The 70,665-nt window shown below is 38.3% G+C and overlaps 8 protein-coding genes across 15 annotated transcripts in view; 3 read left to right on the top strand and 5 right to left on the bottom strand.

Annotated features, from left to right (window-relative positions):
* The window catches only part of RB195_013443 (uncharacterized protein), a gene marked incomplete at both ends in the record, with an annotated part of 1,553 nt that extends 1,377 nt beyond the window's left edge, over positions 1–176 (bottom strand). Inside the window, 2 exons of one of the 2 annotated variants that reach the window (XM_064203257.1) lie at position 1; positions 116–176. The exon at position 1 is cut by the window's left edge and continues 214 nt beyond it. In XM_064203257.1, the coding sequence (XP_064059138.1) occupies position 1; positions 116–176 (62 nt within the window). Of the gene's footprint in view, positions 2–64 lie in introns of both variants that reach the window. The other variant, XM_064203258.1, reaches the window with a different exon arrangement.
* A 13,907-nt stretch (positions 177–14,083) lies between these two features.
* On the bottom strand, positions 14,084–22,615 carry RB195_013442 (uncharacterized protein; the record flags this gene model as incomplete). Its single annotated transcript, XM_064203256.1, has 14 exons — positions 14,084–14,214; positions 14,342–14,412; positions 14,623–14,717; positions 14,905–14,987; positions 15,078–15,219; positions 17,494–17,591; positions 17,657–17,831; positions 18,055–18,226; positions 18,287–18,428; positions 18,489–18,555; positions 19,410–19,519; positions 20,241–20,346; positions 20,418–20,519; positions 22,517–22,615. 14 exons carry the CDS (start codon positions 22,613–22,615, stop codon positions 14,084–14,086), a joined length of 1,593 nt encoding a protein of 530 aa, XP_064059137.1.
* A 2,045-nt stretch (positions 22,616–24,660) lies between these two features.
* On the top strand, positions 24,661–39,811 carry RB195_013441 (uncharacterized protein; the record flags this gene model as incomplete). Of its 3 annotated transcripts, XM_064203253.1 has the most annotated exons (12): positions 24,661–24,865; positions 27,025–27,122; positions 30,137–30,284; positions 33,070–33,229; positions 33,956–34,082; positions 35,450–35,548; positions 37,379–37,541; positions 37,647–37,799; positions 38,483–38,625; positions 38,730–38,869; positions 39,479–39,598; positions 39,685–39,811. In XM_064203253.1, 12 exons carry the CDS (start codon positions 24,661–24,663, stop codon positions 39,809–39,811), a joined length of 1,683 nt encoding a protein of 560 aa, XP_064059134.1. The 3 variants fall into 3 exon arrangements, with proteins under 3 accessions (XP_064059134.1, XP_064059136.1, XP_064059135.1); XM_064203254.1 differs by lacking the exons at positions 24,661–24,865; positions 27,025–27,122 and adding an exon at positions 28,308–28,370; XM_064203255.1 differs by lacking the exons at positions 27,025–27,122; positions 30,137–30,284; positions 33,070–33,229; ... (6 more) ...; positions 39,479–39,598; positions 39,685–39,811 and having other exon boundaries at positions 24,661–25,002.
* A 281-nt stretch (positions 39,812–40,092) lies between these two features.
* RB195_013440 (uncharacterized protein) lies at positions 40,093–40,557 on the bottom strand (the record flags this gene model as incomplete). Its single annotated transcript, XM_064203252.1, has 3 exons — positions 40,093–40,177; positions 40,297–40,363; positions 40,488–40,557. The coding sequence occupies 3 exons, from the start codon at positions 40,555–40,557 to the stop codon at positions 40,093–40,095; spliced, it is 222 nt and encodes a 73-aa protein (XP_064059133.1).
* Positions 40,558–40,567: 10 nt separating this feature from the next.
* Positions 40,568–50,525, bottom strand: RB195_013439 (uncharacterized protein; the record flags this gene model as incomplete). Of its 3 annotated transcripts, none has more annotated exons than XM_064203251.1 (31): positions 40,568–40,626; positions 41,484–41,552; positions 41,614–41,842; positions 42,133–42,249; positions 42,313–42,379; positions 42,431–42,520; positions 42,893–42,998; positions 43,070–43,209; positions 43,270–43,352; positions 43,415–43,525; positions 43,726–43,856; positions 43,920–44,040; positions 44,424–44,507; positions 44,582–44,684; positions 44,929–45,076; positions 45,434–45,485; positions 45,551–45,600; positions 45,658–45,687; positions 45,781–45,840; positions 45,901–45,954; positions 46,331–46,618; positions 46,700–46,822; positions 46,874–46,956; positions 47,034–47,109; positions 47,199–47,262; positions 47,411–47,463; positions 47,864–47,941; positions 48,877–48,918; positions 48,995–49,026; positions 49,564–49,597; positions 50,447–50,525. In XM_064203251.1, 31 exons carry the CDS (start codon positions 50,523–50,525, stop codon positions 40,568–40,570), a joined length of 2,856 nt encoding a protein of 951 aa, XP_064059131.1. The 3 variants fall into 3 exon arrangements, with proteins under 3 accessions (XP_064059131.1, XP_064059132.1, XP_064059130.1); XM_064203250.1 differs by having other exon boundaries at positions 45,790–45,840; XM_064203249.1 differs by having other exon boundaries at positions 45,658–45,840; positions 46,331–46,822.
* A 489-nt stretch (positions 50,526–51,014) lies between these two features.
* RB195_013438 (uncharacterized protein) lies at positions 51,015–58,241 on the bottom strand (the record flags this gene model as incomplete). 2 transcript variants are annotated; one of them, XM_064203248.1, is made up of 18 exons in its annotated part: positions 51,015–51,031; positions 51,158–51,290; positions 51,393–51,536; positions 51,933–52,110; positions 52,163–52,350; positions 52,485–52,595; positions 52,709–52,792; positions 53,583–53,732; positions 53,850–53,992; positions 54,853–54,988; positions 55,114–55,227; positions 55,306–55,405; positions 55,712–55,815; positions 55,893–56,042; positions 56,134–56,274; positions 56,846–57,022; positions 57,955–58,105; positions 58,168–58,241. In XM_064203248.1, the coding sequence occupies 18 exons, from the start codon at positions 58,239–58,241 to the stop codon at positions 51,015–51,017; spliced, it is 2,295 nt and encodes a 764-aa protein (XP_064059129.1). The 2 variants fall into 2 exon arrangements, with proteins under 2 accessions (XP_064059129.1, XP_013294749.1); XM_013439295.2 differs by lacking the exon at positions 51,015–51,031 and having other exon boundaries at positions 51,111–51,290.
* A 2,787-nt stretch (positions 58,242–61,028) lies between these two features.
* On the top strand, positions 61,029–61,253 carry RB195_013437 (uncharacterized protein; the record flags this gene model as incomplete). The annotated part of the gene is made up of 1 exon (XM_064203247.1): positions 61,029–61,253. The coding sequence occupies one exon, from the start codon at positions 61,029–61,031 to the stop codon at positions 61,251–61,253; it is 225 nt and encodes a 74-aa protein (XP_064059128.1).
* A 3,228-nt stretch (positions 61,254–64,481) lies between these two features.
* Positions 64,482–70,026, top strand: RB195_013436 (uncharacterized protein; the record flags this gene model as incomplete). Of its 2 annotated transcripts, XM_064203245.1 has the most annotated exons (8): positions 64,482–64,592; positions 68,173–68,274; positions 68,338–68,418; positions 68,486–68,569; positions 69,458–69,570; positions 69,633–69,668; positions 69,723–69,864; positions 69,934–70,026. In XM_064203245.1, 8 exons carry the CDS (start codon positions 64,482–64,484, stop codon positions 70,024–70,026), a joined length of 762 nt encoding a protein of 253 aa, XP_064059126.1. The 2 variants fall into 2 exon arrangements, with proteins under 2 accessions (XP_064059126.1, XP_064059127.1); XM_064203246.1 differs by lacking the exon at positions 64,482–64,592.
* Between the last annotated feature and the right edge of the window lie 639 nt (positions 70,027–70,665).

The following is a 70,665-nucleotide window of genomic DNA, read 5'->3' as shown; positions in this document are numbered from 1 at the left end:
TCTTAAATGCATTTAGTGAAAAAGTCAGCGTCATACACTCTCTTCCTAGTCCGTAATCCAATACTGATCGACACTCGTAGACGGAACTCCTTTCTAGACTCCTCGTTTTTCCAACCTGCCAAGTTGAGATTCGGTTGATGTTGAGCTCCACGACTTCTTTTCTGGAACCGTACCATAAAGCCGAGAAGAAATGAGCTGGTCAAAGTTTTTGTCATATAGCAGTGCAGATTACATTGCTAGCTAGCAACGACTATATTCAAGTGCCTAACCGCGTTTGGTTAAAGCAGGGCCACAACGTGTACGTAACAATCTGAATTGTGTACGAGGCCCCAATGTATTTCTTTTAGGGTATATATGTAGAACTTGGTGTTAATCTCAAATCCAACAGAAACTTATCGGCAAGGTTCAGATGTTTGGAAAATTGTTATCTCAACACATGTATGTAGGACTGGAATAATAAAACGACACACGAGGACCAACATGGATTATTTTCATACCTATGGACGTAGGCAGACCTAGTAAGTGCACTACTATAGACAACGGAAAACACTTGAAGGAGCGAAAAATTTTCTATAAAATTGATCATACACCATTGTGCTGTCCGAACACCGATTGGAAGCAATCCCTTAATGCTTAGAAATCAGAAAAAAACTGCCTCGAAATTGAATTCGACTTCTTTTCCCGTTCCGCATGTCTTCATTCTAAAGGCATGCAGCAAGTAGAGGCAGACAACATTAAGTCAAATGACATGCAATAATTTGTTCAAAAAACGGACATGCCGCTATTACGTTGAATAGTAAATAACTTCCGCCCAAGTACATGGTATGGTACTTATTGTTATTGTTTACTCGTACAACGGATTACCGAAACAGAGAATTTTTCTTATCGCTACGCAGGCAAAACTTTGCTGAGTCTTTAGACAACAGTCTAGTGTTGTACAATAAATGTACTTTACATTTAATGTTTTTGTTCACCTTGATAATGGAGAATCAAAAGATACACCTGCCTTATGTGATGCTTTGAGAATTTAAAGGCGTCACCCCACAAATCTGAAGTGTTACGGATTTCAGGTGAAGTATTCATATACGGGATCTTGATGAAAAGATGAAAATTGGACCCATTTTCTTCAGAAAACCCTCAAACCCCTACTCCACATCCATGCGAATGGACTACCAGCCAGCTTAGCCTTGCTTGTCCTTAGCTTGGGCTTATTTTGCCTTAGGCGAGCCCACATCTCTGCAGATTGAGTGTTTTCTGCCCGGTTTGAGTAGAATCGTGAAAATTGGACACAGATTAGATTAAAGACACAAAGGTGATTCCGTCTACTTTTTCCTAATTGCCGCAAAAAATGACCCGGACGATACGGCTTTGAACGATTCGGCGCGCTATTTTTTACAACGAGTTCGATTGGAGCGCGCCAGCCTTGTGCACAGCCGCACATTCCGGACTGTTTTTTACGGCAATTAGGAAGAAATGGACGGAATCACCTGCCTCTACATAATCTACTATCCCGTATAAGAATACTCCACCTGAAATCCGTACCACCTCAGATTCGTGGGGTGATGCCTTTAAACAAGGTATTAGTGCTTCGGCCAGGGATCAAAAAAATGTACAGTGTGTACGGTAAAGCAGAGGTGGGACCGATCGCACGATTAGAATTTGGTTAATGAAATTCCGTTCTGAGGATGTGATCATGAAAAACAAACCAAGAGGGAGGGAGGGGGGTCGCACTTCATACTTCGATTATGATATTCTGAAGTCAATATTGGATCAAGATCCATGTCAAAGAACGAGAGAGACTCCAGAAGGGCATGACAAGTCATACCCCTTCAGAAAGCGCAGAAAAGACCAATAAAAGTGGTACGGAGATGATATTTTGTCACAGAGATGCTAATCGGGAGGGTCCTGTTCCATGGAAATGTTTCACATGAGGATTAGCCATCATACGATCCTGAACAGATGACTGACACTTCATCATTTGGATCGGCATAAAATTTGAGCTCATCACATAAGCTCACATTCCCCTGGGATAACCTTCAGCAGAAATTTGCTTGTTTAGCACGTTTATGCACTTGCCTTTGTCTTTCAATAGCCATACTTTTCAGATACAAATACATACAGTGCTACTTTTAAATATTCATTTTTTCATTAAACAAGGGTTCTGATCGTTCATAGTGGATAGCGATGAATCATCTTTGCGATGAAAAGGGATGAAGTCAAAAAGAAAAAAAAGATATTGAGCTGTTCCTGGTGTCCATAAACGGACTAACATAAAATACTAGAACAATGACTGATAGTTTGATCATCAAAACTCCTAGCTAACAATTAGTTCGTATTTTTTAAACGAATAATTGTGTTGGATTAGTTCCGACAACTTACCGTACCGGTAGTTTAATTTAATCGTGTTATAGACGTATAATTGTAGTAAAATTAGACTATAACAATACTATATTACAAGAAAAAAGCCTCTCCAGGGCTGCTAGAGCCCATACAATTTATTTTTTCGTAGACGAGTAAGAATATCAACAGAAAAAAAGCATTATTCAAGGAAAGAAGTTGAGTGCACTGAACAGACGCCCACGTTCGTTGTGTTGGGCTTTGCTCGCTTTGGAAAAAAAAATGGAAAGAATTGTCTAAAGGTGTTAAAAATTAAAAACTTTGATTAAATGACTGTTTGATGTGCATACATTGAAAAAAGAATATAGAAAGTGCTATAATTCAGTTTGGACAGTCTTGCTAATTATTTCTTACTTACCTTTTAGTTCATTTATCGAACAACGTAACTTTTTTAAAATCTCACTTCTCACGACTTTTCGTAAGACCACTCTTGTGTGACAATAATGTTTCAAGTGAGTTGACCGCTGGAAAACGGGGAATCGTGGAGTTGTCTCACTGAATTCACAAAACTAGTTTTCCGAGAATTAAATAAATATGAATACTTGAAAAGAATCACTTTTCACGAGATTATTAGAGGATACACAGCGATAATTAGACAAAAAGGAGAAAGAAAGTCAAGAAGAAAATTCTAGGAGCGAAAATTGTGGAATTTTCAAGTGAAAACGAACGCATCTTTTTTAAAATTATGCTACCTACAACTTTATATCCTCGTTGTGATCTCTACAGTAACTAAATAGATCAATATCGTGATCGAACATCGACCATAACCATCTAAAAGTTTAAAAAAAACATACAAATAAATAATAAATGACCTCGCAAGTAAAGAACAACAAAATAATTAATGGACAAAATGTTAATACTGCAAAGTTGAAGGTGCAGAGTGAATTATTTCGGTTGGACTGCAACGATTCGACTGTCCGTGGAAAGTGCGAATAATAAATTCCATAGTAAAACCTGCATGACAAGCATAAGCTTGCGGTGATCTTCTTTTGGAAGAAGGAAAAGAAGGCTCAGTCTAAGCAAAAACAACATTGTCCAGACAACTTCACTGATTTACAATTCCATTTCTAAGATACGAGTCGAAAAGAATTCAGTATGAGCTATCTGCCACTCGAAAAAAAATACAAGGTTCGTGAAATCCAAGAGAAAAATCGTGGGATCCGTGAGATCCACACATCCAGCATAATATGGTTAGCTTTTGGGCAGTAAAAACAATTTCATTCTTTTGCAATGCCAGATGCTTGATGCTCTCATTGAATTCAACAAATTTATCCCCTAAGTGACTTTTTTCCAAATGGAAATGGATGCATGTAGCTTACAAGAATCGCTGGCAGCGGCATCTTCAATTTTTAACTCTGAAATCATGGAAGGAAAGTAGAACGAGAAAGATTTGTAAATATGTACGGCAATCCCTCAGATTATCATTTTTGGTAGGAGAACAATGGAAATTTTGGCTTAAGAGATGTTTCAGGAAACGTCAACGAAAAACCATCAATGTAATCTTTGAGAGACCAACATATAATTTATTATTATTCAAGTCATCTTCGTTATACTCTACTTACTTACTCTAGTTAGTTACTATTTTTATACTTTTTGAATTTTGGTAACATTCATTTTATTTCACATAGAGGGAGCCTAGTTTAATTGAAGTAGTTTTTAATCCCAAACTGAAGTATGCATTTTTGGGTCATGCTTTAATTAGTAATTTTACCTATAATTATCGGTGCGTCGACAGGTTTTTTCTTCTTTTTTCACGTTCCTCTCTAATAACTTTACCTACCAATTACTACCGTTTATAAATTACTTTATCATTTAATTACAACCTATTCGCTAACTTATTATTTCCACCAGTAGTAGTTAAAGACGCTCTGTGCTTTTGCCTCTTCAAATCTGGAAAAAAAATGTGTATGGCCGTCAAAGTATTAAAATAGATCGAAGATAAAGGGCTGGCGATGTGCATTCACTCGGAGTGTGAGTAAATAAATCCTTCATTAGCCTCCTTTTTGTCAAAGAAATCACGGGTCAAAACGAAACCGTGAGAAACCGTGGGAATATTGCCCTCATTCATTTCCACTCATTTCTCTCACATAACACGATACCTATCGCAAATCTCCTAACCAACAACCTGCCATTCACGCGGAAAAACAACCTTCTACTGATAAATCTTGAATCCCCCGTGGAGAACGAAGTGGAAGGACGCGTAGATATTGAGGGAAGATTACTTTTCTCATCGAAAACCAACATTTCACTTTTGTGCGGAAATTTTCGTTCGATTTTTTTCCCTCGGAAGTGTGATGGACTTGATATTAAAGTTGATGGACAGGATATCATTTCGGATTTGAGACGAGAAGGTTTTGGTGCCTCAGCCAAAGATATAAGGAAGAAAAATTAATGTGTTCTTGCAGAACATCGCTCAGACTTTAATCCTTGGAATTCCATCAAAGACGTATGGGAAATGCAAAGTGACTTCATGAGCAAAAATGAGGATTACTTCATATTCAAATGTACTCCCCATTAATGAAATGTTCATCCCATCCAAATAGGGTATTAGTTCGGAGAAGAAATGGGGACTTTAAAAATGGGACGCAAAGCCGAACGTGACTTTTTACCGTGGATGGAGGAATGGTTCCACAGATTAGGAATTAATTGAGCCAGTGACGAAATCCACATTTTTTTGGAGGAAACGCTCACTTTTTTGCCTCGTGACCTCAAGAATGGGATGTCAGAAGAATGGAAATCGTCTACGTTACGCAGAAGAAAAATGAATTTTTATTTTCAGAAATTTTTGGCTACGGGAAACTACTACCCAAAAGTCGTGCAGAAAAGGGTAGAATCAACCTGTTCTTGGTATTAGGACAATATGAGAAGATGGAGGTCCGAAAAAGAAAACCTGAGGAAAGAAATCCCTGATCCTCGCCGCTTAGAAACGATCTGAAAGCAGAACTAGACCAGAACTGATATGTTTATGTCAAAACAATGTCAGCTTTTGATGCGAAAAGTGTTGTTGACTACGTGTCAAACTTACGCGACAAGTAAATTGTTTATAGTGCACGTACAGAAAAATCTCATCTTGAGGATGATATGTTGTACTCTTCGCTACAGAAAGTTCACAACGATGTGTACGTGTTTCCCTCAATTTCACGCCCTCGTTCTTTCCCTTAGTCGCATTTATCAGTAGGGGATTTATTTCTGCTCTTCTAAATCCAATGGGATATTAGAAAATGTCGGATAATGTCAATTTTTTAGTTGTATTCTCAACGGCGTTGTTTTGGTACATAAAAAGATTTCGTTTAGATTGAATGCGTTGATATATATAAAGAAAGGTTATTCGAAAAAAAATCCAAAAACTGATGATAAGATTCAAAGGGGCACTGCCATTTGTGAAAGTCAAATGCATTAAGCAATATACATTAAAATAACAACTCAAGGGAAAAAATATTCTAAGAAAAATCTGATACCAAGCGATTGCCTAGAAATTTATCTATAGAAATCTCCTTATGAGAAAAAGGAAAAAGCAGGAAAAGCAGTTTTTCATGGAAAATTTTTCCAGTACTGTAGTAATCGTATTATTCTTGCGGCAAACTTGTTAGAAGACCGTTTCGTTTTTTTTTTCGCCAATTTCCTTTGATAGATTATTGTGTACAATTGGACTGAGCTATGTATCGCAAAATAGATAGGGTCAGTGCAATAAATATGGTAATGTTAGGAGAAATAAATAATTAAATATAAAATTTAAATGCTCAAATAATATTCGTATGAATATATAAGTACCACAATTTTATAATGGAATATAAGAAAATATATAAATAAAACATAATATAAGGTACTACATTTATATGCAAATTAGCATACTTAATTAGCTCGACATTATCTTACTGTAGATAGTAGTCTTATTGATGCATATTGTTTTCATTGATTAACTACTGAGAAAATTTTTTGTAACAATAGAGAAAATGATAAGATCCATTTGTTCTCTCTTTCGCTTCAACACGCATGAAGAACTGGACTTGAACGAGAACTAAAGGAAGGATTTTAAGGAAATCCATTCAATAACAGTTCAGAGCGTACAAATCATTAATTTTTAATAATTGCAATGCACATACGATCGAAACGAACGGGTATTATTCGACCAATCCAGTATCGATCGATAGGGAGTCATCCGAAGACAAAATTTGAAATTTTTTCAAAAACTTCTGAGTGAAACCTACAATCAACTTTCTTTAACAATCTGTATCTGTGTAGCTTAATAAAAATGATTATTTCTCAGTATTTATCACTATGAATGGCTCAGAGTTCGAAAAAAATCTTTTCTACTGAGTTGAAGAAGTCTTGAAGAGGATTTACATTTTGTTCTACAATTTTCTAGAAATTCAGTTAGAGTGACACCATACCAGGATACGGTAGGCGATGTTCAACCGCTTACCTCAACTTTTGTTGGTTGTTGATGATTAGATATGAAAATTAATTTTGTTCCTTACAAATGCTCAATGTTGAGAGAGCAATCAAGAGTTCAGTCATTTCTTTCCACGAGGATTTTTAGCCGGTGAAACAAAGACTTGGTTTCTGAGAAATTTGAAGAAAAATTGACATAAGAGAGCAACCTAGGAAGCAAACTGTTTGGTTTCTATATAACGTGTTCACTTAAAGCACAGGAAATGGATTGAAATTTAAGAAAAGAGAAAGAAAAAACACAAACATGAAGAGGAGAAGCTATCAAATATTTCGAAAAATCGAGAGATAATCAAGAATCAATACATATAAAGAAAGTTCTCTAGATTTTCCTCAAAGCACATAGAACTGAAAAGCATACTTGTTCCAAAACTACACTCCAAAAAAACTAAAAACACACATCAGCTGTCAAATACGTTGACGCCATTGGACTCAAATAATTCCAGTTCTTCTCAAAATGATGCATAAAATCAGAGAATAAAACAAAGAGAAGGAAAAAATTGAGAAAGTGCCTAGGGAAACTGAGCGTGAAGACTAAGGGAAAACACTACTGACCCTCGCACCAGACTATCGACATGGCCACCCACCGAGCTATTGATCTACGGGCACAGATATCGCATATTTGAAGGAAAAAAGGTAAACCATAAAAGGATTTCAAAAATTACAATGTCGCCTCAAACGGGTCTGGAACGGTTTCTTATCTATTTTTAATTTTAGAAACCTTCTTTTACATAAAAACGGGAAAAACAACAAGCAAACTCTTCCTTTAAGTATAGTCAGCAAATGACACCTGCATGATTTTTTCCCCAATTCTGCTCACAAGATAAGTTTTTAAAAAATGAAAAAAGGAAGCAGAGAAGGTAAACGATAACTGAATAAAGAAAAAAATTGTTTTGAGAAATCTTGTAATTAATTTGCTACAAACTTCGAGGAGTAAACTTTTCAAAATTAGCTAGAAGCATCAATTAAGCTGAAAAATAGCAAAACTCAATTTTGAGCTGTTTAACATTACATTTCTAGAGCTCTGTAACAAATTGTAAAAAAGCACAAATTTACACTTTACAACATTATACAAAAAAATGTAAAAAATAGTGTTTATAAGTGCAGGAGACATGATCAATAGAGTGGTGAAGATAGGCAAAGATCCAGTGAGATCAAAAAACAACTTTGCATCGGAAGTAGAAAGAGATCCGCAACCTAATTGTCCTACCCATTTGAGATTTGACTCCAGTAGCTCTTAATGAGATCTTAATCCAAAACTCAGCGAGAGCCTGGTCACATCATTGAATATCTGGTCAGAACGAATAGAAATATATGTACAGAACCATTCGAATTAGCAACATATATTATCCGATAGATTGTCTTATTTTAGTCAGTCATTTAAATTCGAATGAGCAACAACTTCCAAAAGCACTAAATGTGCTTCAACGTCTCATCCGAGCAGATGTTCCATTGGATAAAAATGAATTTCCAAAAAATGTTATTTCTCAAAATGTTACTTCTCAGTTTTTTGGAAAAAAAGGAAGTTTTTCTCCAGCAGACTTTCTTTGATACTATAGAGAAAACTACACTAAATAAAGAACCTTCTTAATTCTTTTAACCTGACAAGTACTAGAACTAGGCTAGTATAACGCAGTCGGTAAGATGTTTGGCTATGACCGCACGATCCTGAATGGTTCGAAACCGCGCTAGTGCCAACCAAACCTTTCGTCCCATCGGGATCGATGAATTGGTACCAGACTTGTCTCGCAGGATCAAAACTTTGACTTAATACAACGGCTAGGCCCCTCAAGTCACTTGTGTAAGTCAGACACGCGTTCATAACCCTCGAACGATACTGGATTGATGTGAAAATTGTGCAGCGTGGCTGCATTCCGAAAGAATTGATTAACGTCAGACACGTTATCACACACTTTAAGAAGGCTAAGAAAATTATAGAAGAGCCCTCCTAAGAAGCATGTTATAATGATGAACTGACTGTAGACCAAACATACAAGAGGCAATGAAAAAGAGTTGGAAAAAATATCCTCCTCCTCCTCCCCCCACTCCCCTCCAAACAAAAAGAAGCAAGAAATCTAGGGACAGTGTGAGAAAATGTGAACTAGTAGATTACCTCGAAAGTGTTGCAGTAACACATTTTTGTTTAATTGTATGTAATCGCAGGTGGAAAACCACAAAAATTGCTAGTGAAACAACAGGGATGCAGACTAGGGAGGTCTTCGAAGAACGAAAACACCTTCATTGCGGGACGTTAGCCGGAAAGAAATTATAATCTGCAACATTTCATGCACTCACAACCATGAGGGATTAACGTCAGTATTCTGCTCAACGATTATCTTTTTAGAGGAAGCGTAGCACGAAATTGACGCATTGTGGATACCTCCTGATGGAAAACATCGAGTTTGTGGTGTCTGCACGAATATGAAGGTGACCCGCTCAGTTTCCCCTAACTATCCTGAAGAACGGCGTGGGAACTGCGTTTGTTCCTATGAGGTACATGAAAATGTGCCACCCTTCTGCACGCACCGCATCCACGAGCAAGCGGTCAAGAATCAATGGCGTTTTCTCAGCAGCTTATTCAGGACAAACGAGTAGGCAGGCGACTGAGGAAATCGGGGCATGTACAGGGACGGCGCGTTCTAAGGTGTCTTGTGAGGACTAGAGAGGTTCCCACGCCGTTTTGTAGGACGATTATGGAAAACTTACCGGTGCCACGCTCATATTTATAACCTACATCTCAAACTCTATGTTTTCCATCAGGATTCCACACTATTTCAGTTTCTTAATACGCTGTCTTTAAGTTTGTGAGTTTTAGTTCACAATAATTGCAACTCCGCGAATTTTGCTGTTCTTGGATGAGATGCTGAGAAAATTCTCCACGAAACGCAAAAATCTCGCCATAAGTTGGGGTGAGGTCGTCGAAAAAAATCGATAAAGCATAGATTGCATGATGCGGTTGATTGAACAGATCAGGAAGATGTTAGCCGTTTCAACACATTTGCAATGAATTTGAAGGAGATTAATTAAAATTCAAAACAGCAGACACTTCTGAGATACTTTTAAATGACATGTGAGTAGTAGTAATTGATAAGTTTTCAAAAATGTAATGGAAATCAGTGAGGAAGAAGTAACTGTTGAGGCAACCACGGATTTAAAGAATGCTAAGAGAGAAAAATAAAAGGAATCAAATAGGTTTCTTTTAGAAATGGATAGCATAGGACATTACGAAAAGGCAAAAATGAATGGTTAAGAAAAGTACGGTAGAGAATAGTTAAAGGAAAGAGTGGATAGGTGAGTTACCTCGGATTATTACAGGATAGAGGATGATGTGTCTAGCGTCAATCAATCCGCTTGGGATGCGCCCCCACGTTCACTTCAATTCAAGATCGTGTGAGGTTTTGCGAACGCGTAACTGTCCTATACAATGAATTGTAGGGGCCACCCTAAGTCCCAAGTCAATGTTTATATCCTCCCCGATAAGTCTGGTAGCAATTTATCCGGACTAATATTGATGAGAAGAGATCAAAATGGAGATCAAAAACACGAGGAATCGTTAAAAAGAAGGTAAGGACATCGACATCGACAAACGCTTAATATTGCATTGCTTCGCACAAATAATATGCGGTGAATTATCCAATTTGCGTTGAGTGAATAGCCAACGCCTGGCCGCAAGCAGAACCGCGTGGAGGACGGCAATGTTCGGGGCTTCTTGTCGTCATCGACCACCAAATTCTGGATTCTAGCAGCTGCGACCGTTTGCGACAACGATCACGGTACTAGTAAGACAGTGTAGAGAGATCTATTACTCGAAAAAACTATGCACCTCTACAAAAAATGAAATCTAAAGAGCAAACTCCAAAGAGATAGTTTAAATACGCAGCCAGAGATAAAACTTAATATTTTGGTATTCTTCTATCCCCTTTCTCCGCGGAATTTCCTTTCACGAAAGTAATTCCGGGCACAATACCACGAAATTGACTATGTTGGGATCTGTCCATGAAAAATATTATTAGTGGTGTTGGATCCGTTCACGTTAATTTCCCCTTGATCGTCCCGAAAAGCGTGAGAAACGGCTTCGCTGTGCGAATTTTCCTACGAGCCACGTTATAACGCCCCCTTTCTACTCGCGCCTGTTTTCCTTAGCAGTCTGTTCGTTGGGTTTACTTGAATGGACCGCTGGGGAGAAGTCGTCATCTCTCGCTTGCGGATACGGCGCCTGTACAAGGGTAACGCGATAAAATGTGTTTCCTAGAAAAATTCGGACTTGAAAGTCGTTTTCCACCCTGTTTTCCAAGACGACTAGGAGAAATTGAGCGTGAAAACGCCCATCTTTGTAACCTACACTTTACTATTCCTTCGAGAGATCCCAACATCGTTATTTTCTGCCTTCGCAGCTAGATTTCTACTTGCACACATCCTCAACAAGAAAGTGATTTCAACGTAAACTCTACCAGACCTTGATGTCCCGATCTCAACATTTTTGTAACATGTTTAGTTGAAGAAGTAATGTAGAAGGTGTCTCACTGAGATTCTCTTCCTGCTTCCAGTTCTTCATACGGGCAATGTGTTTGAATTATGCGTTTCTCACAGTTTAAATCCGTTGTCGTCGAAACTTCCCGCTTCCCATGTGAGTTTTTAGTACGTTTTTCTAGGGCTGTTCACTAGACTCACTCCTCAGATACGGTTGAATATTTGTATTGTGTATTTCAGATTAATGCTGTTAAACTTTCGATAAACCTCGGCATGATAGAATGTTATATTGGTCATTGATGATTTAATTTGGTTGCTGGTAATTAATTTTAATTACCTCGATTACCTTGACTCCCGTTGATATTCGAACTGGTCGAGCGGGCGCCAGTAATTCTTCCATTTGTCACGATCGCATGCCAGAGCCACCCAGAGGTCCCTCCTTGCGCATGGGACAAAAAGAGCATCATAATTTTCTTCGAAGGACATCGTGAAGAAATCTGACCGGGTCGGGTCGGCGGTCTTCCTGTAGTGCGCTTAATATCGCGCGAGGCCCAGTCGCTGCTCAATTAATTTTAGTTAATGAGCAATTAATTTTAATAGGTGAGGATTTTCTTGGCAGACCGTTTTCATCTATGCCTAAAATGGAACATTCCATCTGTAATGAAATTATCAATTCCCCCTAAAACTAAACAGACAAATCTCTTCAGAACTAGTTCAAGCTTATTTTTCAAACAGGTGCCTTAGCGACCAAATCAAATACTTACTCTCTACTCTTCTACTGGAGAACCTCCAGTACTACCTGCTGATTGCTCGATTTCAGGTAAGGGTGATTTTGATGTCTCATACTAATCAGAAGGCGCGGTCCGAACTATGGGTAAGTTTCCGCATTAATTCTTGCAAAATATTTCAAAGGGTGTAGAGCGAGTTCAGAACACTTCCAGCTATTTCTGTTGGCTGCTCTGCCAACACATCTGTCGCCTGATGTTTTGGGAGAGATCAGGATATTACAATGGATCTAATATGTCGCAGCGAAACATATGAATCATACAAGATGAGGCGTTTGTTACACAAACTATGGAGGGTAATAGTAATATTATAATAAATAAGTAATACTGACTTTAATATATACAATATACTAAGATTACGTAGGATGGAGGAGAATCATGCAATGAAGAAATTTTTGAAATCCCCCTGCACCCCATAATATATGAAGCCTCATTTGAATTTTCATTTCAAGCATGCAAAAATGTTAATAATTTCGAATTCTCCAATGAATAGACTCCATTATCCTTCTTCGGGAGGACGAGACGTTCTTCCACAAACCCGTGCGGCTAGAGGCCTCCAAGCAGCCAAGTGGTTTTAAAATTATACGCAAGACGCAGTAGTATGAAATAGTCTCCAGACTCCAGAGGAACGCCTGGTACAACGGTAGCAGGAAGAAAAGGAGCTGCAGGAGTCTCTGGAGGAAGGAAAAAGGACTGGAATGACAGTATGTACTTACAACATGCGTACGCTTATATCAGAAGCGGATTTTGAAAATCTGTAAGCTAAGAAGATTAAATATGGCGTCATTGAACTGAGCGAGAGGAGACTATGCCGCTGAATGTATATGAAAGTGGAGAAGAACTCGTGCACTATTTCGTTTGCGCACAACCAAGATTGTTATTCATTTTTATTCTGGCTAATGTTTCGGGTCCATCGCCTTCTTCAGAACCTGGAAAATCAAAGACACAAGTAATCTATACCCTCAAACGCCTCGTCACAGCCCACGATATGTCTTAGCGAAGGGATTGCTCAAGGACAACGTCAGAGAGCGGACCACTGGTTGTTTCAGTTGCAATAGCAACTAATAACGATTCCTCTGCATCTGACTCCGTAGGTCAAAACCCGCATAGTTCTTGATACAACGCCAGCTCGCTGGTCACAGAGATAAATTCTTCCTTACGAATTATGCCTGAAATCTGGACTTAGTTGGAGAGGGGCTGTTCTTGGGTGCAAGCGACAGTAGAGGAGTTGGTGGAGTTGGTGTCCTCTTTAAAGGCATCACCCCACGAATCTGGGGTGGTACGGATTTCAGGTGGAGTATTCGTATACGGGATCGTAGATTATGAAGAGGGGTGATTTCGTCCATTTCTTCCTAATTGCCCTAAAAAACAGCCCAGAAGATACGCCTTCCAGCGCTCTGGCGCGCTCCAATCAAACTCTTTGTAGGAAATAGTGCGCCTGAACGCTCGAAGCAGTATCTTCCGGGCTGTTTTTTACGGCAATTAGAAAGAAATGGACGGAATCATCCCCCTTTCCATAATCTACTATCCCGTATAAGAATACTCCACTTGAAATTCGTACCACCTCAGATTCGTGGGATGATGCCTTTAACACAAATATGGAAATGAGTATAGATTCTTTTGAACATTTTTTTGTTTCGAATTAAATCGGGCGTTCACGAATGCGAAGATGTGGTTTAAAACCAGTTTGGATTAGGACTTGAATTAGGTCATATCAGTGTGAAAGAAAGCAGCACTGCGGATAACCTCAAAACAGACTTTAATTCATTGCTTTTAAAAACCGCACTTTAGAAGCCTGACTACTGACAAGGTGTCGAAAATTTGCAGTTTTCTAAGACTTCTTTTAGAGTAGCAAAGAAAAGAAACAAATTACGGAAACTCAAGGAAACAACCAGATTTATTAGAAAGTTTTATTAACATACAGTCAGAAGTAATGATATGTACCCGATTTACAATCTGTACGAACTATCCACATTAACAACTCAAGGCATGTTACAGACACTAAGCACCGCTGCCTCGGCGAGTAACCGTCGAAGAAGTGAACCGCATGGCGATCGAGGTAGAGTTTGAGCGATATTCACTCGTGCTAATCGCTTGTAACGAACCACACGTTCTAGAAATTTGAAACTTTGCTGATGATTGGGGATATTGACGGAAAGAATGGCAGAGAGAAAGTGATTTAAAGAAAACTACTAGTTCTGGAAGAGATAGATATGAATACAGATATGAATATCACTAACCATTGACATAGTCCATTATTTCTTTTGTGCCCACCGGATAATCCTTGTCCAGCACAACGAAGGCGACCGGTCTGAAAACTTTATTTTTTGGAAGAAATTTTTTAAATGTTTTTTTCTTCAACAAGTCAGCCTTATGGGGTCATAAGAAACAAAGTGCATACTAATTGTTCCTTTTTTCAATATTTAGGGAAGAATCGAATTGCATCACCATAAGTGTGTGTCTATTTTTCTTCCGAATGCCTTTTTCTAACCGATTGATCCTGACAAGATAAAAAAAAAACCTTTCTCCAGCTTCTTGGTCTGAAATCGCCACAACTGCTGCTTCAACGACACCTGGATGAGTGAGGAGCAACGTTTCTAGTTCTGACGGTATCACCTGAATTTTTTTTTATTCGAAAAAAAATACGAAGAAATTATCCGTATCCACAATCGAAGGAAATTTCTCGAGTTTTGTTGTGAGATGTCCGAATAATTCGTGATATTTTATTTTATCTCATTTTTGTTTTATGGCACACCTGTAGATGTTTTCAGTAAATAAATAAATAAATATTTCAAAATCATGCCTGATAGCCGTGAACTTTGATCATCTCTTTGAATTTATCGACCAAGTAAACATTTTCATCCTCGTCATAATAACCGATATCGCCTAAATGAAAGGGAGAGAATAATTGAGGAAGGATGGGAAAAAGTTAACAGTCCCATTAGTTGAATTTAACTAAACAATCGAAAACTCTACCTGTCTTCCTCCATCCTCCTCTGATTTGTTCCTTAGTCGCCTCTTCGTTGTTCAGATAAGGTGACATTACGCTTGTGCCCTTCACATAGATCATACCTTTCTGACGAGGCCCCAGTACACGTCCACTTATTATATCCACCACCTGGATCAAAGGAATTGAAAGGGAATTAGAAAATTGAAAACATATAGGATTAAGAGTATCAATAGCTTGTAAATATTCTATATTTTATTTATTTATATTTTATTTCATTTTATTTTTACGTACTTATTGTACGCACTGTTATATTGGCAGTATTCTGGATTCTTTGGGGTTTTTAGATAAGGAGATACTAGCGGAACTGCAAAGCGTAAAGAAATAAACAGCGTTTCTGGTTATTAACTTTTTTTTATTATTGCTGTTTGTTTTCGCACCAAAACAACGTCATATTCATATATTTACAATTTTATCCACGTTATTTTTGTATTATTCCCTCAAACTGCTTAATTGTTGTTATTTTATTAAAGGCATCACTCCACGAATCTGAGGTGGTGCAGATTTGAGGTGGAGTATTCGTATACAGGATGGGGGACTACGGAGAGGGGGGTAATTCCGTCCATTTCTTCCTAATTGCCGTAAAAAACGATCCGGAAGATACGGCTTCGGGCGTTCTGGCGCACCAGTTTCTACAAGGAGTTCGATTGGAGCGCGCCAGTCTTGTGCGGCGCCGCATCTTCCGGGCCGTTTTTTACGACAATTAGCAAGAAATGGACGGAATCACCTCCCTCTCCGTAGTCCCGTATACGAATACTCCACCTGAAATCTGCACCACCTCAAATTCGTGGGGTGATGCCTTTAAGTGATCAGTTGTTTAGACAGTATAATTAGTGAATTCAGCAAAAAGTCACCGCAGAGCAGGAAATCCAAACTTTCATTTCTTAATTTTTTCTCAAATATTTTTCAAAATTAGTGTCACTTTTTGGTTAAGTACTCAATTTGTAAAGTTTTGAGATTCCCTAACTACAAGTAACATCTTTAGTTATTAGCTATTAGCGGAACTATGTACGGTAAGAGGAGCCCGGTAAAATTCATCCTGTACCAAGTTTATCGAGCGATGTTTTTCTATGGTCAACACAGTATGTACACAACATAATTTACGTCCATAAGCGGATGAATTACGGTATGGTAGGGTCACTTGAATTTATTTTGTTTATGAAGATCGGGTTCGACAATGTTCCCCATAGCTCACACAATGCAAATTCATTGAAGCAGCCAAAAAGTGCAGAAATTCTTCTCACGGGCGCTGAAAGGTTGATGCAGCTCTGACTCTTTTCCTGATTTGTGCACTAAGATTTAATTTATGCAGACAGACAGACGGCTGGGAACTGAGGTTGAGTAAAATGTAGTTGGGTGGGTGGGGGAGGCACACAATGCGCCCTTTTTTCTGGAAGTAGATGACTAAATCTATCGGGGCCTTCGGAGTTAAGCATGAATCTTAGAGGACCTACGACATATGATCTAAATTTACTAAGAGAAAAAAAAGGAAGATAGAGGGTCCTGAAATAAGGGCACCAATGAGTGCTCCTCCGCATCTACATTTTCACCGGGGGTGGACATGGACCATGTTCAGGACGTTAGGAGGAAAAAATCGGTTAGATCTTCTTCATCTTACTCTTTGACCCTTAATTCATTCCCACACTCCTGAATTTAGCTTTATTTTTGAATTGCATGAACATACATAAAGGTTAAAGGATAAAGTGTGTGGCGTTAATCAATCCGCTTGGGATGCGCCACCACGTTCAATTCAATTCAGAATCGTTTGAGGTTTACGAACGTGTATCTGGCCTATACAATGACTTGCGGTGACTGGCTGATGTGTCAAGTCAGTGTTTTTATCCTCCCAGGCAAGTCTGGTACCAATTTATCGACCCCGGAGGGATGAAAGGCTCGATGAGCACTAGGGCGGATTCGAACCTCCGATCGATTGTGCAGTAAGCGGAACCTCTAACCGCTACACTACACCCGCCCCATGAGCATACATATATGGAATAATTCTAGATTTTTCCACTTCCATCAAGTGTTCTGGGATTGTTTTCATTGTGTGTTAGTCCGGATACCCGAATAAAGCAGTACATAAATAGATAGGCAAAAATCTGATATTAAGATTGATGAAAGAGCATATGATATTGATTTGATCTCAAATTTCGAATTTTTCATCAATTTCGACCTCTAAATAAATAAATAAACAAATAAATAGATAAAGATTATTCTAATGTTAAGACCGATAAAATTCTTATGTTAAGACTGATGGTGAAAAAAACATCTGATGCTGATTTAATTTAAGATTTATAATTTCGCATGAATTTCGACCTCTAAGTAAACAAATGAATAAATAAATTGATAGACAAAATTCTGATGCTCAGGCCTCTAACTGCATACCTTCAACGACAAATTTGCTGCAAGTTTACCGCATGAGGATGAGTATTTTTGACTCGGTACTGTCCTCGTTATCAGTCCGATTTCGGTCATCCCATAAGCTAAACTAGACCGTGTACTGCGTTGCTCTCTTAATAAAAATGCTTTTTTTAAAAAGGAAACTCACTCGAAATAATATTTTCCACATGTGGAAACATTTCTCGGAAATCATCAAACAGTTCTTTCGACACGGCGGCACTACCGTTTATTACCGTACGCATAGTTTCCATCGAGTATTCGTGATTTTCAGCTTCATTCATCATCATTGACATGATCATCGGGCTGAGATAGAGAGTCTTAGCCTGAAATTAAGGACTTCTGGAGAGCTAAAACAACCAGATTTCTCATTTTGTAAGAAAAGAAGGAAAATTGTTGCCAGTTAAAGGCTTCCTGAACGTCCTAACAGCAATGTAAAAATTCAGTTCTTTTTTTTTTCTAAGTCTCTACTGAGTAACAGTATCTCTTCATTTTTTGGATTAATTGACTATAACGTAGCCTATTTAATAAATTTCACTGATTTTTCACCTTATATCTATCGACACAGGTCATCAAAGTGTGCACACAAAATTTCGACACAGTCACAACAGTGGCGCCAGCGAGTAGAGAGATGAAAATTGCTTCCAGACCAAGTTGCCGATGGAATGGCAACATAGCTACGGTGTATTCGTGACGTTCCGGATGGATATAGGACTGAGGACTAAAAATTCCGTAAACAATTTCTAGTCATATTTTGGAGAAAAAATCCGATAGACCTCACTTGAGCGAAATCATTGTCTTCGCATTCATAACGTAATGCGACGTAAGTATTCCTTTTCGTTTACCATGAATCCCGCTGGAGAATGGCATGTACACGACATCAGCTCTTGGTTGAATTCGTGGAAAAACGACGTGGTCACTGACTGAAAGCCGAGACATTCGAAAAACCCTCACAGAAATTAAAATGATCGAATAGGAATCACCAACAAATTGTAGATCATCAAGAATCGGGCATCCGTCAGCCAGGTCCCGTGTGCCGGTGCAGATTATCTGGAAAATCTGATTTCTTGAATTATGTACAGGAAACGAGAAAAAATTTCCTTTCTCTCATGAAAATCCTATATGTAAGTCCACATTTCATTTCTTTTTAGCGTCAGCTCTTCCCTTAAACGCCCACTAGTTCAAATTCTTAGATTTGAAAAGGTGGGATGGAAAGATAAATGGTTTTTAAATGTGAAAATATTTTTAGATGTGAAAAGGAGATATCAATAAACACTTTCAGGACGGAAGAATCAGGGCTAGGATGAGACTGCTACCGAATCCATCCTCATCTTCATCTGTTGCGGACGAAAATATTCAAATAATCTAATCTTGACATCTTCCTCAAAAACTTTGTCCCCTTATCACAATTCTTTTCTCAAGATATCTTGATCCATTAAATAAGAATTTGTGTGGTCGTACACAATTCTTGTAATAGGTATATTAAATGTTTTTCCAAACAGAAGAATTTCTCATTTCAGGAAACTTCGCTTTGCGCACTTACTTTTTTCTACGCAGATCAAATGAAGCACTAAAAATCAAAAGGTTGATGTAATCTAAAAATACTGGGGCATTCGCTGTATCTGTAAAAATTCTACAGTATTGTTGAAAAGAAAAAAACAACGCACATTAAATATTAAACTCTATTAAAATTATTAGACATTAAATATTCTATTGGAGGTAATGTTTCATCTAAATTATTCCCCTAAAATCACATTCCAGTCCTTTAGCACTGCGTCGAGAGAAGTTACTCTTGATAAGAAGTTATGACAGCTGATGATAAGTGGTGTTGACATTTTTAGGGGAGGTACAAAATTCAATCAAATCAAAAAAGACCAGAAAGTTGGGGGAAAAAACGAACTAACGCGATGTGGTTTCTGGAGATCGTGGAACACTTGCTGAACTTCCGATAAGCCAATCGGATCCACGAACACTATACGCGTATCGGACTCGACCATTTGGAAACGCATTTCTTCTGGAAGAAACACAAAAAGTTGGCTTACCTGCTCCTACATAACACATATATATCTGGATGTTCTAAGAATGTTATTCTTTGAAGTACAGTAAAAGATCTCATCTTCACTGATTTCCAGAACAATGATAGCTTTTTATCATGAGAAATCATTTTAGAAAATATATGGACATTCTCCCAAACAACAAACATTTTTGAGTTTCTCATGAGTTCTCTGTAGTAGTAATGGCGAATAACAATATTCACCAACGTTTTGGAGACTTCTTTTTGAAAAATTTTCGATAGTATCTAAAAATTAAACACTTTTCCTTTTTTCTGCTGAGAATCCTACTTTCTTTTCGTATTCTGCCTCTGCCTCAACTTTTCACCAACTATAATGGGAAGGATCACTTATTCTAAGAAAACAAAAATAACTAAAAAAAAAATGAAAGAAAGTGCAGAAAAGAAACAACTAAAAAAATGTGTAAAAATTGCACATGAATAAATGTTTTCTTAGCAGTTTTTAAATGAAGATCCCCTTCTTCTTTTCAGAAAACAGAAGAAATCAGAAAACATTTGAATTTTCCTGATCGAGAAAATAAACGGCTTTTAAATTACTCATTGTCAATTTTTAAATTTTGAATTTTGGTTCTCTGCTTTTAGAATCTTTGAATTTTCTTGCTGGGAATGCATACCAAAGCTCCCGTAACGTTTTTTGCAATTTTTCCAAGTATCCATAACTTACCAGCATGTAACTTTGGCGATAATGTGCTTGCCACAGCACCGGCTAGAGAGATTGCAAGAAAGAGGTACACCGCCTCTGGAGAGTTATCCACGCACAGCATCACTACCTCAAAAATTTCATCGGAGACCTTCGAAGCAACGATGAAAGAGTCGTTGAATAAAGAACTTCAGAGCGTACCTCTCCTCTCTCAACTCCCATTGCTAACAATGCTCGGCCGACAAATTTAGCTTTGTCGACAAGGTCAGAGAAGCTGAACTGCTCCTTTGTGTCGTTGTTTATCTGGAAAATTCTAGTCGTTTTAGTTAAACCTAAATTATTAGTTCCGGTCTTTTTTGTTTTCAATCTGCAAAAATCATACTTGACAAAAACTACAACTATTTTTCAATTGCCGTGGTCATAAATTGAATTTCTTCGGCGTAAGGATGATAACACCCTTTAATCCACCATTTTCCTAAGTCTGATATTCTCAGATTCAAGAGATGATATCCTCAAATTAAATGTAAAATTGTAAAAATTAAATTCTAATTAAAGTGTAAATAATTAGGCTCACTGAAGCTTATCCAAAATAAATTCTGTATTAATTAGTGCCAGAAAATTCTAAAAGGGCTAAAAAAAGGAAAAAATTATTCCCGTCTATCTTCTCATGAATAGCGCACTCGGATGGCTTGCTTCGTTTGACAAGAAGAAGATCGCAATTGTTTGTGAGTGATTAATCCCAAATCACATATCCCAAAAAAAAATAGCGAAAAAAGCTATCCAGCAAGTACCAACTCATGGATACTGTAATTTGGCACATCTGTGTACATATGGTGCATATAGTAGGTCCCGAAAAGATTTTCTAGGGAAACTGCTATCACTTTAGCTCAAGGGGAGTTATCTAATGATAGGCTCAAATCGGGGACAAATCCCAGGACCTGCAAAAAGATCAGCCAGTGACTAGGTAAAACAGTCAGTTCCTCTGTGATTCTGCCTACAAAAATGTCTCCTCCAATCTTTCTGTATTATATTATTAATTTTTATTTAGTAAATTACAATACTTAGCAGCTTATTCCAAATAATTAAGCATTGGGATTGTTCGAAGTTCGAAATGATTCCACAGCAATCGGTCTGATCAATGTTAATGATCCAAACGGGGTTATGGTCCGCCCTCAAAAAATGCTATGAGGGTGGATTATCAATCAATACTATATTTATTTATTTATTTTTATTTATACTATGCATTTTACATTTATATTCTGAATTCTTTTTTATGGACTTATATTATGCATTTTTATTAGTATTATATTTTTTAATGTGAAAAAATCACTTTGAATCACTCTCAATCCTGCCCTTGCGAACGATAAGTGGAATAAAAACGACATTGTCTTCATCGCAAGTGTTCTCTGATCATCATGGCGAGAAGGAAAAGGAAAACAAGATCGCTACCAACAAATCATGTTCTTTGCGTCGACGATAGTGAAAGCACTACGCGTCTATCATTGCTTTTTGTTTATGAAACACACACCCGATTGACATATTTGATGTTACTGCCAATTACGGAAGTTTTTGAGGGAATCCGCTACACGTTAAAAAGACAGTAATCGAATTAAATTCTCGTCTTTTAACGTGTAACCGATAAATTGAGAAGAAAAATCAATTTAGTTCCCGAAAAAAAGTGGAACAATCAATTTTACGTCCACCTCTACGGTATTTCTTCTCGAAATAAAAAAGTATTCCAAATATTTGGCCTTTTTTTTTCTTTCATTAGCGTAAACTACTCAGACAACCCCTTTCTGACTTCTTCGTGGAGCTATGCATTGTAAAAAAAAATTCGAACCACAGATATGATCGGAAAAAATTTGGCGGTGCATCTCGAATATTTAGGCGTTCGAATTGTTCGAACATTTCACATTCTCCATAAGAAGCGATCTGATCAATGCTCATAATCATGGCAGTGCAAATGGTCACCCTTAATAAAATGCTAGAACGGGAAATTAGTCCGATTCTCAACTACATTACAGATCCTGTAATGCTTTTTTCGAAGAAAATTCCGTGATTGTTTGGAATTTTTATAGCGTGCTCATTCCATATCACGATTGAGAGTTCATGATATTATTTACTCAATTTTTTTCCAATCACATGAAATTTTGGTTCCTTTTTGTTATCCAATTTGTTTTTTTATTACTTATCTTATCTAATTCCCTAAATTTATTTCATTTTCACCCTTATTTTTATTATCTAATGTATTATCTTTTCAAGTATGTGATAAGTGAATTGAACTTTAAAAATTCACGTACCATAGCAATATCGTCAGCGAATTTTCGTGTGGTTTTGAAGAAGTACTCGTGAAAAGGCAATCCGGGGATCTCCAACTTTGGCAAACGTGATCGTATCATTTTCACATGGAACCAACTGAAGTGGAGGTTTCTGCAGAAAATAATAAATTAAATTTTCAATATTTTTCGATAATTCTGGAGTCAAGACAAAACACCCCTAAGAATTTTACCATAGGAACGCGACCACATGACCGATACAGTGAAGAATTAGGAGCGAGAAAGGATCTCTCAAAAAAGCAACTCTGGATGAGGAATTTGAGGATGTTAGTGCCTGCGAGAAAGGAAATAAACTCTACGAATGATTCAAAAAATCTGTTTTGAAGAAGAAACGAAAATTCAAAGTCAAACCTTCGCAAAAGTTGATTTTACGGTATAATTGTGTCTTTCCCTGTACAGATCTATGTATTTCTGAATACAGTAGTCGAGATCGTTACAAGATAAGGACGGAGAAGATGAAAAAGGAAACACGTGCTCTCGGATCAAGTTCTCTTCCTTCATATTTTTCTACTTTTTTTAAATTTCATTATGATTCATTATGGAGTTCAAAATAAGATCTACAAGTGAAGAAAGAGCGCAATATACTTGATGAAAACTTGCTGAGAAGGTATCCGATTGACAAAAGAAAGCAGAAATTTCTCTCTCAACAAAACTCGATAGAGAGATAGAGAATCTATTATTAATGAGGTTCCAAAAATTGATTTAATCCTCAAATTTTCAAAAATCTCGCGCTCGACATATAAATTATATATGATACGTTTATATTCATATACAATTAAATTATATAATTATTTTATATACATATATTTATGTCTATAGTATTCAGAACTAACACTGTGAAACATTCCATAAATAAATATGTAGCTAAAGCTCAGGGAATTGAGAATATGAAAAAGACTTTAAAAAAACGAGAGAAAAGATCTCTGTATTCACTTTTATATAAAAAAGGCCGTTAACGAACTTATCTACAAAATCACGCGATTACGTGGAAAATATCGAAAAAAAAATCGGTGCACGTATGTATGCTGTGAAATTAATGTTCAAAGTTTCAATATGAATGTATGTAACTGATGAAAGGTTGGGTATTATTGAAGATCATTGATAAGAGTGGACGGAGTTGGTTCCACATGAAAACCATGCCTATAAAAAGAAAAACAGCAACAGAAAGAAAAAACCAAACAAATAAAATCGACTGAGAACAACTTTTTGTTCGGAGATCACCTATAGTTATGCGCAGATTGGCACAATAATATTTGTAGGGTCATTTGTGGAATTGATTTGCAAATTTAAATTATATTGAATTAAACCAAATTCTTTTGGGAGGGGAAAATACAGTTTTAGCAGGAATGGATTTAGCTAAAAAATTTGCTTGTATTCATTCTGATGATGTTTGTTTTTCTTTGTTTATTGACATCAACATCTACTCATTTAATTTGCTCCCTCTATTCATTCACATGTTTTGAATAAATTCTAAGCTAGAAATAAACTAAAAACGCTCAATTGTCTGCGGAAAGCAACACTATCAACAAAAAAAGAACTACTAATTGGAAGATATTTAAAAACTCTTGGTTGCAGCAGGAAATACATAGCGGTACTGGGTGAATTATAGAAAAAGAATGGAAATAGAAATATAAAGAAATGTATAGGAACTCCAAATGTGAAAAGATCAAAAGGATTTAGAGATTTCAAAAAAAAGAGCACAAAGGTAGACAAACATATGGAATGAACTTCTTTCAAGGAAAATATCGCCTTAAACGTTGAGATTCCTTTAAAGTGTGATGAGAACGAGGAGAGAACGTTTGAAAGCGCATTCACATGCTATCAAAGGGTTGCGAAGGTCAATAACATCAACTGAGCGAAAAACGGAAGGAAGGACAGTCGCCCCTTTTTGGAAGGTGGTCCTTAAAATCATTAGAGTAGCTCTTTTTTTCTGTAATAAAACATGGAGAATAAAGTACACTGCGTTAGGAAATCCCTTTGGAATGCGTTTACATGGTTCAATCTCCTATCTACTGCACTATTTCTGTCCTTTTTAAAGAAATATTTGAAAAATTAATTTCGAAAGGATTGAAAAACAAATTGGATTGAAAATTAGCTGTTCTTTTTTCATGAGGCTGGTTCTACACATTTTAAAAAAAGAAGAAGAAAAAGAAGAAAAAGAAGAAGAAGAAGAAGAAGAAGAAGAAGAAGAAGAAGAAGAAGAAGAAGAAGAAGAAGGAGAAGAAGGAGAAGAGGAGGAGGAAGAAGAAGAAGAAGGAAAAGAGGAAGAAGAAGAAGAAGAAGAAGAGTCGAGAGATAGAACACATGATACCAGTTGGCCTTTTGAGCTTCTTAATACATTACGTGGCCAAAGGACGCACTTCCTTGAAAACAAAACAAAAAAATATTTTCTTAGTTCTGAAGGATTGAGAAGCGATTGGATTCTCGTAAAAAAATACATCGCAAGATAATCATTTTGATAAAATTCCGTTGTCCTCATCCAGAGAAATCCGAAAATCCACCTGAAATTTCGAAACTGCGCTCTTTGACTTCAACTGAATTTTGAAGAGGATGGATAAAGAAATTTGAGTGGTTAGAAAAATGAAGCACAAACCAAACCTAATTTATAGTTTAATGGGAAAGAAAAATCGTGGGAAAAAATTGTTAAGGAGAAATAATTTTTTAAGCTAATCACACATAATAGATAACGATTTTGAAGAAGCAGAACAAAATGTGGTGCTCGACGGGCAATTAATGGTTTTACTGCTCCGTTAAGCAGGAAGAACATTGATTGTGACAGCAGAAAAAGCAGATTATGCAAGAAAACTAGCATAGGGTGAAAAAAATCACCCAAAAAATAGCACACTCGTGGATGTTCTTACGTTTTGGACCTCTTTCTGCTCTTCACCCTTTAACTTCACTCGATATTTTATTTTTTAAGTTTTTCTGGTTAAAACCGAGAGATAATCATTGAGCTACAAATAATTTCTCATGGTAAGGTACATATTTCTCGATTACGATACAACGCTGGCGAAAAGTTATTGACTAAAATCAAAACACTTATCAATAAATAAGTAAATAAATAATAAACGATAGATTAGTCCTACACCTAATTAAATTAACAGCTAATAAGTAATGAGAATAAAAACTGAGATTTGTGGAGAATTATGAGAGGCATAAATAGACGAAACGAAGCTAAAAGCAATGAAAAGTGTAACAGAAATAATTGTCGGCACAGAAATGAGTTCATTCACTCATTTTTCGTCCTTATGAGATCAATTCATAGAATCTAAATTAAAATTTTTTTGAGGTCTTATTGCACGTCTAAAGAAAGTGTGCCAAACAAGAACAGGAGAAAGGGAAAAACATGGAACAGAGTTTTTGCCCTCAACTCTAACTTACGTATATATGCACTCACAAATCTCTCAAACAAAAACGGTGTTCTTCTTTTCCTTCCTTTCTTCTTCCTCGGAATTCTTCAGAATATGCAGGTTAGTACCCAAAAACATCACGTGAGTTCATGAAACAGTGAAATTACTAGCGCATTTCACATTTTCCTTTTTTTTCCAAAAAAGAATGATTGAAATGAAAAAAAGCAACGCGAAGAGACCGGTCAGACGACTCAGAAGATGAACGGATAATGAAAAGAAAAATGTGAGCGAAACCAAAGAAAACATAGTGAATGATCGAGTGAATGGACGGATGTTTGATAAAATAAATAAATAAATAAATAAACAGGGAAGTAGACAAATATGCACACTGTTTTTAGCTGCAATGTCTGAGAATAGCACCTCATTTGATGACGTCAGCAATTTCGATATCAAAACGAAATCTTAAGATCTTTGCTGTTTTATTATATTCCGGCTTTAAAGTGATGAAAACTGTGGTTATAAAGACGATTTAATTCTAAACTTTAAAAAGAAAGCTAAAAATAAAGTTGGTTTAAATTCTCTAAGCTTTTGGTCCAGATAAGATGTAATTTTCACAAATTTTAGATTCAGCTCTGCAGTAAACAATCATTTCCCGGCACGGAATGGATAGTATCGTTTTGAAATCCATTACAAATTAAAGGAAAATACAAAAATAGAAAAGTGAGAAATTAAAAAAAACTGATCCCTTTACATTCTCCGCGAACTTCATAGCATTGAAGAAAAATTCCAAACACTGTTTCATAAACGATAGAATAAGAATAGCAAAAAAATTACAACCTTAATTGTTACCATGGTGACATTAACAGACAACACTACAAAAAAGAAGAAAAGAGAGAAATATGTGTTGCTTCGTGAAACCCCATGGGTCCCAATTAAACTTGTACGTTGAAATTTGGTGAAAAAAAATAACGAATATTCCATTCTCTCCACTCCAATGAAACAAAGAGAGAAAATATGGCCGATGTGATTGCATCGGCCAAACTTGCTCCGCCTAAGCATTACAGGAACCTGTTTTCGCCGGAAGAAAATACACTAATCTTCTCCTCTTCTTTCTCTTTCCAGAAAAAACTCATCGTTCGGATCAACAGTTCGTCGAACAATCTCGCAAAAAGCACTACGTATCATCCATCTTTTCGGCATCGCTTCAAAAATCTCAACATGTACGTTCTGTATCCTTTGACCTAATGTTGTCCTGTCTGTTGACCTGTCTGAAAAAAAAATCAACTAAGTCATAAGCCTTAACCACTATGAAATTTTCAATAAAATATGTGTCTTGCCAACAATTTTTTCTTCACATGGTCTTCATTATTTAACAACTTATGGAGTGTAAATTCGTTGAAATGCATGTTAATGAAGAGATGAGAGCTCTTCTCGGCATCGTTCACTGAAGCACAATCGACTCCATTCGCTCTTTCCCTCTTTCTTTGGTTCCTCTTTTTTTTCTAATCCATTCCTTCTTCCATATTTCATCTATGATAACATTGACCGACTATTTTTGATTTTGTCAAAAGAATGGTCGAATTAATCAAATAACGATTTATCTTTTATGTGCCTATGCACGCTTTCCCTTTAAAAAAAAGTGAAGGCGTTGAAAAGAAAAAAGGATCAGGTCTTTTTTTTCCAGAAAGCAAAAGAAGGAAATAAAAGGTGAAAAGCAAAACAGTATTTAGAAAATCCATCAAAATCATGTCCAAAAATTTTCGCTCAACCCTTCAAAAATAATATCAAATTAAATTAATTTCAATTATCAGTAGTCAAATTCAAAATATTCAGATATATGATACAAGATTCAAAAACTCAATCCTGTATTAGATATCGGAATTCCAAAAAATTTAAAATGCGAAACATTTCCAATTAAAAAAAAATGCGTCCTTCTAGCTCATTGAGAGCGAACGTAGAACGACGTATCAGCTACGTGAATTCGATTCGATCATGATTCACAGCATATTTAGCGGTTACGATATGTCAATGAACAGACTGCACACGTGACTAAACTCTCTAATACTTGACAAATTACGGCGATGATTCCAATAACAACGCCATCCATTAACTTCGTCCACCGCCGGTGCGAACAAAAATTGTTACGATTCGTCGATGGTGCGTAATTTTCCGATGATTTCTATGGGGTGCGTAGTGTAGCGTTGCGTGCGTGGCCCATAGCGAGCGGATACCACCGGGAACGCGCTGCACCTGGCTCTGGATACTCGGATGATTTGCGCGCCGCTAATATACATACATACACACGATGTCAAAGACTAACTGAGTGACCCTTGGCGGTCGGTGGATACGTGCGTAGGTCCTCCGTCGACTGCTACCGCATTCGTTTGCTCTATATTTACGATCGGATGATAACAGCACACAGCAATAGCATCCGACCGCAAATCGTTTCACCGCTACCGATCAGAATGGTGCGTTCTTTTCTTTTTCCCACTTTTCATGATGGTTCTAGAATCCAGAATTTTTTTCCGAACTTTTTTCCACCCGCATATCTTTAAATTTCACACCCGAATCGATTTCGGTCCATTTCAATTTCCGCATGCGGAAATAGATGCGGTGTTTGTTTAACGGGCTCTCGATTCATTTCTTTCGTCTCGTGATTTCCTTTTCTATGCACGTCATTAGCTCATATTCTTTAAGAAAAAAAACAATCTTATCGTTTAAAAAAACCTAAGAAATTAACTTCGTAAACGATTTTGTGGTCATCGAATCGAATTATTCCATTATTATATTATTATTTTAGCTCTTATTATTTATTTATTTTCTTATTTCCATTATTTTAGCTTAAAAGACCTAATTTTTTTGCTAACATTTCTAATATTTACTATTTATAATTTAAATCAACTGTCATTGTTTACTGCCATACTCTCATAATTTTTAATTTTTTTTAAAATTTTTTAAAACAATAGGAATTATGAGAGCAAACAAATTGTTTCGTACTTATTGCTTTACTATCGGAAATAATAGTAATTTCCTTCACTGAACTCTTCACTAGATTCATTAGATTCCAAGATCATCCATGATATTGTTAAAAGCATAACGGTAATCTTTAATGCTGCTAAGATCATTATTTCGACCTATTTTTGTTATTTCTGCGATTAATCGACAATTTTTTCCTATATTAATGCAGTTACACCTTTACATGTAGCAGGGAGTTAAATGAAATATTCGCGTGAAACTCTTAGCGCTAAAAATCCCCACTGTTAATGTCAAGGTATGGGAAAAATTGGAAATTGGTGGGATGACATTCTCACTAACTCCGACCACGGTCCAGACTAACACCCATCCTCGCTCTGCGCTTACTTAAAAAAGCTGATTGAAAGCGAAAATTTCGCAAAAATATTTAATTTACTTCAAATATTCTACTTCTAAAGCCTGTTTATGTTTTATTGCTGTTCCATAATAAAGAAACGATGAAAAAAGCAAATTAATAAATGTGAATAAATAAATAAATAAATAAAACAATAAATGATAAATAAAGAAGAAAATAACGGGGGGAGCGCTAGGGTTCTGTGTTCTACTCGAGATGTGTAATCTGAACTTCCTTTCGATTTTCTTTGCTCCCATTTTCTTGTTCTACCACAGCAATTTTGAGATGAAAAAATGACAACAAAACAAAATTTCCAGAATTGATCCAGAAAAGATCAATTCGTCAAAACCAAGTCAAACTCCCATCAATGGTTTCACTTTAAAATGTCGTTTTTTTTTCTTTACGTAAAATATATGATTTCAGCATATTTTGTAGGAAAATTTCTTGATTTACAGTCAAAAGTTTTTTGAGATTTGAGGGAAAAAAGGTGTCATAGAATATAGAACTTTTTTAGAAAAAAAAATTCAACTCTTTATTTTCAAAAATCTAGTCCCATTTAGGGTAAGAATATCAGTTACTGATAACACTGACAGTGTTTCCGTTCCAAATATCTTCCAAGAGAGAGAAGAAATTGACACATTCCAATTTTTTCTCTAAAAAAATACGGTTTTTCGATGAGATTTTTCGTTTTCTTAACCTTTCGTCAACATTTGTCAACTCAAGATTTGATGTTAAATAGCAGCGCTCAGAAAAAAGAAGGCATTTTTAGAAAAGAATCCTTGAATTCATGCCAACGGGCATTTCCAAAAGCATAAAACAATTGATTATAAAAATTTAGGTGGGCAAAATTTGAAATATTCCTTTCAGTCAGCACTGCCGCCGACTCAAGTCGCTATAATCGGTGCCGGCTTCGCTGGTTTATCTGCCGCCGCTGTACTTGAAAAGCACTCCGTGGATTACGTTCTATACGAAGGTGCAGGTCGTGTTGGTGGACGAGTTTATTCGATTCCTTATGGTTAGTTAATCGTTTGACATCTCCTAATGACGTAAGCGTCGTCGCTAATCTCACCGAGGTCAAGGATCCTGAAGGAATTCGCCGCTAATCACTCTCACTGCCCTTCTTTGTGTAGGTGTGAACCGCTGAACGTGTTTACAAGCCTAAATGACCATCAGCAAAGGAGATATCGCTAAGTGGGACCCTCGGAGAGGGTCTTTCTCTTATCAATGACAGCACTATACCAAATGTCCAAATGTTCTCTACGAGGAAAATGCAAAAAAAAGTGTCCAGCACAAAAAAAAAACGCCTTCCTCTCTTCAAAAAAAAAACGTTTATGATACCCAAATACATGCAAATATTTGCGTGTGTGCCAAAAATCCATCGTAGCAGGAATACGCTTTATAGGTAGCGTAGGTAGGTGAGCTTACTGAATTCATTTCACTACAGTAATTCTAGCGTTAGCTTATTTTTGTCCAGAATTTCGATCTTGCAGTCTGTATACGCTTAGTCAGCAAAATTCCAATGCGCCAGTACGTAAAAGGTCGGAGATTAACGCTCCGTTAACGTTAGTTGACCTTACCAGCTTAATAATTTCTAATATTTCCTTAAAGTTAAAGGGCGTTAATCAATCCGCTTGGGATGCGCCACCACGTTCACTTCAATTCAGAATCGTTTGAGGTTTACGAACGTGTATCTGGCCTATACAATGACTTGCAGTGGCTAGCCGATGTGTCAAGTCAGTGTTTTTATCCCAGACAATTCTAGTACCAATTTATCGAACCCGGAGGGATGAAAGGCTTGGTGAGCACTAGGGCGGATTCGAACCTCCGATCGATCGGGCAGGAAGCGGAACCTCTAACCGCTACACTACACCCGCCCTAATATTTCCTTAGAATGTATAATTCTATATAAAGTGATGAAGATAACGACACACGACGTTGATCAGTCCTCAGTGGCTACAAGTTCGATTTCAACTTGTAGTTTATATGCAGGACACCACGAATCTGACGTTGAGAGGGAACCCGCGAAAAAAGTTAGAGATATGTAGATTGTGGGATCGAGGGTGGCTTCGCTCATCTCTCCATAATTGTCGTAAAAAACGGCATGGGAACCGCTTTACTTCCTACGAGATACATTAGAACGTGCTTGTATGTCTCTCGTTCCGGTTCCCTTAACAGCTTATTCATTGGTTTTACATGAATATACTGCTGAAGAGACTCCATTGATCTACCGCTCGCACTTCGATGCGGCGCGTGCACAAGGATAGCGCGTTGTAACTGAAGTCGACTTAAACAACACTGTCTTCCACGCCGTTTCTTACGGCGATCAGGGAGAGATGAGCGGTACCATACCTGATCCCACAATCTACAACCTAACTCTAGATTTTCCCGTGGATACCTTCGTGGCATGCTGGTTTTAAGGTTTGTGAATGCGCGTGAAGCCCTACAATGACTCCTGGGATCTAGCCAATGTCTAAGGTTAGGGTTTTCATCCTCCCTGACAAGTTAGATAACAATTTATCGACTACGGGGGAATGAAAAGGTTGGTTGACACTGGGGCGGACTCGAACATCCGATCAATTGTGAAAACACACTGGAACCTCTTGCCAACTGCACCATACCGCTCCATAATTCTATATAATTCAATTAATTGCTACCTTTATTAATTACTTCACAATTTTAAATATGTTGCGGAGCGATAACAGCTTACATTACTTTTGATCCATCCAATAACCCGATCAAGAATGGCAATGCTAGAAACATAATTAAACAGAATTTTTAAAAATAAAATTGATAGGCCATAAAGTCGGCAGCTAGATATGCTTTCTCACTAGGGCATTTAGTTCTCGTTTTTTTGCTTTTAGTTCTCGTTTTAGCAAGAAATGACGAAGTGATTTTTTTTGGTAACAATCGGTGGATTGGGTCGGGTTCCGTTGAAAAATCGAAACATGAATGCAATTTGAGCGGTATAGAGGCGAGAAAAAACAACGGACGAAAGTACTGGGACAGATAAGAAAGGTGAAGGGTCACATAGAGATATGGAAAAAGAAACAGTTTTAGAAAAAATAGATAAGAAGGACAGATCAAAAAGCAGGATAAAACTGAGATGAACTGAAACTGAACGAAACTGAGATGAAAATAATTGCGAATAGTAGATTACAACAAATAGGTAAACAAAATAAACAAATAGACACTCATTGCTAGGCAAACATGTAAAAAATTGCATATGCGAAAAATGCAGGAATAGGTTAGAAGATTTGGAAAAAAAAAGTGCAGAGAAAGAAAAAGGAAGGAAAATTTTTACTGCGTACTAATTGCTCAGCTCACTTATTATACAAAAGCGCAAACTCTTCAGGTAGAGACTCATAAAGCGGGAAAAAAAGGACCAAAAATTTGTGATATTCTCGGAGATAAATTCTGTGAAAAGCCTTTTTTTTGTCAAAAGAATATCTAGACTTATATTTAGAGTATGAGTTATTTACGTCCGAGTGAAAATAATTTCTATTATCCCTTATGTATTCTGGAAATTTTTTCAAAAACACTCAGAAAATTTTATGTCTACATAATTTCTAGACCAAAAATTCAAAAAAAGAAAGAACTTCTCGAAGAATTTCTTCTTCATTAATATTTACGAGTTTGTATTCGGGAGACCAAAACATCATTGATGAGTTAGCATTTTTCCTTGCGAAGAAGTAGAAGAATTGAAGGAGATTCCATCACAAGCGGAGAAATTGCTCGATTATTTTTTAATGTTATTGAGCTAATAGCCAGGCTGTCTAGCTAATAATTGAGAATATTTTCAGAAGATGGATGCCTACAGCACGGCGCTGAGTTCATCAACGGCGAAAATAACGAGATTTTCCGGATAGCAAACGAAAGGCAACTAACTGTACAGTATATCAGAGATTTTGATTTGTTCTGTAGAAATGTACAGTATGGATTCAATGGACAACGATTGGACAAGTAAGCTATGTACATTTATAAGCATACAGTGAATGGGTTTTATGTGGAGCAGCATTAGAATGTATGCGATGAGTAACCGAATAATTCCTCCTACTGCTCATCTCTGGATCATTGACCATGGATAATTTACGAGGAAGACCATTAGAAAAATGAAAAAAATGAAAAACGAAAACAACACAATATATCACATTGGAAATAAGCGAAAATCCACCGAAAGCCGTCTGAGCCAAAAAAATGTCGGATCATTGCAGGTTTTCTGACGTCTTTCCTTAGTGCTCACTAAAAACGCTTCCGTTAGACTTTTTTGAAATATTTTTTTTCCTTTTTTCTTTTTTAAATGATCTTATGAGAAAAGTGTGCATTTTGCAAAGGTCTCGATAAACTCAGTGGAAAATTGAGAGCTACGAAGCACGTTCCCTATGCAAATAGGTGAAAAATTAGAATTACTTGAAATTTCTAACCTTCTTACAAGTGTACAGCTAAAAGTATAACTTTTGAAAGTATGCTACAACCTGGCGATGTCTAGACTATCTATTTTAGTCAAGATAGCAGAAAGCTCGGAAAAATGTGTACATAGAATTGTGGAGAAATGAATTTCAGACGCATAAACAAAAAAAAAACCGCGACAAAGAAAAAACTAAATGGATCTTAAGGGAACACAGAAACTCTAATGGAGTTGTGGTTGACATAAACAAAATAGTGCCGTCAACAAAAGTTAGCCTTAAGGGAACTCGTGAAAAGCTGGTTGGACTTCGTGAGCGACATTGAGGAGCAGTTTGCAGCCGAAGCTGAGCAACGAAGTGAAGTGAGCGTCGCGGAAAGATTCCATGAACTCTACGAACAATGGATCACGGTATTTTAATCAACTTTATTTTATCTTGAATTAATATTTTACTGTAATATATATATATATATAACCCTCTATTATTATTTTTACTACTACTATTATTACTATTATTACTAGGTTTTTTTACTTCCTCTCTTCATTTTATCTCTTCTTCCTCTTCCACTCTTTAGACAAGATTTCTACTAATGTAAATCCCGAAAACACATGTGAAATCACCTCAGAAACTTTTCAGCAATAAAACAAGTTTCAACTGTTTTCAAGAAATAAATTCAAGCTAGAAATCAACAGGGGGAAGAAGTGTGATAATTGTTCATATTATTTATCTTCCTATTTATTTCCTATAGTATGTGTTTTTAATTTGAGCCTTACGCGAGGTTGTTACAATCTTTATTATTGGCAAAAGTTTCGGCGAAATCGCCATCTTCAAAGCTTGAAGTGATCAAATCGAACGTGACTATCCGATCAAACGTCCTTTCCGCCAACGAAGAAAATCCTTAGGCTACTGTTGGGTCTCATAGCATACATAGATGGAAATGTAAGGCTTACCTTAGTGTTGAAGGATTTATTCCGATAGTATTATCAATAAAGAATAAAATTTGACGAATATAAATTTAATACAAGTAAATTTCATAAGACTGAAAAAAACGCTCATCTTGCTCGAAATGGAAGAAACGAAAAACTATAGTAGAGCCTTAACCAAATACTCTGAAATGCCGTGACAACAACAAAACTTCGCTCAATAAGTTTGTTGACAAAACAGGAAGACGACTATGACTAGGCTTTTCGGCTCGAACAAAAAGCATAGTTATATCCAGAATGATTTTGGTAGCTCTTCCAAAAATTATCAGTGCTTTGGAACGTTCCCCTTCTTTTCCGCTACCCTCCTCTAGTCCGATTCTATCTCAAATTCGTTAGAACTTTGATAGAAGGTGTTTTCTTTTTTTTTCTCAAAATAAGGTAAGCTTTGACCAATTTTGCGTCTTTGGCGGCAAAATTTTTTTTGAGAAATTCAATTTCATTTTTGAAAAACCTTGCTAGGCAGGCGCGAGCGATGTTTGAATCGACATTTGAATAACAACTAAATAGTAAAGCAGAGTGGATGAATAGTGTGAAAGAAGCTAGTTGAAACAGATGAAAACAAGTGTTGTAAAAGGCCTGGAGTGGTTTCGGACTGGGATTAATCCACAGGTTTCCAATGGATCGCAACCGTAGATCGAAAACTACTCACCGGCGCCTCAATAAATTTAATCGAAAGCGTTCTTTTTAGAGGTCGGTGCACAGCAAAAAATTTCAGATCCAAATGTTACTTGAACTTCTTTTCTATCTGTCAGAAAAAAACGAATATGACTATATCATTTTTTAAAATTTTCCAGAGAGATGTGGATCGGGAAAAGGATAAAGAGATCTATGACCGACTTGCTCAATTCTATCTCACCTACTACGAAATTGAATGGTCTTCACCTGCTAACGAGGTAAGGAAGCCCTTTTTATAAGTTTTATTTCGAACTAAATTTAAATTTCTCTAACAAATAAAAAATCGGTGCCATGTGAAAAAAAATCAGCTCTAATCGAGAGTGATTTCGTTTCGTTTGATTTATGTTACTTTTACAAGTGTTTGTCTCACAAATTAGCCATTAAAATTTCCGTATTTCAATTTCCCTTTAATATTTTGTAGATAGAAGGAAGAGAAGCTTACAACCAATAAGCTTTCTTTGGTATCGTTCGCAGTAAAATATTAACTGATAAGGAAAAAAAGGTGACCAAGCAGGAGCATCTGACATTTACCAGTGATCGTATCTCTTTGTATGCAATGTTTTTTTACGTGGCTGATCCTTTACGTTCATGTTTATTTATGTGTTAATTATAAATCATCAAAACATAGGAAATTTTTAGGAATTCATACGTGCGTATGTTTATTCATGAGTATAATAGTCAACAAAAATTGAGCGAGCAAAAATCTCTATCTCTATTTTGGTATCGGTTTTATCTCGCAAATTTGGGATCATGCTAAAGTGGCCTCCTTTGTCGAAAACCGATCTTAAGAGGTAGTAAATGGAGGAAATATCTCGTTAGGTTTTTTTCCCCGGGAAACTTCCAACAGATTCATTACATAAGAGGACAGAGGTGACCACAAGGGCCATAGTTACGGTGCGAAACAGAAGTGAGAAAATTGTTTGTGTTCACGTACAAAAATCGTCCAAATTACTCGCAAAAAAGCAACATTTACGTATTTTTGCCTCATAGAGATTCCCAATAATGGTAGTTACAAGGTTCTCACATTCGAAATTGTCAGCGTTCATCTGCATCTGCTTTGGAAGCTCAACGCTAAAAATAGGCCGAATTCTGAAGAGATTCAGTGAAACCATTAGAATTTCTCCCGCTCTGGATCTTTAGGGATGCGTATTTTTTCTATGATCCTGTTAACGTTGAAGGCACCACTCCACGAATCTGGGATGGCACGGGTTTCAGGTGGGTTATGCCTATACAGAGTCGTAGATTATGGAGAGGTGGGTGATTCCATCCACTTCACGCTAATTGGCGTAAACAACCGCCCGGAAAATCCCGCTCGTGCACAAGGCTGGCGCGCTCCAGTCGAACTCGTAGAAAATAGCGCCCGGGGCTCTCGAAGCCGCATCTTTCGGGTCGTTTTTACGGAAATTAGGAAGAAATTGACGGAATCACCTTCCTACCCATAATCTACGACCCCCTACAGGCATAACCCACCTGAAACCCGCTCCATCCGAGATTAATGGGGTGATGCCTTTAACATACTGACGATCAAGCGGTCCTCTACATACCGCCGCATGGGGACTTGCAATCTTTTCTTCACGCCAATTATTCAAATGTATCGTATCGTATCCGTACAGACGTATCCATGAAGATATCGTCGAAGAAAAAAAAAAACAAATTATCATACCACAAATACTTGATAACTCCTAATAAGGTCTCCCAACACCATCGTTGTCCCACTCGGCAAAAAAGAACCGTCCGATGACGTTTTTGTCAACGTGATAACGAAGATAAGCATCGTTCTATTAGCGTTTGATCAAATTTTTCAGTAGAATTGCAATTTCTATAACGTGATGCACCTAAACGTCCTCATTAAAATAATATAATACCATGATGAAATTAAAATTGACATCAAAAATTAAAATCTAAGAAACTTTACATGTTGTATGTTGCTCTAAAATAATAAATAATAAAAATAAAGTAATAACAAAACAGGTAGTTATTTTCTTAACCACAACAAGACTAATTTCAATACACATTTATGTAGAATTGTTTAAAATAACCTTTTACAGTTGGCTCTTCTCAATTTTGCGGATTGGGATGATGGAAGCCATGAACCGGCATCTCTTACCCTTAAAAAGAAAGGATTTCGAGATATACTTGAAGATATTAAATCGAAGGTTCCTGAAGAGAGGATCAGGTTGAATTGCAAAATTAAGATGGTGCAGTATTCAGGTGAATTTAAAATCTTACATTAATTATTACTGTTATTCTTACCTTTCTCTTTTCATGTAAAAAGAACATAATTGAAAAGTAAAAAGTTGTATTTGCTCATTTCAGGTGACGGAGCGACATTATTCCTTGAAAATGGAGAGCAACATCACTACAATCATGTGATTATCACATGCCCCCTCGGTTTTTTGAAAAGGAATCATGCTTCCTTTTTCGCTCCTCCGCTTCATTCGCATAAAATTGATGCCATCGCAAACTTAGGTGAGGTCTTGACGGTATTCCACTCTCTTCCGGAGATATGGAAATTTGTGGAAATTACTCTTGAAGATTCCCAAAGATTGATTGGCGTTTAAAAAAAGTGAAAAAGAAAATCGGAGTAAGAAAAATCCACATTCACTGGTATTTCTCATTCAAAAACAAACAAAAAAAACTCATTTCCAGTCAAAAACACGTGTCTCTGTCCTGAATTCCGTTTTCGTATATTCTTTCGTGACGAATCTATTCTAAGCGTCCGCAGTTGGACAGAAATATCCGGTGGTTCCTATTGAGCAAAAATATTCTCGTTTAGGTTATTATTATTTATGTTGTTGTTATTTGTTATTTATTCAAATATGCTTTCAAACCAAACCACACCTTGCTGGAGGACGCAAACCTAGCGTCCTCCAGCAAGGTATGGATGTATGAAAATTGTAAAATAAGTTTCTCTCCTCTACGCAACCAATACAGAATATAATAAGACAAACACATCATAGTCAAAGGTCTACCTTTTTTTATTTTCAAGAGGATTGAGTGTTTCTGTAAAAGAAACACACACGCCTCCATGGGAATACCATCACGTTGATCATTTGATTAAATCGATAACTCAACTTGTTTGTTGCTTCAGTCGTAAATAGAAAAAAAAACACTTTCCAGAGGTGAAAATACGATTTCAAACAGTATTCCAGGATTCGGAAACATGATGAAAGTATTCCTTGAATATTCAAGACCATGGTGGCCGCTTGATATCGATGCAATAGCGCCGCTTCGATCAAACAGTCCACTTGCAGAATCATTTCCAGTATTTCAACCTCTCTACTGGAATAATAAGGTAAGGTACTTCGCAACTCTCAAAAATTTCATAAAGGGAAAACTTTAACTCCTTAACCATTGCAGGAAGTAATGACTCAAATATGATTCCATAACATTTTTTAGATTCTTGTTGCATGGGTGTCAGGTAAGGGACCCGGCCTAATCAGTAATCTTGAAGACGAAGAGGTTGTTGACGGTATTACGCAGCATCTAAGGGAAGCTCTTGGAGATCAGACAATACCACACCCGGTGAGGATATTTAGGTAAGAAATCATGCTCTATCTTAATTGTGGAGCACAAGCTATCCAGTGCTAGTGGTGTGAAGAGCCTGTGAAGAAAAATGGGCGGGACAAGCACCACGTAATTGGTTCAGTCAAGCGGCTTTGCGCCGTCCTCAGTACCACCCTCACAAATGTGTTAACGAAATAGAATAATCGTTTGTAAATAGGGTCAAATGAAATGAAGGAATGAAATGAATCAAATGGGGTACTTTAACATTGATGATGGTACATAGGTTTGAATGAGCCAACCACTACAAAGCGCACACAGATTTTTTTCGAGGAAAAAACTCATAAAATAGGAGAAGAAAACTAACGAAAATAACGGTATTACTAGAGGTAGCAGCTGGCACGAACAGCATGAATTCGAATTTTTCGATTAAATGAAGGAAACCAGCAGTAGCACAACATGATTAACACAAAAACGGAACATGATGCTACAGTTCAGGAGTAATCTTTATCAATTAAAAAAAATTGAGGGACCACCTAAACCTAGCATAAAATTCACGAAAACAGAGTCTGGATACTAAATCTTGCTGAACAAAGTAACGTTTCAAACTGCATTGCCGAACGTTAATCACACCATGTTTGCAGACATAGTTGGATAACGGATCCATTGGTGGGTGGCAGTTATTCGTATCTGACACCGGAATCCGTGAAATTCGTCCCAGATGCTTTCGCGAGAATGGCCGAACCTATTCTTATACATAACAAGTAAGTTTTTTTTTTGTCCATTCTCTAGTAATATCCGCCTCTTAACAATAAAATTATCGCTGGAATCAAATCTCGTACACATTTAGACCGATTCTTTGTTTTGCCGGAGAGCATACACATCCTACAATGTATCAAACTACAATAGGCGCATACGAATCCGGAGAAAGAGAAGCTCTTCGGATAGTCGATTACCTCTCCCTTCAGAAGCCTTAATTTTCATGAATGTATAGAAAAAAATGTGGTGTTCTAGAGAAATTTACGCAATGTTCCAATAAAAATTCTGTAAAATGGAGAAGTGAACTACATTTTTATTTATAGCAACAGGTTAAAAACTAATAACCGGGGATAAAGATTTGCTAACGACTACCATATTCATAATGGATGAGAAATTTGTCCGAATAACTCGTACGAGGTGCTATATATAAGTAATACTTCAATGCACAATAAAAAGAACGAGACAGAAATACAAATAAAGAAGAGGTTCCATACAGAAATCAACCAGACAAAGGAAAACAAAAACTATTTCGGGTTTTTGAAGCAGTCTCAAAGTGGTCCAAAGCAATCGAAACTGATCCGTTTCTAAGAACACCATATCAATATGGAGTGTAAAAGAATTATTTCTGATTCCTTACTCCAAAATTTCATTTTCGACCGCGAAGTTTTATACTAGAAAACGCGATTGAGTTTACTGCACTTACGATCTTCGCGAACGAAACCGCAGAAATAATTCTAACGAGCATCCCACGAGCTGCATGTTATGTAGGACTGAAATTCATACTCAGACTACTGCAAAAATAAAAATGAAAACCGTGACGTATACTGTATTTGTGAATACGAAAATATCGGCATGGAATGAGGAAAAATCATATAATGTGAGACAATGACGTACAATTTGCAATGTTGAGGAGTGATCCTTGATCATCAACATAAGAAAGAGTAGACGTCGGATTCCACACCATCCGACATTGATCACCAATCGCCATCATCGCCATCATCATCAGCAGGATTTTTCTCCTCTTTTGTTTTCTCTACAAAAGAGATGAACAACGAGAGGAAGTGCTTTGATCCTGGCATTGCTGTAGGTTTACTGAAAATACAGGGGCGGACCTCACCTGCTGACATCTACGAATTTCCGTGCAGAGTTGTAGTATGTTAACGTTTGATGTGAACGATGATTACGATCACGTTATAGAAGAAGGATTCCATCCGTTAGAAAACAAAAAAAAAATACCGCTAGTACAAAAAACCGCGGGACAAGTACTCTCGAAAGGTACGGCTTTTTTTGCATAGCTTAAATCTTAAATCGAGAGCAGCACCACAGTCGCTACTAAAAATACATCGAACTCGTTTGACAAAAGGTGCAGAACGTTCTCGAAAACTTTGTTCACAAACCAAAATGAAATGAAAGGGAGAAAATAAATATATGAACGAAAGTAAAGAATTCTGAATGAAAATAAATTATGTGATGGGTTGAAGCTGAAAGATTGAAGAGAAGTACTCTCACGGGTAAACTTCCACACATTAACCATTAAAATTAATTGATTTAACCATTCAAGGGTCAACATTAAAAGACGTCCGTGATGTCTTTGGTTCACAAAGAGCACTTTAATGAACACAAAAATTGAAAGTTGCTAAAGGTTATTGAACATTTGAGCTGCATATCTTAATTGTGCCCAGAGTTCGCCACAGGTTCCATCGACAACAGTTGAAGTGCCACAAAAATAACAGGACACAGGACAGTATCAAAATTCATGGTAACCATATGATTGCATGGCAAGAAAACAGTTTTGACGATGGTAAAATAACACGGATTAAACATTTGCGCTTCCAAAGAAAAAAAAAGCAGATGACTTCAAGCAAAAGCTAGATGGACATAAATTAGTACCTTTATTAGACAATTCTTCTACAGCAGGGTTAATTGATGCATTATTGTCCTGCTTGTCCATCTTCGGTCCTAAACGAAAATGTATAATTACAACATTCCCAAGTTATTTTATCTCCACCAAATCCTAAACCTTCTCCGAATCCTCCTCCTCCGTCACCACCACCGAAACCACCTCCTAATCCTCCAAATCCACCTCCACTGCCGAAACTGTTTTCACCGAAGCCTCCTCCAAAACTTGAGCTGGTGCCAAACCCGCTTGTTCCACCTACTGCAGCTCCAAACCCAGCTCGACTGAAGCTGTCCGTTTTGCAAAGTTCTTCTAGCCATTGTGGAACTTCCTGTCCACTTTCTCTGGCTACCTAGAAGAACATGTAAATTTTACGTATACCTGAAAAAATAAAGGAAAATGCTCCAATTGAAGGACAAACAAAAAAAGGATTGAGGCATTTCTTTGAGATGGAGAAGATTGGTGCAACTAGTAGAAAAAGTAGAAAACATCACAGATATTTGTAAAATAGTGAAAAAACAACTACCTGCCTGGGCAGAAAACGTTAGTGTAGCGATATTTTCGGATGTAGACCAAGCAAACAAAAAATACTTCGGAGGAACAATGTGGAACAATTTTGTCTCGCAATACGATACAACTTACATCAACCATAAGTTTCATGGCATCTCGATCGTTAAATCCTGAGTCGACGAATGTTATCGCTACACCGTTATACAACCGTCCTGTACGTCCAATTCGATGGATATACTTGTCGCGGGCCTAAATATTGCTTCTTCCTGTAAAACATGGGGGAAATAATGGGAAAACGAAGAAGACGTTCACCTCTTCAGGTGAACCATTCGGCATGTCATAGTTAATTACTTGTTCCAATGCAGGAATATCCAGACCTCTAAAATACGAAAATCATGCTACTGCATTGCAAATATTGATGAAATTGTACCGTTGACAGACATCTGTTCCAACCAAAACAGTGACGACTCCTTCGCGGAACTGCTTTATCACTCGTTCACGTTCATTCTGCGGTCGATCGCTTAAACAAGAAAAAAAAATCACTTTTTTAACGCTTTTTCTCCTTTTCTTAACTAATTTCACAACAATTTCTATCGCTTCAGATTTTGCCATGTCATTTAAACTCGATGATGATGAACAATCAAACGACGTTGAAGATAATGAGACAAGAAATACAGTAACAACAGGGAAAAAAAAACTATGGAGTTGGCTTGTCATACACTGTCCTTCACAGTGGCCCCAATAATGTTACGATAGCTAATAGCTTTCTTTCCTTGGAATATTGTGTACTAACGATCTCAAAAAGGTTCTTAGTGACATGTTCAGAAGCTTTAGAACAATGAAAAATGTTCGTTCAAAAGGATTTCACGAAACCACATAAATTCCTGCACACCCGTTAATGCTAGCTGCTTTTATTCCTTTCCCTGTTAGCATAAAAGCGACGAAATCGGCCTGCTTCTTCGTGCCAACAAATACCAGAGTACGCATAACAGTCCCGTCTGAAAAATTGGAGAAAAAATCCTAGTTCTTTTCCACAACGGTATAATACCTTTAAAAATGTAAATTTAACCTCTAGCTAGCTTATCTCGTTGCTCTTCAAGCATTCCGAAAAGTTGTTCGTTTTTGCCGCACACTCCATCAGCACGAATGAACTGCTGACTAACACGATTATTTGCCCGTCCTCGAGCCCCGTTTGATATTTTGACGAAGCTGTAAAAATAAGCTTTTCAAAGCTTCAGATGCCATATTAGAGTACAAGATTCAACGCACTTCCTTTTCAAAACTTCTCCAGCAAACCGCTCTACATTCGGTGGGAATGTTGCACTAAATAGTAGTGTCTGCCTGGCTTCCACCTTAAGGGCATGCTAGTGGATTCAAGTAGATTTATAGTAAATTTATACAGATGAAGGAATACCGGTGGAAATACTGGGTTCCTAAGAATCGATTCCAAATGACTGTCTCTTCCGTCTCTGAGGAGCATATCGGCCTCGTCAAGTACAAGAAACTTCACCTTGGTCACATTCACCTGAAGCGTAGAACACCTCACGGTTATAAGGAAACCGCACAGTAATGGAATAGGTTAAAGAAGAATGAAGAAGTCATGAAAGCGTTAAAAAAATAATCTACTCTTTGAAAAGAAGTTTTAACGTTCTTTAACATGAAAGCAACTGAAATGAAGCGATGCTTGAAGCAAAATTTGTGAGAAAAAGTCTCGTTGCAACATACATCTCTTTTTTGAATGAAATCCATGAGACGTCCGCTCGTTCCGATAAGAACATCACAACCTTGGTGGATATCTGATAGGTTCTTCCACCTAGGTATTTCGCCGTACGCAACGCAACATTTTACATCCGTTTCTAGAATTTCATTTGTTTTTCAATAAAAAAGGATATAATCGAACGAAGAGATGAATTCCTTACCGAAGGCATGCTTTCTAAACGAATCAAACAACTGTTTCGCTAGTTCTCGGGTCGGGGCAACAACTAAGGCTAGAATTTTACCTCCTCTACTATCGCGTGCGTTATCGTCCAGACTCATTATCTAAAAATAGTTAGAATACTACAAAAAAAAAGACCTTGATCACGAACTGACAAAAGAACATGAAAAATTCAGATCATTACTTTTCGATTTGAATACTGTTACTCTGAACATTCCGTGAGAACGAAAAGGTTCTTTTAACCAAACTAATAGCAAGAAAACTTCATTTCCCATGGTTCTCGTTCCCAGTAGCAAAAAGTTTTCTATGAAATTCTGTCGGTTAGTGACGAAATTTTCTAGTCTGACAGCTAAAACACTTTTTTTTTGCAGCTTTCTAAACAAAAAGCCTCACCTTGAAAAGCAATGGGATGTGGTTAACAATAACTGCTAGATGTCATAAAATAAGAAGAAAGCTCAATGGGCTACTAAACAGCTTACTAACTTACATAATGAAGGATAGGCAGAACAAATGCTGCTGTTTTCCCTCCACCCGTCTCCGCATGGCCCATAACATCTTTGCCACGTAGAATCTGCAACTACCCTATGAAGGACTTGAAAAAAAAGAGAAATTCAAGAAAGCTGTCTCATAGAAGAAGAAGCATACCAGTGGTATTGTTGCTGCTTGAATAGGGCGAACGAAGGAGTATCTACACTTCTCCAAACAAGTTTTGATTAGCTGGGGATGTAATCCGCTATTCTCCCATGTGCTGTAAAAGAATTGCTGACAACGGTGAAAGCAGAATGACCATCGAATCTAAACATTCTACTTGTATTTTTGACTGGATAAGGGTAATGCCTGTGTCAACCGATGTTAGAGGGAGACTGATGATAAGTAATAGATATCACATCCTTTGAAAAATCATCTATCCTTCTACACAACAAGATCTTCACAATTTACCTGTCTAAGGAAGCCCATACTAAGCTGAAAAAAAAGAAAGGACAAAATCATACCTAATCTGGAGATTCTCGTCATCACCCTCGGTGGTGACAGGATCATCTTGGTCTTTTTGAAAATGTTCTGCGTTCAGTGCATCACGTTCAAATAACGTCTCAATCGAATTCACTTCAGGATTCCAGTCTCTTGGAGCGCGCTTCTTTTCTGTTGAAACAAATATCGGGAACGCTTATAGTACTTCAGAATGTCTCAGAGTAGAACTTTAACAACAGATTAGAAGCGTTTACTGAATTGCTACCAACACGTAATTCCGATTTCCCTTGGTAGTTCGAAGATTCAAACGAATTAGGACAAACAAGCTGAGAGGTATTATACAGAATGAACTACACTGAGCCTCTGCGACGCTACTGTCATCACTAAGATCGCCTGACCGTGAAATTTATGAATTTTTAAGAGCACATGCGACTGTATCGTAATGGTCGCAATGCGGCCATTCGTATTTTCGTTGTACTATTTTATACGAGCTCCCTCGGAGCTGAAACTAACAAAAAAAAAACGAACCTTCAACTCCCGTTCCACCAGCGATAAACTCCCTGTATCCCTGTCGATCTCGCTGAAATATCGACATCAGTGCAAACATACGAAGAAAATAGGAAACTATTCAGACTTCAAACTAACGTCTGCTCTTGTGAAACTTCCAAAGCCAGAAGAGTGACCACCACCAAACCCTGAGGAGTTGTTCTCATCAAACCGAGATCCACCAAAACCGAACGATTTGCCTTCACCAAAGGAAGAGTCGTTGCGGCCGCCAAATCCTGAGCCAAACTCATAGCTATTGCCTTCTCCAACTCCTCTGTTTCTCTCGTAACGAGAGCTTTTTTGATCGCCACGAAATCCACTTGAGGTACCAAAATCACTTCCAAATCCACCACCATCATCTCGTTTGTTGAATTCTTTTCGACTACCACCTTGAAAAAAATCTATATGAGGCAAGCAAAATCTAAACACAGCATGAAAATAGAACTGACGGCTCCGATCACCGTAACGATTGTCTCCGTAAGAGTCCTCAGCATACCGGTCATCTAAAAATCGTCCAACTACAAGATGTAATTGAAGAACGTCGCAAATGACAATTAACATGACTCAAAAACTTGACAACTTTTTTCACCCTTCTCTTAAGGGTGCAATTATCATGGGCCCAGAACACTTGAGATTTGAATTATTATGTTACAAGTGGTACAAATTTACAAAAGAGATGAGACAACGATTTTGAATTCTGCACTAAAAATTTGCGGTGTGGTGGCCACTCAGCAGAAATGTAGAGGCTGACTGTAACTATAGAGAGGAATCAAATGAAAACAACGCACACTTGCTGCCTATCTCCATTCTTTAAGGTTAACACAATACACCTAGTGACCAGGTGCAAAAAAAAGAGCACAACATGGAGAAACCACTCACCACGTCTCGGCTGGAAGCCTATTTCATTACGACCTCCTCTGCGGCTACGATCAGTCGGTGAATTTCTTCGATTCCTTTCAAATATTCCGCTATTCTCTCGTTGAAAACCAAACCCACCACCACTGTTTCTGTCACCGTCGTATTGATCATTAGCATATCGATTTTGTTCTACTTTCCTGCTAGCAAAGCCATCATCATCAAAGCGCCTTCGACTGTCACCTAATGGTCTTCCTCTGTCATTGAAGCTGTCACTACCAGAAACTCCGCGATTATAGCCTCGCCCCGCTTCTGGATGTCCGAATTCATTGAAACCATGCTTTTGAAAAGCTTCCCTACGATTGAATCCTGTTCCGTTGTTCTGATACTCACGAGGATCATCTGACCGAAGACCTCTTCCCTCACGTCGATCGTGTTGAAAGTAGTCACGAGTTTCTCGTTGAGAGTTGCGGTCCCTCCCGTCTGCGTCATACTCTCTTCTATTCGAAGGACGATCTGGATTTCTATCAAAACCGGAGCGCCGAATTCCTTGATAAGAGTCATCACCTCGATTATTGGTGTAATTTGAACTTCTGATGACATTCTTCCTGCAGTCATTTCCCCAATCATCATCTCTTTCAGAAAATGAGCTGAAGAAAATTAGATGTTATTGAAAATACATTTTCGAATGAAATAAGCTCTTCTAGAGGTGCAAAAAACCACTTACTCTCCTCTATTTCTACGTTCTGATTGATACCCTCGACTGTATCCATCTTGTCGATTATCCCGTCCAGGGTTACTGCCTAACAACGAACAATGTGAAAAGTTTTTTACAAGCACTGTAGAGAAAGGCAACGTATGACGTAGAAGGGTAAGTTACTGAACAAATTACCGAAACCGTCTTCATTTCCTTTCATCATACTTCTACCAAAGGCAGGAACTTCACCACCAAAACGCTAAATAAAATCTTATCTGTTCCTGTGATGAATGAAATGTGGCCCAGCACAGCCCAAGATTTATTTAATTCATTTATGATCGTATCGTAGCATGAAAACCTTTAGAAAAATAAAGTGGAGTAAAAGAGCTAAAGACGTGGAAACGTACCTCATTACGTTGTCCAGAACCTTCTCTATTTCTTATGAAAGGACGGCTGTTTTCTAAAAGAGAATTATTAAAGGAACTCCCAGAAAATAACATATTCCATCTGAGACTAACCATTAATGAAATCTTAGACATCTGTTCTACCTTCGAAAATAAAAGGTGAGATGTGAGAGCAGACACTTATTTTTTATCACTTATCTATCCAAAGTGACGCACTTTCTCTGCTTTTTTGTTCCGTACTGCGGTTGAACATACGTTGCGACCATCCGGATGAACATAATTGACGTAAGGTCAAGTGTTCAAGGTTAAATTCTGTGTTGTGCTTATGCTAATGTGAACAGATTTTCAGACGTAATTCAAAAACGACAGCAACCAAATGGACATAGCTTTACACGAGAGGAACAAAGTTAAGAAGTGTCGCATAGTACAGAAGAGCAAAGAGAAATGATAGAAAACCTCTCTCAGATTCCCTAGGTGCTGAAAATCTGCTACGGCCATTGCCTTCTTGTTGACGAACATCATCTGATTGTCTTCCTGAAAAGCAGTAGCATATGCTCACACTGATTTCCTCTTAAAAAATGTAATGCAATTAAAAGGATTGGAATGTATTCAGTATAGATTCTCTCTAAGCGACATACTTTACTATTGCGCTTAGATTTAACTATAACAGAATGATTTCAGCTTCTAACCAGTGAAAAGCTGTGCGTAAAATCAGCGCAGTTAAAGGCAGCATACCACGACCACGAATCTGGGGTGGTACGGATTTCAGGTGGAGTATCCGTATACGGGGTCGTAGATCATGGAGACGGGAGTAGTTCCGCTCATCTCTCCATGCGTCACTGCAAACAGCCGCCTTCACAGTGCTGTTTTGTACGACGCTATCTATTGCAATGCTCCACCCCTTGCGCCGCTTCCGCCGTGCGATTCGTTGAAAATCAATTCGGACTGTCCCGATAGGCAGTAAGGGACGCTATGCGTGCAAGGTTGGCGCTCAGCAATAGAAGGCATCGAACAAAACAGCATTCATGGGTCGGGTGCTTGCAGTGATGCGGGGAGAAATGAGCGGAACCACCCCGCTCTCCACAATCTACGACCCCGTATACGAATACTCCACCCAATAATACTAGCGCTTTACACAAGAGCAACAATTCTGAGAGAATCTAGACAAGAAAACGTCTTTCCTTTCGAAATCTCGATGATATGTAGGAACATTCTGAAATATACAAAAAGTCCAACAGGTAGCCTTTCGAAGTCTACTCAAGCGGTAGCGTCTTAGGAAAAAAAAAACAGATGAGATTAATTGTTATTCAAAGTATGCTTATTTCAAGCTCCTTGAGTGGAGAAAACGTGAAGATGCGCATACTTGCAAACGGATCGGTAAAACGAATATATGAATATGAACAAGAGGGTTGAAGGTAATAGTAGCAAAAAAAAGAGAAGTTCATATAAAATCAGGAAAAGACACTTACGAAATTCACGATCTTGACTGTCGTCATTGAATCTACGAGAGCCTAAAAAAGTAAAAATCTGCAATAACCAAAAGAGAGCACCGCGAAAATTAGAACTTATGGTTCCAGCGGTACTCGCCTCCTGGTTGGCTGTCATTGCCAAAACCGCTCCTGAAAAAAGTGACTAAAATCTCTTGCAGTAGCTGATCAGTCTGAAACGAGGTAGAAAAAAAGGAAAGCTCTCTTCAGAAAATAAAAGCTTGCGTAACCAATAATTACTCCAGATAGTGTAAAGAATTTAAAAAATCCATTAAAAAAAGCAGTATTCTCAAATCCCTTACTAATGTTCCTCAAGTAAAGTACTATAGTAGCAAAAACATGAGAAATATAAATCATCTTGTAGAATATATGTAAACGATTATTCGTTAAGTGAAACTCCAACAAATAACTACGCAATACAGTACTTTCCAATCCCAACTCTCATTAAAATGTGAGTTAATCAACAGGAAAACTGGCTGTTTGTTTGTCTGTTGTTCTTTTTTTTCAAATCAAAGAGTATCCACTACACCAGTCCTGTGGCCAAAAACGAGTGGGTCCGTCTACATTTTGCAGGTGGACTCGCCTGATTACGCAAGCTTTCTCAAAAAAATGTAGCAAAAACGAAGTGTTCACAATGTTTGACGAAAATACAAAACGGTGAAAGCTCACCTTGGTTCTTGTCGTCCGAAATTTTCTCCTTGACCTGAATAAAGAACCAAATTAGCCCACTTTGTATATGTATATACTCGAATTTCTAATGCAACGCAATAGCACCACACATAGAGACTTTCGTTTGCCATTAACAGATCAAACCGACAGTTTCGTTTGTGCAAGCCTAGCCTTCTGGTCAGTTAAAGGAACAATCCACAAAAAGAGCTAAAGGAAATTATATTGAATGAATCTTCCACTTTATATTCGGGATCCATCTAGAGAAAGATAGGGCTTCAGTAACAAGCTGCACAAATAGCTTTTAGCTTCATCACTTTTTTTTTTTTGGAAAAACAAGAAATACAGGAAGTAAGTCTTGGCGTGTATTAAACATGTACCGTAAAGTCAAAACGACATGAAGCATGGTGCAGCCGAGCGTAGCGGATAGGATCGAGTGAGGACCCCTTCTACCTGCTGCAGTTCGCGAAGGTCCCACTTCGATTCCAACCGCTACTTCCACTTCTGGTCAGTTATGTCAGAGCTTGCGCTCGAAACGGTCGCGCCGTTTCGAGCGCAAGCTCTGACATAACTGCACCGTGTTTCATGTCGTTTTGGCCCGACTATACAGTACACCAATGAAAGAATTGAACACACACATCACTCATTAGTAGAACTTCCTCGTGGAATATGCTCAGGAAGATTTGTGGAAGGTAATTTTTAAAGACTCGTATCTCGTATATTCAAAACATGCCCTACATCCTTGAAAGGAAACATCACACGGTAAATCTAGATCATCATCTAGTTAATAGGATCCACCTCCACCCACCAATTATGTCTAAGATACTTTCTTATAAACACTTAATACGAAAGCCATCTAATGCGAAACAGAGCTCGTTGAAACAACCTTGGAAACTTGAGTTGTCGTCCGTTCTTCTCCCAAAAGGAATTACAGCAGCAGTATTTACTCCTTCGCCAAAGCCCATTGAAACTATGAAAGAGAACTCTGTACAGAGAATATGTAAACACTCGTTATACAACGTTTTCCTTCAGGTACCACTCCACGAAGGTAAACGGTAAACGATGATAAAATAAACAAAAATTAATCTCGAAATAAGTTCATTTGAACATCAAAGCAAACGACTAAAACTTGTAAAGGCCCATGTTTGATGAAATTATATAATAACCAACGAAGCCCAATCACACTTAGGCTAGTAAAATATTATGTATGTACAAAAGAGCGACATTTATACTTTTCTAGTACTGAGTACATCGATCCAAGAGCAGTAAATCAAATTAAATGAATATCGCAAAAGAATTATACGGTTCGCATAATGTTGGAAAGAGAGAACGCTGTTTACCACTCAAAGGAATCGAAGAGATAATCTTATTTGTCTGTACAACAACGTGACTATTAAGAAAATACTACATCACCAGCCTCAAGGTACAAAATAATCACACAAACCGAGAACCAGTTATCGATCGAGCACTCCTGAAGATAACATAAGGGGCATTTTTACAAACAATCACTTTGAAAAAGTTACAACAATCGCGCCTAAACTTGCGATAATCTAAACGGGTGGTTTTTCGGGACTGGGTCGAGGTGATCCATTATTACCATTCTTGTTGCTAAGCGGAACTGTGACTTTAGGGTCGACATTAGGAATATCAAGCAATCCGTTTTTGCCCTCTTTCTGTGATTCAGCGGCTTCTTTTGATGACGCATTGTCGGCATCATCGATTGTAGGACCCTGCAACGAAGAATATTAAAACGATGGAGAAACTGAAGAGAAGTTCAGCTCTACAATACAAGATATATAATATATATATATATATATATACAAGATGGCAACCTGTGGCATGATCGGAGCGTCGAGGGACTCCATATTTTTGGCCAATTCTTCAACTTCGCACTCTTTTTTCAGCATTCCCACCATTGATGCAATTTGGGAAGCGGATAGCTTGAGATCACCATGTTTTTCAAGCAGTGCAATTACCTAAAGTTGGAAGTCTTAATCCACTCCATAATTTGACAACTAAAAGTGCATCTACATGTCAATCTAAATGTACATCCAGTTATTTTTACATCACAACTTCCTTCAGTTTTCTTTGCCCAACTGACCCCAACATGTCAGGCGAAAAATTTCTGTATGACAAGCATTCTCTCCTCTCTCTGTTCTTCCTAAAGCGCCTTATGGCGTGTCGGGCAAGGAAACACATCCGTAGTTAACAATTATTCTTCTAAGAAATTCTAAATATCCACAAAACATTACAACCAAGGAGAAGTATCCACTTCCTTTTCGTAATGTTATGAAGATTAACTTTTTACAATGTGTAAAGCTGTAAAGCCATGATTCCATATGTAATTTGGTAAGATACATCGGTAAACTCACTTCAAGGACGAGGTCAGCGTCGATAATACCATCAGCGTCTTGATCGATACTCACAAGAAGTTGCTCAATTCGTGAACGCCTCGCCTCCGCTTCCTTTGCAGACTCTCCGTCTTCAGCTGGCTTGCTTTGTAGCTTCGTTAAAGCGTCAATGAGATCTTGGACACGCACTTGTTTATCTCTGCAATCACCATTTGAAAAATCTAAGTGTGGAGGTGGAGTCTTCTCGTTACCTCTTTGCTGCAGCAGTCTCGCCCATCGCTGGATCTGCAATCGTCTCCTCTATCACTCTCTTTTCTTCTTCAAGTTTAGATACAAGTGTATCTACGTTGTCTATCATTGTGTTCAACTTCGTGCGAAGCCGCTTAGCAACTTTAGTTTCGGAGAATGCACTGTCCAATGCAGTAATCTCGACAAGATCCTGAAAATTTGACTTTTACTCATCACCTAATCGCTTAGGTGTGATTTGTAAACTCTATAACATTTTCAACAGTTTTTTTTTGCTATAATTCCAACCCAACCTTGCAAGGAAAGCAGCGGAACAAAAACGCTTACCTCAGAATGTTCGATTGCTTTCTCCTTCAATTCCAGAATCTCATTCTTAGCTTCATGTATGGGTCCCCCTACAAGAATCTGCTCGATTGAGGAAAGATCCTTAGCATCTACCTGTAACAAACTGCTAGAGACTACAGATAAGAATGAGAAGCAGATCGTAAATACAAATGGATAAATGTGGAGTATGAACGAAACAAACAAAATAACCATGTCGGAGAACTAACCGTGCTCTCGGAAGGCGCAGCTTTTTCCATCTCCGTGCTACGAACAGCATCGACAGCTCCCTGCATCACATCTGCCAAGTCCTTCTGTAAAGGGAAGAATTATTAAGCGAAACAAAGTGTACTCGTACTACTACCAGGAGCTGATCCAGAAGATGGCAAATTAGTAACTCTTTCACATGAAAACGAAAGGTGAATGGGTGATGATACGCAAAGAGCCAGCAATTAGAATCGCAGTGGGACCACCACAAACTGCAGCTGAGAATGGTTCTAGCAAAGGTACCTCTTCATCTTAACTGCTATGTGCTATGCTCCACCGCACCGCTTTAAGCGAAAACGCTGTTGCAACTGCACCAAGGTTCAGGTAGTTTTGACTAGAGTGTGATGTAATGGAAGCATGAAGAAAGATATAATGAGTGCAGTTCCGTCGCGAGTAACGTAGCAAAGCGCAAATGAGACTTAAAAAACGACATGATTCTGCAGAATACTCAGATGATGGAAGGACTGTCATCCCAGTTATGTGAAAGACGTTCAGATAAAACGGAGATTCCCATTAATAAACGAAATCGTAGCGAAATAAGCGTTAAGGATCTTAGCCGTGTTACGTGTAGTTTACGTTCCCGAAAGCAACAAAATATGCAAACTAGCGAAAATGAAATGAAAATGAGAGCGAAAATAGAGTTTTGTTCGCTTTGCTAAGAACTGAATCTACAAAACTGTTTAAACCAAGGGACGAAAATGGAGCTGTAGCACAAAATCTGGTATTCCTTTCATTTAGTACAATATATGAACAGGCGGCTGAATTACTGTTCCAATAGAATCAAACAAAATTCCATTTGCTTTTCCTAAAACAATCATTGACCACGAAATCACTCACCTTCGTGGCCTGTAATGCTTCAGATGCAGCAACTGCAGCGTCAGCAATCTTCTTAGAGGTATCCATAGCAGAAGCCGATATCGATGCTATGACATCAGCAGGAGTACGAGCTTTTTCCTCATCAGTTTTCAACAGCACAGCCTTTTGCTTCTGTTAAAAATAAGAACAAGTAAGATACAAAGGAATCAAAGAATAATAAGAATCAAAGGACTGTAAACTTCAGAATAAAAACCAGTTTCTATAGGAAAATAATAATATGGAGGTTACATCTTCTTCTTTCTTCTTTTCTTCCATCGCCTTCTCCTTAGCAATAGCTTCTTCAATTTGTTTGATAAGATCAAGTCTGGCTTTGTGATCCACTTTTCCACCTTCCATTTCAGTTAGCTTTTGCCGTGCGCTTTCAGCGATCCCTAAAGGTCTCGATTAGGTACAAAATAGGAAAAAAAGAGCTTTGTGGACAATGGGGGAAATCAAGTACTTACTAATACTTAAAACAAAACTCTCACGTGATAAATATGTTAGTCTCCATTTTGACAACCTCTATAATAAATGGCGTACGCAAATAAACCGTATGAGTCGGAATAAGAACCCTGACAATACACTTAAATGTCTGCCCAACAAAAAAGAAAAAGGTTTAAGCCGGTAGGATTAAACGGATAATTCGCTGCTGATCCTCAAACATTTCGTCCAAAAAAAAACTTTCCCAATATTATTTTAGATGCAGCAAGGAACCATTATTTCAAGGTTGCAAGTCATAACAACTTAAGTGCTAATAGTGTAATGAACATTCAATAATAAGCAATACTTTTGGTGAGATTTCAAAAATAAAATGGCTACGTTCTCAATTAATCAGGTGTAGTGTACTCCTCAATCCAAATATCCAACAGGAGAAAAGAGTTTCATCTTAAGTTAACATATCTGTGAGGCTGTTTCAACGCTATTGGCTCTTCAGATATGTTAACGCAGAACTAATAACGAGTAAACACTGAAAAACTCTATCGTTCCTCCAAAAATCCAGCTTTACCCTTCTCAAAAGTTTGTCAACACATGAGAATGTCAATCTCCTATTTTCATAGAACCTACTGAGCTTCTTGTTCAGCGATTGCGCTGAAAGATGTGGACACTACGAAACTACAAATACAGTGGGAGAACTGTGAATTTAAAAAAAAATTGAAAAGTCGTTCGTCATGCTCGAGTTTACATTGCTATTTAGTCCAGAATTCTTAATAATAGTAGATAATCGGAATAGGTAAAACGAATGTAATCTCACCTTCAGGAAGAATTTGAACGAGTGCTTTCAATCTGTCAGTAAACGATATGTCCTCTGGCAAATATAGCGCCCTTGAGAGAAGTAAAAGCGATGGAGGAACCTTGTCATTGAGAGATAATTCTAACCATTGTTTGAGCTGCAAAACATCATCTTCTTCTGCGCAATGTGATCAGAAAAAATAAAGAAGCAATATGCGTAACAATAAATCAACGAGTGGGAACTGGGTTTAGTCGCAACATAAGATATTCAATAATTCTAAACCTGCTCTCGTAAACGATCTTCACTTAAGCCAACTGCACGCATTCCCCTCGCACGACAAGCTTGTTGTAAGTCGATAGTGCTCAAAGCTTCAACGCCGCCTTCACTCGCTATTTGCTGGAAAACCAACGCAAGTACTCAAATTTTCTCCTACTGAATTACAGCAAACGAACAAAAACGTTAGTAATGATTTACCTTATCATCAGCTTTCAGTTCACGTAACTTCATATGTAACATGAATCTGAGGATCTCTGGGCTACCAAGAGACTGGATAGACATCAATCGGCACAATGAACTAGAGAAATGAAAGTAACACTCGTGTATATCACATTTTATGCAGAAAAAAAGTAAAGAGAAATTCTTAGGCAAGTCAGCATTCCTTGAAAATAATATTCATGGAGAAGAATTATTGCTTGAAACGGATCTCAGATGACCGGGTCTAATACGTAGACTTTCACTTGTTGAGCTTTCAACGAGGCGGGAACTTTGTTAGAAACTTATTTTTATTTCCACGTTTTCACTTTCACAAACTTTCAATCACTTTTATGGAATTTACTTGCTGTTGACCAAAAACCAAATAAACGAAGAGAAGAAGACCTACCGTAACTGACTCATACTTAGGTTATCCAAAGTAAGCTCATCCTCGAAAAGTTTCGAAAACTTTATGAGGTCCTGATTTGAGACGTATCCGCCCTCGGAGCGCACCTGCATTTCCATTCACAAAAGGTGCAGTAAAAGAGAAGTGGTGAAACAAGAAACAGAGAAGGGATTCAAACACTTACTTTTTTGATAAACTGTGCGAACTCAAGTGCTTTTGAACCCTTCGGTTCAATAGCTCTGGATCTTCGTTCAAGCGCTATCTCCTCGATGGTATCTTGGAGGAATTTTGCCATTTCTACCTTCACTTTAAGCTGTTTTCGGAGTTTCTCTTCCTGAAAACTGAAGCCATTTACCAGAAAAGAGGAAACCTGTAGCAAGGAGTAGTTAGACCATGTTCTGAACTTTACTACATTAGTGACTCACTTGTTTGCTGCTTTCTTGGAATGTGCTAGGCAGCATATTCGGGAAGAGTTTGATGAAAATAGGCAAAGTGAGCTCCAGGAATGGTACTATTATGAATATTGAGAATGGCACGATTCGGAAAAGATCAGAAACGGTGCGGACCTAGAAAATGTTCTCAAGTATTTTCTACACTATATTGTCACCCAGTAACCTAAAATTTGCTACAGATAACTAGAAGCGGCTGTATGACTGTTGACAAATCATGCAATGAAAATTTTAATCAAAATAAAATCAAAGCCTGTGGGCAAATATAGAGTTCTCAACCAAATTTCCCCTGATTGTCCCGTCCTGATATTGTCTGAAAGGTGTTTGTTCCGACAATAATGAAACGCACCACTCTTTCTCAAAAGCTTATTCACTTACTAGAATAAGCTGGTGAGGAGCCCTAACTAACAGTCTGAGCGTCCTCGTCCGCTTGCTCGTGGACATAGCGCATACACAAAGGTGGAGCGTTTTCACATAATTTGTAGAGACAAACGCCGTTTTTCAGGGAGATCAAGAGGAATTAAGGGGATCACGTCCACACTCATGTTCCACGCCCCGAACTCTATGCTTGCCCGCAGAGACCTCAACATTGTTATGTATGTTTCGTGATACGTTCCTTTAAAATAGAAATCCAATGTCAATGAGTGCGGAAAAGCTAACAATTACCCTTGACTGAAGAAAAACTGACCAACTGCTGTCGCTCTCTTCTAGAAAGTGTATCACCACGGAGAAGACGCCACATGTATTTGGCACTAAGCCTCGTTTCTAAGGCAAGAAGACGAAAACCGTGGTAGTAGTGCTTGAGCTCATCCACAACTCTCTGCGTCAAGCTGGCTTTCTTCTCTGGTGCAGCTTTCGCGGGAACCTAAAGAAAAAAACCATCCTTCAAAAAAAAAAGGATAAAAACAAGAGAAGTGGTGGAACTGCCGTAGACCGCCTACTTGCGAAGACAGTTTACAGGTGTTCTTAGATTGTTTCTAACGGAAATAAGAGCTCGAATAAAAAAAAAGTAGAATAAAGCAGATGAAGGAAAGACTATAAATACTTCCTTATTCCTATTCAAACATGAATTTAGCATGTGTGTACTATCATTTTATTCGATTCTCTTAACAGATCAATAGGTAGAAATAGAGATAAGAATCAATAGACAATTACGAGGACAAGTGGAGTGAGAGAATGGGAACTAATAACTTTCAACCTCGCTTACCATATATAACGTGCATTTTTTTTGCACATCATCACTTAGTGGACAGATACCGTATCGTAATAGCAAGTTAGGCGTCATTCTAAGAGTTGTAACTTTGCTTCTAGGCAAAGTCATTCTCCAATTCGCATCCTGATGTTTATTTAGACTTACGAGCCGGTATATCGGGTCTGATGATTCGTGAAGACAATGAAGCAAAGAACAAGGAGGCTAAATCTGGATCTGGGTACAGTCCTTTGTGCAAACTGTTTTTAAACGGTTGGATAACAATTTAACCCATCGGATCAGCGACGCCAGTCCGAGACTAACTAGCGGAAGCCTTAATTCTAAGCCTCTCTTCTCTTCTCTCTTTAACCGAACTACTACTGTAGAGGAAAAGTATTCAAATTCGCAGTTCCACATCTCTGCGGGCAATAATTTAAGACATTCGAGACTGCCAAAAAAACAGTAATCCCTCTAACTACCTAAGTACTCTGTGCTACCTAAAAACAAGTTTTGGTTTAGAAAGGACGAAACATTTCCTTGAAAAAAGAGAGAGTTCAGGAACAGCCAGACATCAAAAACCTTAGTTATAAAAATGACGAAAATGTTACCAGTCGTCTACGTGCTTCTTCATCCTGTTGCAGCAAATCGTCCTTGAGCATCTTCAGAGTGTACTCAACTTTGCTTCGATCTGTAGAAGCGTAGCGCAAGCTCACTTGAAGCAAATATCTTTCTGACAAAGCAGCAGGATGCATTCGAGCACTAAATATGGTTTATTCACACGAGAATCGTTAACTTCCTAAACAATCCACAAATGGACAAACCATAATGTAGGATTTATGCCCTGAAACACAAGGCGTCCAAGCTGGGACGTACGTCGATACTGCCGGAACACCATGGTTCTCTGATCAGCCCGATTCGGCGAAGAATTGAATGTGAAAAATTAAATCGGAAGGTAAACAAGCTGAACTCGTGCTCAATGTGTTGTCCGTTTCCTTCTTGATCGACTTATGCTGTAAAAGAACATTACGAACTTTTGAAGAGGTTGAAGGCGAAGATTGTGCACGAATATTTCTCGGTTGTAAAAGTGTAATAATGCACGCGTTAATCATAGAATGGAGCATGGAGGAATAAAAATGCAGACGAATAATAGCTTTGAGAATCAATGAATAGCGACCAATCACCAACTGGGAGCCTGCCAACTGCAAAAGATACGTTTTTCTCTCACCGCAAAAAGAATGAAAAAAAATCGCTTGCGAACGCACTGAGAAGGAAACAAGAGAGGATCAACAACGTTCTAGAAATGAGTACGGCACCTGTCACGAATCAGGAACATTCTAAATCAAGGGGACCAAACATAAGAAACCTCTTCAAGTGCTGTCTATATCATAAATAGTGAAGAGCTACGAAGAAAAAGGAAAATGGGAATATTTTCCCAATGTTTACAGAGAATTCTGGAAAACTCAACAATAAAAACTGGCAAATTTAGAGGCAATCAGGTTACCCCATTGACTAGTGAAAAGAGGGTCCGTTATAAGGAAAGGTGCGATAGGGAGGAGCGGGACTCTCCTAAGGTGAAGGGGTCTGGCTCATGGGGTGCAGCTCAAGTGATGAGGATCCCTTCGCCAGCCGTCCAAAAGTGAAGGGGGTGTTGCACCGGGTCCGACTATCGCATGTATGGTTATAGGATCCGGTGTTCAGGAAAAAAACAAATTTTATGCGCAGTAAGATGAAGCAGATATTTTGTGTGAGATCAGATCAATAATAATAATAAGCATATAAGATAAGGATAAGTTGAATTTTGTCGCGATTCGATACAATTGTTATGTTGATGCTTTTAGTGTCGTTAGTGTTATGATAATGTTAGCTGCAGTGGAGTGGACGGCAGTAGTACCACAATCCCAAATTTAGATCTAAAAAAACTGGAAGAAAAAGTGTACAAGAAAGCAAGAGCAGTTGACTTCAGTGTGGGCATCCACCGCAGCAAAGTGATTGAGCTAACCCACGACGAAAAAATATCGATCCTACAAATCAGTGATTTCAACACTTTCAGTAGAACTAAACAAAAAAGGCGACCGTGTGGGAGTTTATGTTTGTTGAAGAAATCCAACTCGACAAAAAAATGTAAGGGAAATGACAATTTATATTAGAATAAAGGTAATGAAAGTCCTGAGTAAATTGAGCGCAGCGTAATTTCGCAACACTACAAGTCATCATGTATACGTATCTCGATTGAAATTATGAAGGTCAAAACTATTCCTTTTCCAGGTGAAAATAACTCACAAAATAAAAATATACATATAGTTAGGATGAAAGGCAAAAAGAATGACTCAGAGAACGGTCACAGCAGCAGCATGTCACGTTAAACAAATGAAAGAACGATCGTTGCATTGGAAATCAGGGAGATTAGCGCCTCTGAAATACTTAATAGACACTGCTTTAATGTTCTTCCTATGAATGATAATATAGGAATTAGGAAAAAGAGACTGCTAACGGCTCCATGATGAAATAATTCTAATCATTCATATGGGCAGAAGCATAATATCAAATGAAAATCCTACCTTATCAAAAGCTTTATGTTATCTAGAATAAATAAATAAAGTGTGGAGAAACCGAAATATTAGCACCGATAAAGGAAACATGAAAACAAAAGACGAAATCTACCTCACAGAGAAATCGATGGCGACGTAACCACACTACCTGCCCGGGACATGACGCGCAACACGACACACGACCACCATGCATTTATATCTTGGCAGGAATCGTAGGTGGTTTTATTTTAAAGTTATGTAAAGTTATGTAAATTAGTTACTAAATTATTTATCGTTTAAGAAGTGGAGGTCCTACAGGATACATCTCAGGGAGTACGATTATGATGTGCCTGATCACCTCATGACCTCTGGACGTCACCTGTTTGACGACAGCTTTTTTTCTTCACTGCGAGGTTCTTATCAAAGGACCGACTGAAAGTACGCACATTGAGCTTTGGTGACGAAATTGTTCTCACCACAGAACGAGCATTAACGGTGAAAATTAAACAAGCAAACTGATGCAACTGTCGTGCAGTTCCTTGCTACAGATGAGGAGCTCGGAATATGTTCCGGTCCTTTCATACGTGAGAGGTCGAGAACGGATTTTGGTCCGACGACAGCTATAAACTATTCTTATTTGTGTACAAATGCATGGTAATGGAACAAAAGAGTTGAAAAAAATCAAACAAGAGAAAAAAAGAATAACATCAGTAAACGAAGAAAAACTACGAAGAAGAACTAGTAGGAGAACATTGTACCAGGTTCAGCTACCACTGGAAGAATTTCACCTTATCGGCGCTGTCGCTCTATCGATCAATCGTCCTATCGATTGGCGTGTGCAGAGAGCACACGGCTTCGCCTTAGTGCATTTGCAGAATTTGGTGCTTATGATTAAAGTATTAGGTTGGTGCAACAATAATGCGCGTTTTTCGTTGCTCTATCTTCACGACAAATTTTTTTGGTTACCTTCAATTTTAATATTAGAAGCCGTGTAGCGTTTTGTAGCGCATTATGTTATGGTTATTACTGCTGAAGTGATTTTGAACGAGAATTAGTATTTGGTCTGTGGCAAAACGTAGAAGATAATATGTCCAGACAAGATTTTCACCAAATCTTCTTCCAAACGTTGATTCCAAAGGTTTCGTTATAGCGTAATGAGCTCTGAAGATAAGGAAGGCTGTGGCCGCCCTCCCGAAGTTGACGACCACCTCTTGGAGAAAATTATCGAAGGTGATCCGCTTACAACAACACGAGAGGTTGCCCAAGAACTAGGCAGTGACCACTCAACAGTTGTCCCCCATTTGGAAAAAATTGGAAAGTTGAAAAAGTTGAACAAATGGGTGCCAACTGAGCGAGGCCCAAAGAAACCGCCGTTTTGAGATATGCGCAACGTTTCTGTTACGCAACAAGAACGATCCATTCCTCGATCGTATTGTTACGTTCGATGAGAATTGGATCCTTTACGACAGCAGGAAGAGTTCTGCTCAATGGATAGACTAGAATGAGCTGACAAGCACTTTTCGAAACGGAAAATACACCCGAAGAAGACCATGATGAGTGCGTGCTGGTGTGCTACAGGCGTAATCCACTACAGCTTCATGAAACCGTGCAAAACTTTCACCGCAGAGAAGTACTGCAAAGAACTGGAGGAGACTGGGAACTCCAACTTACTCGCTTGGCGTTTTTGAAGAGAAAGGGTCCGATACTTCCACACGACAATGCCCGGCCACTCATTCCAAAGGTGACGCTACTGAAGTTGAAGTTGGCTACGAGGCTTTGCCTCTCCCGACATATTGGCGAGACCCTTCGCCAACCTAATATCATTTTTTAAACATCTAGACAGCTGTCTAGAGGTAAGATTTTCCAAAACCAAGGTGACTCCCGAAAGTTTGTGGACTCAAAAAGCTCGAACTATCATGCAGCGGGACCAAGCATAGTTGTTTCTCGCTGGCAAGGATGCCTGGACCGTAATGGTTCTTATTTCGATTGATAAAGCTGATTTGAAGGCGAGTTAAAGCGTTTCGAATTGAATGTTTGAAAACGCGCATTATTTCTGCACCAACCTAATATTAGGTTGTCATATAAGTTTCTTTCTACGATCGTCGACACTTTTATTCACAGCAGCCTGAGCACTAGGCCAAAAAATCTACCACATCGATGAAGGAGGCTGTTGAGTATTCTGCTGGCTATATTGTTGATTGTAAATCTTTTTTGTTGAATAAAAATAAACATTTAAGAAAACTAGGAAAGAAACATATGGGAAAACTCCACAGTTGATTGCTAGCGTTAAAACGTTTTGATACTGACTGGGAACCATCAAACCTCAAACATTACTCAGCTTTCTCGACTCATCTGTGCTTTATATGAACAGCCAGTTGTGTCTGAGGATCTAATTACGCACCGCTTCGGGCTGGCTACCAGTTTTCGCTCGTAATTTGGGAGTATGAGGTTAGTGTGGATGAAGTGTGATTCAGCGCATATGGCAAGGATCGGTTGTCTATGGATTTGAAATGCTGGTTTCTCATTGATAACATCGTGAAAATGTCGACTTCATATGAACTTTTCCGGATGATATCGTCATCTTTGACGTCTTCTCATGCTCACCTCTTGCTCAAACTTACTTTGAAGCTGAACAAGACTTTCAAATACCTAAAAAATGCTAGCTGACCATTACGAAGCACAGCTGCATGCACCTTATCTGAATGATAACAGCGATGGACTTATATTTTCGCGTTAAGACCGTCCTACCCGTCAGATTCGAGCGCAGCCATAACGTTACGCTAATGGATATGATTACTTGAAATTGTGCAGCAAATTAGCTGTTACAAACAGAATATTATGAGATTTTCGTCGACTGGATTCTTTTTTCCGCAGTCCATACAACAAGCTTTAGGCAACCTAGCGCAACTGAGACAATAAACTTGATAAGAAGTACGGGTTACTTGCACTGGGAAAAGATATTACGACCAATCAGATTGATCAATGACCAGTTCTATTAGATTCGGGTATTATTTGGTCTAAGTCATTATATATTAGCCCATCAATGGTTAAGAAAAAAGAGTGCAATTGTATTTAAAAAGATGAAAAATGCTGCGGGCGCAAGATCTTCGTTTTCACAATCGTTTTCAATCGATATCAAAGCATTGGAAAATAGGCAAGCCCGCACTTTAGCAAGAGTGTGCAAATGCACCAAACACATTAAATGTCGAGCTTTACTATAGCACCTCAATTTCTTTAAAAAGAAAGTACGTGTGGAAATGACGGTTACAGAAAGAACGACAGAGAAACGAACAGCGACGGCGCTCAATCATACATATCTTCTTTATGGCCTATTTGGTCTACAGTCTCTTAAACTGACATTTTTCTCAATCACCTATAGTCTACCTGACAATTTTCATGAATTGTTGGAGATAACGAAGAATCAACAGTGGGCACGTGACGTTCACGTGCTTCCCAACTATTTATTTAGTTACATGGAGTGACATGTAATCTTGAGGAAATAAAATTAAGAGGAGCGGAAAAAAAAATTAGTAAAATCAGACATTGTGTGAATCCTAGCAGAGCTTACGTGAGTAAATAATGGGAAGGAATAGGGTGGATAAGAAATTAGTTTTAATACTAAACAGGTGGAAGAGTCTTGTATGGGAAATTCTCCTACACAATTTTTACAGTAATCGGAAATTGCTGATAAGAATGAACGGAAAAATGTATCGAAAACATAAACATGACATTCTTCCGGAACCATTACCGTGAACCGATTAAGTGCGGTGGAACTCAACAAAGCGCAGCCGCTGAATGACATCCACCATCACATTGTACCGACAACTTGCACTTGATTCTAGTTTCTTCAAGGAAAAAAGTTGCTTGTTGAGTGAGTCGTGACTGTTTAAAACTTCTTCGATGAGTTCAGAGGAGAAACCCAGAATAGAATAAAAGCAAAGGACCAACGAACGAATCGAAGTCGCATTTCAAGAAAATATTTTCAACTCAGAAAACAAAGAACAAACGGAATTCGACCCAGTATTTCTTCTACGTAATTTTTACAAAGGTAACCTAATAAGACTTCATCGAAAATGGAAATAAACTGATATTCAGAGGAAAAACAGCTTTGAACACTTTTGATATGATGCGGAGGCTTAGTTTAGGATCTTTTGTTAGGAAAAAGCTTATCATTTGTTAGCTTAGGGTCTTTTATTAGGAGAAAAAACTTGGTTTTAGCTTTTTCCATAGGAGCAAAGGTCATTCATGCAATAGAACGGGAATCCATGACAGTTATCAAAGTAATTCCGAAGGCGAATCGACCTCTCAGATCAAAATAATTGCAAGGATTTGGTAAAAGGTGGATTGATTGATGGAAAACTGATGAAAATTCGAAACACCGTAGCCATTGTCCTCAGTAACTCTGCTGCCAGGAAATAGAAATGGAAATAGAAAAATAGAAATAGAATTGTTCTTAACGGAAGAAATTCTAGGACATCTTAAGGTAAGAGGAATTAGGGAAGAGACAAATTTTTGGTTCTAAACAGAACAAAATGTACCAGTTCAGCGAATTCTCAATCGTTTGCGAAGATTATGCGCTGCGTACACGTCAACGTTAATTATTTCAGATGGTTCATTGGCAGGTTACGGTCACCGACGAAGGCGAACCGATTCGGAGAGATGGTTTCCTATCTGAGTTGCACTGTGTTTACATAACGCAAGTCGATCGTCCATCGACGGTGAGTGTGTCAGCGGAGCGGTGCGCACAAAATTGACATTCTCTTAGAACGAAGGAACATATATGGAACATCCTGGAAATCCCTACGAAATCCGCAAAATCTCTTTACTCGTTTCCATTTATCCATCTATTCACATGTACCAATAGCGCACCAACAAAAGGAAAGAAAAAGGAAAACATTTTCTGTACTAGTTGGAACGAAAAGAAACGGAAATGTTTTTTTATTGTTAATGGCACGAATCCTTCTCGCAGCACACAAATATGTCGAGCATGTCATTTTGAAGATCTGAAGATAGACGGTCCTTATCTTAAGAGTTCTGGATGATTTTTTTTCCGAAGCATCGATTGGAATCTATGTTACCAGGCATTAGTTGAAAAAAGAGAAAAAGAAAATCACCAGAATATCTCTTTACTCATTTTCATTCATCTCATCTTTAAAAATAAAACAAGAAAAACCATAAAAAAATTTAAAAATAAAAATAAAGAAAAAATATTTTAAAATATAAATATAAAATTAAATATTATTTAAAATACACTAATTATATTATATTTAAAATATTTAAAATACATTAATTGTCATAAAAGGGGTGGGTGTGGCGCAGTCGGTTAGAGGTCCGTTGTAGCCACACGGTCGAGGGTTCGAAACCGCCCTAGTGCAAACTAAGTCTTTCATCCCTCCGGGGTCGATGTATTGGCACCGGACTTGTCTGGGAGGATAAAAACACTGACCTGATCATCGGCTGGCCCCCGCAAGTCATTGTAGGGGCCAACACGCGTTCCAAAACCTCATCGATTACGAATTCCAGTAAAACGCGTTGGAGCATCCCGAGTGGATTGATACGCCAGTGACTTGACTTTAATTGTCACTAAATGATGAAATAAGTGGAGAATAAGGCAACGATGCTCTCACAAATCACTGTGAAATGTTCTATGACCGATTAGTTCGTCGTTTTTATACGCGCAAATGCGTTTTCTATGAATGATGATCGATGAGCTGATGGTCATCTCACTTTCAATTTGATACCAGTCTTCGAAAATGCACACAATCCGTTTTATTTTTGCGAAGAACGAGCGTCGAGTTACATTCCAGAACTAATGGAGTGATTTGCATTATCCTGTGTACGGTGGATTCGTCTAACCCAGACACGCAACACCGGACCGCGACCTTTTCCGGCAAACTGTACGTGTATGCGACCTTTTTCATAGCACTATACGTGTTTGAATTCGAAACGCGTAGAAACATGTCGCGTAGAAAATTATCACTTGATTAGAATAATCTGTTTTTCAAAGAGGAACGTTCATTTATATAGAACCTTTCACAAGAGGTGGCAAGTTTCTAGGCATGTGTTTTTTCTAGATGGTTTTCCTTCTTTTTTTTCCTTTTGAGAACTTCTACGTCTTTTTTACTAACAATCTTTAGAATGGACAGTGTTAAATGCATCACCCCACGAATTTGTGATTTCGTTCATTTCTTCCTAATTGCCGTAGAAAACGGCCCAGAAGATACGACTACGAGCGTTCCGGCGCACTATTTTCTACAAGGAGTTCGATTGGAGCGCGCCAGCCCTGTGCAGCGCCGCATCTTCCGGACCGTTTTTTACGGCAGTTAGGAAGAAATGGATGGAATTACTCCATCTCCTTAATCTACGATCCCATATACGAATACTCCACCTGAAATATGTACCATCTCAGAGTCATGGGGTGATGCCTTTAAGCATAGTTAAACCTGCTACAAATTGGACAACTAAGCTGGTTAAAATCTGGAATGTAGATGCAAAAAATCTTTTTTTCAACGAACGACTTTGAATACTCAAGCATTAAAGGCACCACCCCACCAATTTGGAAAGGTACGGGTTTCAAGTGGGTTATAGTTATACGTTAGTTATTTACGGGGTCGCAGATTGTGGGGAAGAGTGTGATTTCGTCCATGTCTTCCTTATCGCCGTAAAAACGGCCCGGAAGATGAGGTTTTGAGCTGTTCTGGGGCGCTGTTGTCTACGAAGAGATGTATTGGAGCGCGCCAGCCTTGTGCGCCGCATCTTCCGGGCGGCCGTTTTCTTACGGCGATTAAGGAGAGATGAGAAATTAGAAAGAAATGGACGGAATCACCTTCCTCCCTATAATCTACGACTCCGTATAGGAACTCTACACCTGAAATCTGCACCACCCCAGATTCGTGGGGTGATGCCTTTAAATGTCCGACTTTGTAGTCACTAAGAATGATTGGTGTCGGCACCTTAGTTTGAGCATCATTTCTCCAGTGACAAACAATAAACACAACATCGAGCCCACACAATAGCAGAGAGAATTAGGTGAAATTCCGCAGCTAGTATGGTTGAACAGAACTGGGTACTGATATTGTCAGGTTCTTTACATGAATGGTAACATCGTTTGTTTTTTTTTTGTAACATTAAGTGATGTACAAAGTAAAAGCAAAATCACAGGCGTTTTAATCCACTTGGGATGCGCCAACGCGTTTTACTGCAAGTCGTAATCGTTGAAGTTTAGGAGCGCGTCTTTGCCTATGTAGTGAATTGCGGGGGACATCCGATGATCAAATCAGTGTTTTTATCCTTCCAGACAGGTCTGGCACTGATTCATCAACCTTGGAGGGATGAAAGGATTGGTTTGCGTTAGGGCACAACGGACCTTTAAAGGCACCATACCACGAATCTGAGGTGGTGCTGATTTCAGGTGGAGTATCCGTATACGGGGTCGTAGATTATGGAGACGGGAGTAGTTCCGCTCATCTCTCACTGCATCAGTGTAAACAACGGTCTCCAGAATGCTGTTCGCCATCTATTGCAACGCTCCACCCCTTGCCTCGCCTCCGCCCTGCAATTCGTCGAAAATTAATTCGGACTGCCCCGATAGGCTGTAAGGGAGTTGGGGGACGCTACGCGTGCAAGAGTGGCGCGCTGCAACAGAAGGCATCGTACAAAACAGCATTCAGGGGCCGGCTGCTTGCAGTAATTCAGGAAGAGATAAGCGAAACCACTCCGGTCTCCATAATCTACGACCCTGTATACGGATACTCCACCTGAAATCCGTACCACCCCAGATTCGTCGTATGCTGCCTTTAACCGACCGGGCCACTCCCACACCCTATGTGATGTATTCGAAACAAAAATCATTCCCTAGAAGTGTAGCCAGTAATTTTATATATGCTCAGGTCGAAACTACATTAAGTTCGGTGCAGTTGCGTAAGCGGCTGCGCTTGAAGCGATTGGTGTCAAGGTGACACCGTCGTGAACTGCAGCGGTGAGTGCTGCAAGCAAGGGTCCCACCTCGATCCTAACCGCTTCGCTCCACCGCACCGCTTCGCCGCTTGTGAGACTGAACCGAGCTTTGTTTTGTTCTGACTGGACTATATGTTGGCGTCACATTTAGTATGACATGTTTTCATTGATGAAGTATTTAGACACCTTGACAGTGGGATCGTCATCCAGGTGTAAGTAATAGAGGTAATAAAATATTTGTTTAATTTTGAACTAGAATGCTTGAAGGCTTCCGCATATTCTTCTTAGATGTCTTTTCTTTGTTTCCTGGAACTTTCATTCCGTGATCCATAAAAATTCCAGATGGAAGAACCACAACTTGCGTATGGAGAAAGAGTTAAGATTAATGTGGGTGGTCAAATGTTTGAAACATCGTTATCCACTTTAACAAGAGTAGACGGCACCGTGAGTACTTCTAAGCCCTTCGGTGCAACTCAACTAAATGTAGAAATTTTTGGAAACATTTAGGTGTTGTCCATTATGGTTGCAGATCGATGGCGTGGTCAAGGCGAATTATTCGTGGATAGAGATCCAACACATTTTGCAAAAGTACATTGAATGTGTCATCCTTGTTGAAAGCAAAAGAAAAGATGACTGCCTGAACCATCCTTTTAAGGTTCTTAACTATTTGAGAGAAGGTGAGAATTTTGTCGCACCTACTGAGGATGATGCTCGGGAAAGTCTTCGAAGAGAAGCTGAGGTGAGGTGTTCTGATTGAGGTACTGGGCTTGAAACCGTCGTAGAACCATTTTTAGAATGATCTTCTTGAAGGGAGCTCACACGAAATTGATGTGATACGGAAACCCCGAGGAAAACGTAGGGTACGGGTTGTAGATTACAAAACAGAGCCTGGCCCCGCTCAATTTCCCTTAGTGGTCCTCATAAGCGGCACGGTAGTTTAGTCCCTGCGAAATATTTTAGAACGCTCGCCCTTGTACATGGTTCGGTCCAACTCATTCACTGGTTTCGCTTGAATAGGCTGGTGAGGGCACTGCATTGATCTTTGACCGCTCGCTTGTGGACGCGGTGCGTGCGCGAGGGCTACGAGTTGCAACTGATTCTGCAGGAAAGAAAGTCGCATTGGAACGCCGTTTTTTACGACGCTTACGGAACGATGAGCGTAACTACATTAGTTTCTGTAATCCTTCACGCAAAGTCTACGTTATCCCTGGTGTTTCCGTATAACATTAATTTTGTGATACGTTGCCTTTAAAGTATGTAGTGATCCAGAGAGTAGAGATCCTGAAATGACCTACAGAGGCCTAAATGGTAACCGTTAAAAATGAATGACGATTGCTGAGTTTTCAACGCTGCATGGTTCTTTCGGGGTTAATGTATGCTAAAAATTCGTAAAATAGCAGGAAATTTGGCGAGTACTGTCCACGTCCAAAAACTTGTCGAATATGTAAAAGATGAAGAAAGTGTAACAAAATGAGATGCATCACTCGAATATGGTCCAATTTTTTAAATTGATCCAACACAAGAAAGAAGTGCGAATATAAAAGGAAAAACAACAAAAGAAAAAGACTATGAAATCTGCTATTTTCCTAATTTTGTAAGTTTTTATGACAAAAAAAGATACTTGTAGTTCTACAATCTGCCCGGCCTTGTGGATTTGTGTTTGCCCGAAGTTTTTCGTATAGGTGACAGGGTTCAGTGGAGGGAGAGTGCTATAGACTCTTATTGGATGTCTTTTGTCAGGTAACATGAAATGAAGTGATTTAATAAGTAGACAGAATCGTAGATTTTATTTTTTTTTTCAGATATGCTGGTTGTAGAGAAACAGCAGATTGGTTGGAGTGAGTTTCGCTAAATTTCTGGATTTGTTTCCTTAAAAATAAAACAATTCACAGATGTTTCGGATGTGGTAATGAAGTGGAAAGATGCGTTGGAGCAGTAGCGGATCGAGACCCGGGAACCGGTACTGTGATCAATTATGAAAATTGGAAGCCGCTGAAACATCATATGCCATTTATGACAGGAAAAATAACAAAAGTGAGGATTAATTAAACTGCTTTTTTCTACTGTTTTCTGCAAAATTTCGTAATATGAACGAGGTTGCAGCTTGTGTTTAACACGTGTTGCTGTGTGAAATGGGACAATCAATGGGACACACATCTACCAAAATCTGCATTACGTTTAGCGAGTTCGAAATGAGATTTGAAATTGTCCTTTTTAGTTTTACTATAAGAAGTGAAATTACATTTTTTTCTCCATAAATATTTAATCTGAAAGATAAATGAAAGTAAATGTTGCTATTTTTCCATCTTAGAGAAAAGAAACACTTCAACTTAGTGTTTTTTCACTTGCAAAATTTCTTAATTGTATTGTTGGAGAGACGGGATCACACAATGCTGTTTCACCTTCTGGGTTCTACTGGAATACTAGAGAGATTTGAGCGTTATCATGCTCATATTCGTAATCTACAGCCCTACTTCTTTATCCACTCGTGTTAAGATCCCACCATAGTCAATTCCTTAGGGTTTAAAGGCATCACCCCACGAATCTGAGGTGGTACGGATTTCAGGTGGAGTATTCCTATACGGGATGGGAGACTACGGAGAGAGGAGTGATTCCGTCCATTTCTTCCTAATTGCCGTAAAAAAACGGCCCGGAAGATGCGGCGCCGCACAAGACTGGCGCGCTCCAATCGAACCTCTTGTGCAAAATGGTGCGCCAAAACGAATGAAGCCGTATCTTCCGGGCCGTTTTTTACGGCAATTAGGAAGAAATGGACGGAATCACCTCTTTCACCGTAGTCTCCCATCTCGTATACGAATACTCCACCTGAAATCT

Source organism: Necator americanus, chromosome V, assembly GCF_031761385.1.
Source record: "Necator americanus strain Aroian chromosome V, whole genome shotgun sequence".
Taxonomy (NCBI): Eukaryota; Metazoa; Nematoda; class Chromadorea; order Rhabditida; family Ancylostomatidae; genus Necator; species Necator americanus.
Note: the sequence above shows the minus strand (reverse complement) of the source record. Positions and strands in the feature narration are given on the sequence as shown.